Raw genomic sequence first — 72,089 nt, forward strand, 5'->3', positions numbered from 1 at the left:
GAAGACTCAGCTGCCTTAGGCAAAAACTGTATAATAGCACTACAAAAACAGCCACCTGTAGAGTTCACAAGTGTACTACATGAATCACTATCGATCTGTCATGCAGGAAGACATAGGTAGTGAAAATGAAGGTGAAAACTCCCACTAATAAAATAAGTGAGAGTCTCAAAGAGGGGAAATAAAGGAGGAGACCACCCCTCATATTGTCTTATGCCCAATTTCTGCCTCCAAAGAAAGAAGAAGTAAAAACTAAAAGGCAGAAATGAAATCCACAGGCAGACAGCCCAGCGCTGTGCCCTGGGCCTGGTAGTTAAAGATCGATCCCTGACCTAACTGGTTATGTTATCTATAGATTCCAGACATTGTATGGAAAAGCATTGTAAAAATCCCTGTCCTATTCTGTTCTGATCTGATTACTGGTACATGCAGCCCCCAGTCACATACCCCCTGCTTGCTCAATCAATCATGACCCTCTCACGCACACCCCTTTAGAACTGTGAGCCCTTAAAGGGGGCAGGAATTGCTCACTTGGGGAGCTTGGCTCTTGAGACAGGAGTCTTGCTGATGCTCCTGGCCAAATAAACCCCTTCCTTCTTTATCTCGGTGTCTGAGGAGTTTTTTCTGTGGCTCGTCCTGCTACACTGTCTCAAAATGAAACAAAACAAACAAAAAAAACCACAATAGTGCTTTATTTGGTAACTTCATGGCTTCATAAATGTCTTCTAAATACCCCCCCCAAAACACCTGCAAAGAACATAGATGACTTATTTATTTTATTTTATTTTATTAGTTTATTTTTTTTTTGAGACAGAGTCTCACTCTGTAACCTGAGTGCAGTGGTGAGATCTTGGCTCACTGCAACCTCTGCTTCCCTGGCTCAGGTGATCCTCCTGCGTCAGCCTCCCAAATAGCTGGAACTACAGGCATGCACCACCACATCTGGCTAATTTTCAGTAGAGATGGGGTTTCACCACATTGGTCAGGCTGGTCTTGATCTCCTGGCCTCAAGTGATCTGCCCTCCTTGTCCTCCCAAAGTGTTGAAATTACAGGCATGAGCCACCATACCTGGTAGATGGCTCATTTTAAAAGGTTAATTTTTTGTACTGTTTTTGTTGGAGACTGCTTGCTGGTAAGATTTTAAAAACGGAACATGCTAGCCATGTAAGAATGGCCTGATTAAAAAACAAAAAAATGGAACATGCAACTTGATAACTGGCATTCAAATTTGATAGAAATTAAATCTTAAAGTTTCTGAACCATGAGATTGCTGAATCACATCTCTTCTGCTTAGAAAAATGGGAAACGTTGGCAGTGGAATGTAAACTCCTAAACACTATTGATAAAATCTATTACGTCAAAATACATTAAAAACAAAAAATAGTGAGAAAGTTTATATCATCATTTGGACTTAATTGTGTTCCTAGCCAAACAAAACTTTTCTATCTGCGGTTATAAAGCAGATATACCATCAGCAAACAAAAGAAATATTTTGATGCTAGTAGAAATAGACCTAAGTTGCAATCCAGTTTTGAAGGGTAATTTTGTAAAAATTAAACATCTTCCTTTGGAACAGAGGTCCCCATTCCCCAGACCACGGACCAGTACCGTCCGTGGCCTGTTAGGAACAAGGCCATACAGCACGAGGTGCGCAGTGGGCAAGCCAGTGAAGTTTCATCTGTATTTACAGCCACTCCCATTACTCGCTTTACCACCTGAGCTCCGCCTCCTGTCAGATCACTGGCGGCATTAGATTCTTACAGGAGCACGAACCCTATCGTAAACTGCACATGCAAGGGATCTAGGTTTCCTACTCCTCATGAGAATCTAATGCCTGACCATCTGTCACTGTCTCCCAGCACCCCGACATGGGACCGTCTAGTTGCAGGAAAACAAGCTCAGGGATCCCACTTATTCTACATTACGGTGAGTTGTATAATTATTTCGTTATATATTACAATATAATACTAACAGAAATAAAAATGCACGATAAATGTAATGAGCTTGAATCATCCTGAAACCATCCCCACCACCTACCCCCATTCATGGAAAAATTGTCTTCCACAAAACCAGTCCCTGATGTCAAAAAGGTTGGTGACTGCTGCTTCAGAAGATGGTTTTATTCAGTATGTATTTCCAAACAAATTTAGAATTCATTCATTCATTTTTTGGGAAATTGCATTAAAATAGTGGTAAATGTTTAAAAAAAAGCAAAATCATAGTCTTTTTTGTGGAACTCCTAATATTGCATATAGTTATTAAATATTTGAAGTGACCAAATGTGTTCATATTAAAGATGACCAAATTAAAATAATCATTTTTGGGCCTCTTCCTATTTTTTTTTTTTTTTTTAGACCAAGTCCCACTCTGTCACCCAGGCTGGAGTGCAGTGGTGTGATCTCGGTTCACTGCAACCTCTGCCTCTCAGCTTCAAGCAATTCTCCTGCCTCAGCCTCCTGAGTAGCTGGGATTATAGGCATGCACCACCACGCCCAGCTAATTTTTGTATTTTTAGTAGAGACAGGGTTTCACCATGTTGACCAGGCTGGTCTTGAACTCCTGACTTCAGGTAATCCACTTGCCTCAGCCTCGCAAAGTGCTGGGATTACAGGCCTGACCCCAGGCTGACATCTTCCCTATTTCTGAGAAGATCGGTGCTGAATGCGTCAAACATTTATTGGAACAACTGGATGTGGATGGACCAAATATAAACCTCTGCTGTGGTCAAGGAAATGACAGCACTACTACTATGCCTGGCGTTCATGGTAGTGTTTACCAAAGATCAAAGGAACTGATCAAAGTCCTTTCTTGTGCTTTCTGCAAGTTATTCTCAGAAACTTTGCAGAGTTTACTGTTTTTTGTTTTGTTTGTTTGTTTTTTGTTTGTTTTGTTTTGTTTTTTGAGACAGAGTCTCACTGTGTCGCCAGGCTGGAGTGCAGGCCAAATTGCACCATTGCGCTCCAGCCTGGGTGACAAAGCAAGACCCTGTCTGAAAAACAAATAAATGATAAAACCCCAAACAAACAAATAAACAAAAAATAAAATGTGAGAAAAGAAAAGAAAATAAATTTTGAAGAAAAATAATATAGAGAAATGACAATAGATGTGGGCTTACCTTGCCAGAAGAAACTCAAAGGGTATTGTTTGAATGCCCTATTTTTTTTTTCCCAGGAGCTGGACACTTGTCCTAAAGGAATCGATCAAATAATAACAACGTTTACTCTCATTCTCTCTCTCTCTTTTTTTTTTAGATGGAGTTTTACTCTTGTTACCCAGGCTGGAGTGCAGTGGCTCAATCTCACTGCAGCCTCCACCTCCCAGGTTCAAGCAATTCTCCTGCCTCAGCCTACTGAGTCACTGGAGGTACCAAGTAGGTGCTTGCCAGCATGCCTGGCTAATTTTTTGTAGTTTTGGTAGAGGCAGGGTTTCACCATGTTGGCCAGGGTCATCTCAATCTTCTGACCTCAAGTGATCCCCCTGCCTCAGCCTCCTAAAGTGCTGGGATTACAAACGTGAGCCACCGTGCCCAGTCCTGCCTTTGTTTTACTTGATTTTTGTAGAATAATTTTGGAATTTTTTTTTTTAAACATGGAAGATATCCATGATGAGCTTTCTGGCAAAGATATTTGGAAAATAATGGAAGATTTTTAATGTGAATGCTTTTGAAAAATACTGGGATTGGAATCAGTTTCAAAGAAATAAAAATATAAACAGTATTACAATTCTGGAATTTTTTGTAAAATGGGACTTAATGTGAATCTCCGCTAAACTATGCCCCTTTCTTAGCTATTTGTATATCTGTCATCTCATATGAAAAACCCTTTTAAAATTAAAATTAATAAGAACTGTTGCAATGATCAATTATGAGTGAGGAAAGATGGGCAAATCTGAGTGTAGTAGCTGATGGACATGAATATGCAAAGACCAATTTTTACTAAGTCATTGACAGTTTTGCAGGAGTTACAACTGGAAAAGAGAAACTAATGTATTATTCTTTACTATAGCTGATAAATACATATAGATAGTTTTTTCTCTTTAAAAATACATTCAGGTAACTAAAAACATTAATCATTTCTTTAAATTTAAAAAAAATTTTAGAGACAGGATCTCCTTATGTTGCCTAGGCTGGTCTCAAACTCCTGGGCTCAGACAATCCTCTCACCTTGGCCTCCCAGAGGAGCTGGGATTATGGACATGAGCCACTGAGCCCAGCCCCAGAAACTAATTTACTACCTTTTACTACAACATATATATACACACACACACACACACACACACACACATATATATTTTTTACTACACACATATATGTGTGTGTGCGTGTGTGTATACATATATATGTGTGTATATATATACACACACATACCTTCATGTAGTTTTTCTTCTTTTAAAAATACATTAATGGGCCTGGCACGGTGGCTCATGTCTGTAATCCTAGCACTTTGGGAGACTGAGTGGGGCGGATCACCTGAGGTCAGGAGTTTAAGACCAGCCTGGCCAATATGGTGAAACCCTGTCTCTACCAAGAATACAAAAATTAGCCAGGTATGGTGGTGCATGCCTGTAGTCCCAGCTACTCAGGAGGCTGAGGCAGGAGAATCACTTGAACCCAGGAGGCTGAGGTTGCAGCGAGCTGAAATTGCACCACTGCACTCCAGCCTGGGCGACAGAGCAAGATGCCATCTCAAAAAAAAAAAAAAAAAAAAAAACAACCCATTAATGTAGTTTAAAATATTAATCATTTACCATTTTCTTGTTTATACTATGATATTTATTTTGATTTTGGTTTTTTCTAATGGCATGCTTATATATTTGAAGTTCAATAAAAGAAAAATTTCAAAGTCTTTGCTTTTTCCTGGCCATAACTATTATTTATTTTGCTTCATGACTATGACTAAAAATAATTTTGTCATGTAGAGGAAGGGGGTATTAAAGAAGGGGTCACGTTAGATATGAATCTTCTTTGTAAGTTGTGCAAAGAGGGCTTTTTTTTGTTAAAGTATTCAGAAAATTGAATAACTTCTTACTTCTTGATCAAGATTTGAGTTTAGGGCTTGGACTTTGCTCCTATTTCAGTTTATCCAGATCTTGATAGATTAGGGAGTCTATCACAAAACTCACACATAGTGGGTGCTTTAATACATATTTCTTTATGTTATTTTTTGAGATGGAGTTTCGCTCTTGTTGCCCAGGTTGGAGTACAATGGTGTGATCTTGGCTCCCTGCAACCTCCGCCTCCTGGGTTCAAGTGATTCTCCTGCCTCAGCCTCCCAAGTAGCTGGGATTACAGGAATGCGCCACCGCACCTGGATAATTTTTGCATTTTTAGTAGAGATCTGGTTTCTCCATGTTGGTCAGACTGGTCCTAAACTCCTGACCTCAGGTAATTCACCCGCCTTGGCCTCCCAAAGTGCTGGGATTACAGGCATGAGCCACCGCACCTGGCCTATTTCTTTATTTTTTATTTTATTTTATTTTTTGAGATGTATTCTCATACTATCACCCAGGCTGGAGAGCAGTGGCATATTCTCGGCTCACTGCAGCCTTGGCCTCCCAGGTCCAAGCCATTCTCCTGCCTCAGCCTCCCGAGTAGCTGGGATTACAGGTGCGTGCCATCACACCTGGCTAATTTTTGTATTTTTAGTAGAGATGAGGTTTCACCACTTTGACCAGGTTGGTCTTAAAGTCCTGACCTCAAGTGATCCGCCTGCCTCAGCCTTTCAAAGTGCTGGGATTACAGGCATGAGCCACTGTGCCAGGCCTCTTTCTTTTTTTAAATATGGAAACTGGGTCTTACTATGTGGTCCAGGCTGGTCTGGAACTCCTGAGTGCAAATGATCTTCCCACCTTAGCTTTCCAAAGTGATTGCAGGTGTGAGCCACTGCGCCTGACCTGATAAATATTTCCTGAACAAATGAGTGAATGAATGAGTGAATGGAGGACTCTGTTACCTGGCAGTGCACCCCTTCTGCATAACGGAATGTGTGAATTATTAATAGGACTTCAAGAGAATGTAAAAACATACCAAGAAGGCACCAAGGATGAGACAGGTCATTACTGTAAGATTTCTGGAAGATTTATAAACTTTGCATGGGTTTTAATACCTTGGTTGTACACAGCTTAGTTAGTGAGAAATTAAGAACCATGAAAACAAGGTGTTTCCTTAATGAATAAAATTTAATTTCAGAGGAAGCTAAGTGGTCAGGAAAAATGACAAAATAACAAGAGGGGTTGCAATAAGTAGAAAACAACACACAGAAAGGAGGGACACCACCCTAGCTAAGAAGTTATAGAGCATCCAGCACACGTTTTTGGCTCCTTGACAACCAAACTGGAGAAATGCAATTTGTGATTTATGGCATCGGTGTGAGGGTGAATTGAACGTTTAATACAAATTTCTAATTGAGAGTCCATCACGTCTGCCCTAAAATAGCTCAGCTGCTTAAGAAGGGCGGTATTTGCATCCTTCCTCTTCTACACTCACTGATGGTAATTAACAGCTGAGCTGGGATAACTAAAAAAAGGGCTGAGAAAAAGAGGAAGGATTTGAAAATGCTTGGTGTGAGTTCTCAGTACGTTTTCAGTAAGTGTGTGCACTCTCCGTTTCTCACCATCGTGTCTCCCACCAAGGCTCCCGACTCCTTGCAGAAACACATGCCATCCAGTCCCCAGAGCTTCTCTTCTTGCTGTGAAATGCACTGTCTAGGTGTTTCTCACGCCATTCCCTGTGCTCCAGTGGAAGTTTGGTGGTGGATGTGGGCAGGTAAATGTCAGTCATCATGTCCAGCTGGGGCCTGGTATTTTCATGCAATTCCTAAGAAGCCCAGTGAAATAGATCAGTTTGGGACTTAGATTGGAGGCAAGAAACAGGAACTAGAATTGGAGCAAAGACAAGATATGGTTCATTACATAGAAGAGGCACTCAGGCTGGACACAGTGGCTCATGCCTATAATCCCAGTATTTCAGGAGGCCAAGCTGGGAGGACTGCTTGAACCGAGGGGTTTAATATCAGCCTGGGCAGCATAGTGGGACCCTGTCTCTACAAAAAAAAAAAAAAAAAAAAATTAGCTAGCTGTGGTAGCACATGCTTGCAGTCCCAGCTACTTGGGAGGCTGAGCAGGAGGATTGCTTGAGCCCAGGAGGTTGAGGCTGCAATGAACCATGATCATGCCATTGCACTTCAGCCTGGGCAACAGGTTGAGATCATGCCTCCAGAAAACAAACAAAAATATGCTACTCGATTAGCATCCCAAAATGGTTTTAGTTTATATAGAGGAGAGCCACAGAAAACTATGATTAGCATATTATTTGCAGCTGTGAAATATTAGCAATATCAGGGAAATGATTAAGTAAATTCTGGGTATACCAACTTAAGGATTTTAGGTGACCAAAAAAAAAAAAAGTTGATTCATGCTCCATTACTGTAGCTAGAGTTGTTGCCTGATTGTCAAATCACAATGCCTCAAAAGAAGTTTCCCTTGCTCTTATGATACGTACAAACTCAACAAACTGGCTTACATCGCCTCTTTAGATTCAACCTTCAAAGTTTCCCTTGCCCTTCTCCCATCTACAATGCATGTGTGCTGTTGCCTCTGCCTAGAGCTGTCCCTCCTTGTTGCCCAGGAAACTCCTGCTAATTCTTCCGATCTTAGCTCAGACCTCGCTTGGCGAGGGGAACCTGACCACCTCCCCCAACCCCGAGACTAGATCTGGGGCTATAGCACTTTGTAATTTCCATATACTATCATAACTATCCAATTACTTCTGACACTAGACCATCAGCTCAATGAAGGCAGTGAACATTGTATCCCCAGGACCTCATTCCATCCTTCCCTTATGCATGAGTCTTTATACTGAGTGTAAATGGAAGAACTGGCAGGGCACAGTGCTCCATGCTTGTAATTCCAGATCTATGGGCAGCTAAAGTGGGAGGATCACTTGAGCGAGCCCAAGAGCTGAGACCAGCCTGGGCAACACAGGGAGATTCCATCTCTATAAAAAATAATAGTTTAAAAAAAATGAAAGAATCGACAACTGTGTATGAGATATGATTACAATTGTTAAAAATCATACCTTTTGAACAATATAAAAGAAACATTATACAACAAAGTGTTAGTATTTTAGTCACCAAATTTCTATTATAACCATATATTATTTTTATAATTACAATAAATCATTTTGTCTTTTTTTTTCTTCCCTTTTTTAGAGACAGGCTCTCACCCTGTCTCCCAGGAGCCATCACAACCCACTACAACTTAGAACCGTCTCAAGCAATCCTCCTGCCTGCATCCCCTCAACCCAAGCCCCCAGTAGCTGGGACTACAGGCACATGCCACCTTGCCTGGCTCATTTTTGTTACATTTGAAACTAATGCACCCCAAAAAGGGAAACTATCAGAATTCAGCACTGTGGCTGAGAATGATATTTCAAGCATAGTGCCGATAACAGTGCTTTCAGTAGAAAAATAAAAATAGAAGGCTGGGGTAACCTTTGGGTGGAGGAAAGCGACATTTCTATAAACAACCCATACGTGGGCTACAGCAGAAGAGGCAGGCTCAGAGTGACAGGGGAAATATCACGGGGCTGGATACACCTGCCCAGGGGACAGGCAGTGACCAACCTGTGAAAAAGGCAAAGACCACAAGAGAGGAAGAAGGGTGGAGAGAGCAAAGATGAACCAGTGGATGCTGAAGGAGGAGAAGGAATGAAGAGGGAGTAGGTGAGGAGAACCCCGAGGGCAGCAAGGGACAGCCAGGAGCAGACAGCTCCCACCCGGACGAGGAAGGCAGGGCTTGGTTTAGATGCATCAAGTGAAAAAGGGGTAGAAGGCTCACACCTGTCATCCGAGCACTTTGGGAGGCCAATGTGGGAGGATCACCTGAGGTCAGGAGTTCCAGACCAGCCTGACCAACATGGTGAAACCCATCTCTACTAAAAATACAAAAATGAACTGGATTTGGTAGCACGGGCCTGTAATCCTAGCTACTCTGGAGGCTGAGACTGGAGAATCGCTTGAACCCGGGAGGCGGAGGTTGCAGTGAGCCGAGATCAAGCCACTGTACTCCAGCCTGGGTGACAGAGAGATACTCCGTCTCGAAAAATAAAATTAAAAAGAATGAGAGAGGAGTAAAAAGGGGGTTCCAAGGAAACTGAGTGGAGATGGCCGGGGGTGTGTGTGGAAGATGGGTTGTGTGGAGCAAAGGGCACATGAGCAACAAGGCTCCAGAAAAAGACCCCACGAGAAACTTAAAGAAGGATGCTTGCAGCTTGGTAGAAGGGAGAATCAGAATTTGTCTGAAAAAAACGTTGGAGGTGTCAGAAAGAATGGTGTCAAAGGTGAAGGAAACTTGGGAGTTCAATGGAGATGAAGAAATCTCCTCATGTGGCGAAACTAAACTGAAAGTTGACACGCATGTGACTAACCCAGAAAGCAAGGGACACAGCCCAGCCCAGGGAAGAGCTGGAGAAATGGGCGAGGGGGTGGAAATGAGTTGTTTGCTGTGCAAGAAGAAACTGGGTGGAGATCAATGTCAGGGGCAATTTCTGGCTTGTTTGATGCTAGGCTGGGACACTTATGTAATGACAGCTTGTAAGGACTGTCTTAAAATAACAGCAATAATAACAACAGCAAAAAGGGAGCTGGAGTGTTTACTGACAGCTGCCGCAAGCCAGGCAGGAGAATGAGGGTGGCTAGGGGATGGAAGGTGAGGGTCCTTAGGTAGGTGGTTCAGGGGACCCAGGAGAATCAGTGTTAAAGGATTTGAGGAACTCGATCCAGCAACTCCAGTCTTCTGGAAAATTCCCCTGCACTTCTAATTCAGGGTCTGACTGATGAGCTTTGGTCTGTATGCGGAGTCAGATCCCAGCTGGAGACCCAATACCATGAAGTCAGTTATCTCTGTCCCAAATGCACAAAGTTGCACCATTCACCAAGCACATTAATAAAGCAAAATAAGAAGTTATTCCTTTCCCAGGCATCACCAGTAACTGACAGAAGAATCTGAGCTAAAAAAGCAATAGCACCACCACTGTACATATGACACCCACAGACCTGCTTCTTGCAGAGAGCGTCCTAACCGGACAGTTTAGAGGCCTCTCTCCTATATCCAAACACTGCATCTCATCCATGATCCCGACAGAATATATGCCAGGAGCTGCTGTATCCTTCTAGCCAAGTGTGACCTAAACACTCCTGGTTGTCATGCCCCGAATTCACACCTAGGAAATGATGGAAATATACCCTAGGCTGCAGTCATGTGCGCGCATGCAGAGACACACACACACACACAAACACACAGGACACTAGTGTGCAAAACTTCAGAGCTCAAGAACCACATTTCCTGCCATGCTGATCATTCAGGAGTGAGGCTCAGGCTGATGACCAGAAACAGGGCAAAAGATGCAGATGGAGTCTGGATGGCCCTCAGATCTCTGATTCTGGCCTTTTCTCAGGGTCAGCAGCATCCTTGTCTCTCTCATCATCAACAATTTTCTTGCTCAATAGAAAAAGCCTGGGCAACATAGTGAGACCCCATCTCTATGAATAATAAAAAAAAATTAGCTGGGCATGGAGTCACACATCCCTGTGGTCCCAGCTACTCAGGTGACTGAAATGGGAGGATCTCTTGAACCCAGGAGGTTGAGGCTGCAATGAGCCATGGTCATGCCAATGCACTCCAGCCTGGGAGATGAGTCAAGACTCTGTCTCAAAACAAACAAACAAATTACAACAACAACAAAAACTCAGGCTGGGCACAGTGGCTCATGCTTGTAATCCTAGCACTTTGGGAAGCCGAGGCAGGAGGATCATGAGGTCAGGAGATCGAGACCAGCCTGGACAGCATGGTGAAATCCTGTCTCTACTGAAAATACAAAAAATAAGCCAGGCATGGTGGTGCACACCTGTAGTCCCAGCTACTTGGGAGGCTGAGGCAGGAGAATCGCTTGAATCTGGGAGGTGGAGGTTACAGTGAGCAGAGATCATGCCACTGCATTCCAGCCTGGGCGACAGAGCAAGACTCTGTCTCAAAAAAAAACCCCCAAAAAACCCAAAACAATTTTCTTGGACCCACAAGTCAATGAATTCCCTTTCTGGGCTAATTTCACTTGCGTTGGGGCTCTGTCTCTTATCAAATCAATATACCCAGGCTGGTGAAATCAGTGTGAGCCTTTGCCCAAAATAATCTAGCTGGCAGAAGAAGAGAAGCAGGCTCCCCACAGCAGAAGGGGGCTAGTGAGAATCTGGGTATTTATGGCCCATGAGTGCTTACTCTTGGCTTTGGAAGTATCCTGGTGAGTATTGCCATAGGTCACAGCAGGAGTCCTAAAAGGAAGACACTCAGATTAAGCTGGAAAATTAGGGCTTTGATCAGTTCCTCTGATCAGTTCCTTTGATCTTTGGTAAACACTACCATGAACGCCAGGCATAATAGTGGTGCTGCCATTTCCTTGACCACAGCAGAGGTTTATATTTGGGTAACGGACGCATTGGAGACAGCTGGGCAGGGGGCTGGGGGGATAGGTAGCTGCTATCTAAACTGCAACCTCAGTAACTATGACCATGAATATGATTGCAGGTTTGACTGCTCATTTAGAGGGCTTGTCATTTGGAGGAGAGCTTTAGCTGATCTGGGGGACAGTCAGAGACATGCAATACATATGACTCAAGAGGCTGTCTAGTGTGACACGCAATCAGGAATAGCCCTGCAATTCTGCTGGATTAGGTCATAAAGGCATCTCCCAAAAGAAAAGTGTATGAGATGTCAGCAGTCTAATAGGTCATACGTCTGCAAACAGTGGGGTGGCCATCAGATCCCATCTGGGACAGTCGTGGTTTACACCTACTATGTTGGCATAATTATTAATAGCACCCTCTTTCACGCTCAGAAGTATCTGGTTTGAATGGTAAATTCTGTGGTCCCCTAGTGGACAGCAAACTTGATGTGTCACGGTTGAAGGGAGAGTTGGGTCTTGAGGTTCCTATGGGAAAGAGGAATGGTGACCTCTGCTCCAGTGAGTGCAGGAAGCCCCAGGGAACAGGGAGCGGAGGGGAGGAGGGAAGGGACATCTCTAGGAAGAAAGAGAAAAAGATGAAACTGCTGTCCATTGTTGATGGCAAAAAAGAGGAAGTTATCAGGGACACACAAATGGTATGGAAAAAAATCAGTAGCCACAAGAAAACTGCTGAGGACAGAATGGGTGGACCCACTGGTGAGCTCAGAACCACCAGGACATGTGTTCCTCAGCACAGCAAGGATGACCTTGGAGGAGGCTAGTGTCACAGAGGGCAACACAGAGTGGGTCATGGAGACAGAACCAGACAGGACAGAATCCAGGGCCTGAGTCACTCGCTGCAGGCAGTCAGGTCAGGGTGTGTCACTGCCAGGGACCAGAGCTCTGCAGAGAAGATGACAAATGCATTCAGGCCAGCAAGGTCTGGGTCAAGGGAGCAAGACAGTTTCCTCTTCTGTCACCCACAACTATGAGTCCCTTAAGGAAAGACTGTGCCATCCATTTCTGGCTCCCCTGCACTTATTACCGTGCCAAGCACATGATATATAGTAGACGAATTGGTGTATCAATGAATATCTCAGAAAATAAAGGGAGAAAAGCAAGAGTAAAATGTGGAAATACAGGAAGTGGCACTGAAGCAGAAACATGTAGAAAGGACAGAAAAAGTGAAGGCAAGAATTGAAAAAACAGAGACCCCAGGAAGTGGTGAGAGAAAGGAACTGAAAATGGGACGGTGTATGTACCATGAAAGCTAAAGGCCCAGGCTACAGGGCTGGAAAACTTAAGAAACAATATGGGAAAAGAATGAAAATTATAGTTTCTTGTATCATGGGAATTTGAACGAAATCACTTGGTGAGAACTTCTTTATTTGATGGGATTAGTGAGGACAGCACGTTCACTCAACTTGTATCAAAGTAATTGAAAGCCAAAAATGGGCCAGACACAGTGGCTCACACCTGTAGTCTTAGCTACTTGGGAAGCTGGGGTGGAGGATTGCTTGAGCCCAAGAGGTTGAGGCTGCAGTGAGCTATGATTGTACCACTGCACTCCAGCCTGGGTGACAGAATGAGCCCATCTCAAATAAATAAACAAATAAACACATAAATAAATAAATAGGCCTGGCACGGTGGCTCACGCCTGTAATCCCAGCACTTTGGGAGGCCGAGGCAGTCAAATCACAAGGTCAGGAGTTCGAGACCAGCCTAACCAATATGGTGAAACCCCGTCTCTACTAAAAATGCAAAAATTAGCTGGGCATGGTGGTGTGCACCTGTAGTCCCAGCTACTTGGGAGACTGAGGCAGGAGAATTGCTTGAACCCAGGTGGTGGAGGTTGCAGTGAGCCAAGTTCATGCCACTGCACTCCAGCCTGGGTGACAGAGCGAGACTCCGTCTCAATAAATAAATAAATAAAAGCCAAAAAGGAAACAAGAAAAGTCTCTCTCTCTCTCTCTCTTTTGAAACAGAGTCTTGCTCTGTTGCCCAGGCTGGAGTGCAGTGGCGTGATCTCTGCTCACTGCAACCTCCGCCTCCTGCGCTCAAGCATTTCTCCTGCCTCAACCTCCCAAGTAGCTGGGATTACAGGCATGTACCACCACACCCAGCTAATTGTTTTTGTATTTTTAGTAGAGATGGGGTTTCACCATGTTGGCCAGGCTGGTTTCGAACTCCTGACCTCAAGTGATCTGCCCGCCTCGTCCTCCCAAAGTGCTAGGATTACAGGCGTGAGCCACTGTGCCTGGCCAGAAAGATCTATTTCTTTTGAAAGTACCAACCACTATGTAAAAGTAAGGGGCTATTATCATATTGTATTATATAAGTTAGAGTACTTATTTATGGCTTGGAAATAATAGCAATAGTAAATAACATATAGGAAAGCGAGCTCTATGCTAATGCCTTCACTATAATGTCAGTGTTTTTTCGTTTTGTTTTGTTTTTCCAAGAGAGTCTTGCTCTGTTGCCCAGGCTGATGTGCAGTGGTGCAATCTCAGTTCACTGCAACCTTTGCCTCCAGGGTTCAAGTGATTCTCCTGCCTCAGCCTCCACACCTGGCTAATTTTTGTATTTTTAGTAGAGACGAGGTTTTACCATGTCGGCCAGGCTGGTCTCCAACTCCTGACCTCAAGAAATCTGCCTGCCTCAGCCTCCTAAAGTGCTGGGATCACAGGCGTGAGTCACTGCGCCCAGCCAATGTGAGTGTTTATTTGACCTCACCATTTTGCCGACTATCTTGATCTTCTGCCTGCCATAAAACTCTAAGCTGGGACCAGCCAAGGCTACGTTGAACAGGTACAGGAACCTGCTAATATTAATGACAAAAGTCCCTTCTTGAAGATGGATTTCTAATGACGTCTGGGAATTTCTGGTCATTTCAGGCATGAAATCTACACTTTCAGAGAATGGAATTAAGTGAGGAGGAATTAATACAGTAGAGACACAGAAGCACTAGAAAAGAAAGTAAGGGAATGTTTATTTATCAAATACCTGCGAAGTGACAGGCAAGGCGCTATATATTGTTTTTCTCATTTGCTCTCTTTCCTTTGACATAGCTTTCTTTCACCCCCAAATCCAGGCCCTCTTGGGAAGATACATTAATGACTCAAGAAAACAAACCCATGATCTCAGATTTTCCCTTTTGGAGGGAGTAGTGTGTGTCGTAGGGATGGGGCTCGGCCCCGGGCTAATTTGTGATAGAGAACAAGGTTTCTCCCCGGTTGAGACACCACCTCTGCCAACCCCCATCTGATCTCCAGTCTCACTTTTTTTTTTTTTTTTTTTTAATAGGGAGTCTCGCCCTGTCGCCCAGGCTGGAGTGCAATGGCCCGATCTTGACTCACTGCAAGCTCCGCCTCCTGGGTTCAAGCGATTCTCCTGTCCCAGCCTCCGAAGTAGCTGGGATTACAGGCACCTGCAACCATACCCAGCTAATTTTTTGTATCTTTAGTAGAGACGGGATTTCACCATGTTGGCCAGGCTGGTCTCGAACGCCTGACCTTGCGATCTGCCTGCTTCAGTCTCCCAAAGTGCTGGGATTACAGGCGTGAGCCACCGCTCCTGGCCTCCATTCTCACTTTCTTGTCCTGCTTCTTGGTACAACTTAGTTGACTTATAATGAAGTAGCCAGGTGGTGGGGAGTGTCATCTATTTCTCAAGAATATGTATAATTTGAATGAAAACTGGAGTGAAGGCAATGCCTGACTAAGGAGAATGAATGGTGGATGCCAAAATTTCAGGCATTGTAGGGAACAGCATTCTCTAGGAAGAATGCAAGACTCCCAAGCCCCTCAAAGCACATTGTGTAGGTGACTGTATGCTCCACCCGTCTGTAAGGTTGGTCCAAGGCAAAGGGGATGTTGCTGTCAGCTTTTTGCATCTCAGACTTCTGCCAGCCTTCACATAGACCAGTATGGATAAGCAGCTTCCAGATGCCTAGAGGATGACTGGCTCCCACAGTGATCTGGGACTTGGCTGGCTCTGTGCTCTGCAAACAGAACTGCACTCTGTGCTATCCAGAGTTCTGTGGATTCCCCTTTTCTCCATTGTCCTCACTGGTCTACATTCTCAATTCTCCCAAAGTATAAAATATTGAACGTGGGTTGCTAAAGACGGAATGTTTATGCCCCCTTACCCATCCAATGAGCGGTTCACATGTTGAAACTGAATCCCCAATGTAGTGGTATTTGAAGATGGGGCCTTTGGGAGGTGATTAAGTTGTGAGTGTGGAACGCTAAGGGAGAAGACTGGGTATCTATACTCAAGGAAATGGGCCCTCACCAGACACTGAATCTACTGGGACCTTGATCTTGGACCTCCCAGCCTCCAAAACTGTGAGAAATAAATGCTTGTTGTTTATAAGCTGCCAGATCTATAGTATCTTGTTATTGCAACCCAAACAGACTAAGACGTTGGCAAACCTTGGGAAGAGTTTTGCTCGATTAGCTAAAGTATATAAAAAGGTCCCTGAAATAGTGAAGCCCTGGACTCTGTGTAGAGGAAGATGCTCAAGCTCTGCTATACTAAGAATGCAAGCACATGACACTCTTGCTTGGAGAGACTGATTTGTTTGCATAGTTGAAAGTTGTAAGTTTATAAGATGGGCTTCTGGATTTTGTTCCACAGTTTGTTCAAAGTTTTACTGCTTGAAAAGCTAAGATTCCATTTCAAATAGAAAAAAGGGGGTGTGGCCAGGCACAGTGGCTCACACCTGTAATCCCAGCACTTTGGGAGGCTGAGGCTGTCGGATCATTTGAGATCAGGAGTTTGAGACCAGCTTGACCTACATAGTGAAACCCCATCTCTACTAAAATACAAAAATTAACCGGGCATGGTGGCAGGTGCCTGTAATCCCAGCTACTCAGGAGGTTGAGGCAGGAGAATGGCTTGAACCCAGGAGGCGGAGGTTGCAGTGAGCTGAGATTGCACCACTGCACTCCAGCCTGGGCGACGGAGCAAGACTTCCTCTCAAAAAAGAAAAAAGAAAAAAGAGAGCGTGAGACCTCAGCTCTCTGGCCACCTGATATAAATCGTTTGGTCAATCCAAGACCAAAACTGGGTTCTAGCAAGTGGGCACTTTGTAGTGAGTGTGCAGGGGAATCACTCTAGCATGCAGTTCTGTTTGCAGGGCCAGAGAGAGAAATTTCCCCAACCTGCACTGGCCACTGTCGAGCTGTTTGAACGTACTCCAAGCACCTTACCCTAACCACTTCCTTCCCCGCCTTCCCTTGCTTTCCCTGCCAATCTCAAAACACGACCGTATTAACACCTAAGGCTTTGGAGAAATGAGAGATCTTAATCTGAAAAAACAGTGCTAATTCTAAACTGCTGCACTTTTAATGAGCTTTTTAGAACTCATAGCAATTTAGAACTAACTAGAATAGTTTAGCACCTTTTATCGAGTCTTATGGCTATAAAACCCTGAGCACTGAACTGAGAATATGCTATGAGGTAAAAGAGTCACTGAATTTCAAAGCAGAGAGAGACTTCTGAGAGGATTTAGTAGAAGGCTGTTAACTCACAACTGTAGAGACAGCCTTACTCAAGAAGTTAAGCTGATGGCCTAAAAGATCCAGGACCCTAAGAGTCAAAAACAGAGCAAGAGCACGGGTGGTTCTGACAGCTGGCTCAGCCCTATTACTTTCTTTTCTTTCTTTTTGTAGAGATGGGGTCTCACTAAGTTGCCCAGGCTGGTCTCGAACTCTGGGCTCAAGCAATTCACATGCCTTGGCCTCCCCAAGTATTGAGATGACAGGTGTGAGCCACTGTGCCTGGCCCCAGCCCTATTTCTACTACAACATGGCTCAAAAGAAACTGAAGAAAAGCTTATTACATTATAGTACAGAATGGGAGGATGAGGATGGATGAATTCAAGTTACAGGTATTTTTGAAAGTGAGATATAAGAAGTTTAAGATAGATTGATAAGTAATAGGGACACCATAAAACTTTCAGCCTAGTGGATTTGTCCTAAAAATTTAACAAAATGCTTCCACGGAGGCCCATTTGGCCAGAGAATGTGAGACAAACACCATCATCCAGGCAACTTTGGTGCAATGCCTGTCATTGCATGCCCAGAGAGCAGCAGGCCAAGCTACCTCCTTGTCTAGGACACTCTGATGCACAAGTACAGAATTCTTGAAAAACAGAACTCTGGATGGATTTGAAGGAAATGAGGCAATTGGAAGTCAGTTTGATACAGAACAGAGTCACAAACTTTCGAATTGGACAAATTCAGATCCAGGACCTACTACAGTGTGATTTTAACCCCTTGAATCTCAGATTCCTCACCTGTAAAATGGAATTAAGAGTATTCAGCCATGAAAATGTAAATTAGTACAACCACTATGGAAAACAGTATGGAGATTCCTCAAAGAACTCAGAGTAGAACCACTATTCGATCCAGCAATACCATTACTGGGTATCTACCCAAAGGAAAAGAAGGCATTATATGAAAAAGACGCACACACATGCATGTTTTGAACAGCACAGTTCACAATTTCGAAGATGTGGAACCAACCTAAGTGCCCATTAACCAACGAGTGGATAAAGAAAATGTGGTATATGTACACCACGGAATACTACTTAGCCACAAAAAGGAACAAAGTAATGTCTTTTGCAGCAACTTGGATGGAGCTGAGGGTCATTCTTTTTTCTTTTTTTTTTTTTTGAGATGGAGTCTCACTCTGTCACCCAGGCTTTGTATAGGGCCTAATGTATGTGGTTCAGATAGGTTAAGACCAAGGTTGGCTTAAAAAAAAAAAAACAAAAAACTGGGCCTTTTTATTTCCTTATTTATGAAAGCTGTCTTTTTGCTCCTCCTCATAAAAGAATAAGAATATGCACTTGCAATGCATTTTAAGTTAATAAAAATACTTTCAACAGATATTGTTGCTTGAGAAAGCTTCATGATATTAAAGACTCAATTCATTTATTAAATAAAGTAAACAAGAAAGGAAGAGAGAACAAAAGAAGGAAGGAAGGAAGCGGGGGGAGAGAGGGAGGAAAGAGAAGAAGGAGGGAGGGAAGGAAGGAAAAGAAAGAAAGGAGGATGGAAGGAAGGGAGGGAGAGAGGGAAGAGAGGGAGGAGGTAGGGAAAGAAGGGAGGGAGGGAAGGAGGGAAAGAAGGAAGGTAGGCACAGAGGGAGGCAAGGAATGAAAGTAAAGAAAGAAGGAGGGAAGAAAGGGAGGGAGGGAGGGACTGAAAGACAGAAAATAAAGAAGGAGGGAAGGGAGGAAGGGAGGAAGCAAGGGAAAGAGGGAAGGAAGGCAAGGAGAGAGAGAAGAGAGGGAGGAGGTAGGGAAAGAATGGAGTGAGGGAAGGAGGGAAAGGAGGGTGGGAAGGAAGGGAGGGAGAGAGAGGGAAGGAAGGAAAGGAAAGAAAGAAGGAGGGAAGGGAGAGAGAGAGGGAAGGAAGGAAAGGAAAGAAAGAAGGAGGGAAGAAAGGGAAGGAGGAAGACAGAGAGGGAAGGAAGGAAAGGAAAGGAAGGAGGGAAGGGAGGGAGGGAGGAAGCAAGGAAAGGAGGGAAGGAAGGAAGGAAGTAAGCATGCCCTGATTATCTTCCCCACGTAGAGTTAATTACGTGGCCAAATGGGAAGCAAATGCATTACAAAAGCCCCAGATGAGAAATGGGAGGCCCCTGTGAGAGGTGAAAGTTCAGAATAGGCTTTCTTCTGGATCAACTGCAGCCTGGAATTGTCAGAGAACCTCTTAGACTAGAAATGGACTTCTAAAGGGGTTCAGTTACTTCTAACCCATTACCTTGAGCATAGTGTAATGCAGTATCTTTCAAATTGAGGTTGAGATCTATTGGGGGTTACAAAGTCAAGTTAGTGGTTTGTAATGAGCATTTGCAAAAAATTTAGAAGAAAATAGAATTAAGTGCACGGCACACAGGGCTGCTAGGTATGGTTGCGCAGGTTGTACACACTGAACACTCTGGGGATGTTATTGGCATTGCAGTCTATGTGTCAAGCACCCCCAGTGTTTTTCATCCACCACCCACAGGACAGGAGGTGGTGGGTCTGACTAGTCATGGTAAGTATCATCATGTGACACTTATTTGTATGAGCGTGTGTGTGTGTTGGTGTTTGCTGTAAAATGTATTTCTTACTCGGATTTACAGTCAAAAAGTTTGAAAAACACTGCTATGGTGATCTTATGTCTTTTTTTTTTTTTTTTTTTTTTGTCTGGCTAGCATTGGAACTCCCTTTCTGGTGTTGAGGAATGCCCAATTCTGTGAGTCTTTATGGCAACAGGGTCCTGTCTTCCTCTACAGATCCCAAAGAGGCAAGAGTATTTTGTTTTCTCTCTCTCTGGAGTCCATAGTATGAGCTATTGACCAAGGCTGGGCCGATTCGATGTTCTCACCAAGAACTTTAAATCTTGAGGGCAGAGATTCAGGGTGGTTAGAGATGACTCATGGTGTCAGGATGGGGTTAAGAGGCAAAGACCACCAGTTAAAGGTGGAAAGCATTCAGGACCTGCAGCTAAGGCCCATGGCCACATTCTCACCAGCCGGCCCCTGTAGTGCGCTCAGCTGCCCGGCCTCGTTTGCTTGCTACCTGTTTTCTGATGCCCTGAGTCATTCCATATGTTTCCAATAAATTGCTTATTTGCATAAGTTTGCTGGAGTCAGTTTTTATTGTTTGCAACCAAGACTGTAACCAAAATCTATGTATTTTCTTGGGGAGCTGAACTTTAGATATGATTGACTCAGGCTCTTATCCTAAATTCTCAAGCAATCAAAATACAGTGATACAAATGAAGAAGTAAATAAATAGATGAAAAGAAAAAAATAAATTCCTATCAATTATTTTTTTCTAAAGCATTGTTTCACAAGTATTGTTTGGGGACAGGAAAAGTAAAAGAAGTCACTATTTCCCTTTTTTTGGCAGCAGGTAACCGTATAAACCATAGCCTATGTAGTGAAACCCTCTTCTGTGATTTTCATTTTTAATTTTTTTGAGACAGGGTCTCTCTCCTGTCACCCAGCAAGAGTGCAGTGGCATGATCAGGGTTCATTGCAACTTCAGCCTCCTGGACTCAAGCGATCCTCCAGCCTCAGTTTTTGATTTTTTGTAGAGTCAGGGGCTCACTATGTTGCCCAGGATGGTCTCAAACTCCTGAGCTCACATGATCCTTCCACTCAGCTTCTCACATTGCTGCGATTATAGGCTTGAACCATTGTGCCCAGCCTCTTCTGTGATTTTTCTAATACTCTATTGTGACTCCTAGGAGGTGGCATTCATTGGCATTAAGTGTTTTTTTGAGGCTTTTCACATTTATTTAGCATCAGTAGAAATAAAGCAACATGCAGAATATATGCAGAATATACCCAGATGCTTCTTCCAAAGACAGAAAATTTGTCCACACTTAAGTTCATTGACTTTTTTTCCCCTAAAGTAAAAAGTTTACTACCTTCTCATCATGTTTCTTAATGTTTTACTAAGACACTCTGTAGAGAAAAATAGCAATTGATAAGACTCTTTTAACAAAGATGTTATTATTTTTAGACTTTTAAAGTAGGCATTCCAATTTGGCATAACTTTACCCAGCTACCCTTTCAAGAGGGCTTGTGTTTATAATTTCGCATTTTGCCTAAGTAGAAAAACATCTCATTTCTTGTACTTAGGAAGTGGTTTCAGCAGCTGGAAAGACCTCAGGCTCAGAGTGTGATAAGCAGTCGTGGCGGAACCGGGCTTCTGACCACACAGCCTGAGACCACCACGGATAGGACGCACCACCCAGAAACGTCACGTCTCAGTGGCTAAGGCTAAGCCATTTGAGAATTTGCATCAATTCGCTCAAATGAATGATAAAAAGTGAAAGAAATCACACTCCCTCATCTTTATGCATCAAACAATTTCTTATAAAGCCATTAGTTCTAACAGTTTTTCTGGCAGGGAAGGTAGGTCTCAAAACTCCCAGAAATTTAGTGAATTTCTTGTTTGTTGCAATAGGTTCGTTTTTCTCAGTTTCTCTTTTATCTTCTGATTCTGTGAACACTTGCTTTGCACCCCTTTGCTTCATCAGCCTTTGTGACGAGCATCACACTCTGGTGGCACACCCTGGGGACACTGTCTTCTCCATTAGTAGTCCCTACTGCTGCAGCTCTATGCAGCCAAACTCCTTCCAGAGCCATTTCCATCTGAATATCTGAATTAAGGTGAAGGTACAGCCACGTGGCTCTTCACCCAGCTGCCTCACACACTCCACTGGTTCTCTCCTACCTTGCTCGAGCTTCTTTCTTTTCTTTGCAGAGTTTTCACAAGACTCAGTCCAATGTATTTTCACTCTTGGTTCTCTTCCTAAGCCATCTCACCTATTCTGGGGCTTTCCATCTACATGCTAATCATGCCTATCAATTTACATGTTACATGCTACATGTGACAATCATGGCTAACAGTCTACATAGTTATGACTCTTTTACATGTCTTGGCCAGTTCTTCCTGCTAAGCCCATGTCCTGTAATTCTTTTTTTTTTTTTCTTTTTTAGATTCAGAGGACACACATACATGTTGTTGCAAGGGTATATCATGTGAATAACAGTGAAGATTGGGCTTCCAGGGTACTGATCACCCCAATTTTTTTTTTTGAGACGGAGTCTTGTTCTGTTGTCCAGGCTGGAGTGCAGTGGTGTGATCTCAGCTCACTGTAACCTCCGCCTCCTGGGTTCAAGAGATTCTCCTGCCTCAGCCTCCCAAGTAGCTGGGATTGCAGGCACATGCCACCGTTCATGGCTAAGTTTTGTGTTTTTGGTAGAGACAGAGTTTCACCATGTTAACCATGTTAACCAGGCTGGTCTCAAACTCCTGACCTTGTGATCCACCCATGTCAGCCTTCCAAAGTGCTGGGATTACAGGCGTGAGCCACCGCACCCGGCCCCCTATCACCCAAATATTGAACTTTGTACCCAATAGGAAAGTTTTCAACTCTCAGCCCCCTCCTACCCACTCCTATTTTGGAGTCCCAGTGTCTATTATTTTTATCTTTATGTTCGTGTTTCCACAAGCTGCCCACCTGACATCTTCACCTAAATGACTTTCAGACAACTCAAATTCCTTGCTGCAAAAACCGAACAGCTTCATGCCTTTTGTTCTCAGATCTGTGCTTCTCGTTGTAGGTTTCATAAACCTCGTCAGTAACTCGTAATCATCCCCCAGGGCTGTAAGGAAGACAATCGACCACCATCCCGGACAACTGCTTCTTCTTCATCCTGTCCTCTTGTCTCGCTCAACACATGTTCTCAGCACCCTAGACAGTGTTCTTCTTAAACGTTAATCTGAGACATTCTCCCACAAAAAAGGTTTTGGAGGCTTCCCAGGGCTCCTAAGATAAGGTCCCAGGATGATGTAACTGACAAGGCCCTCCAAGTCCCTGCCTGTCTGTCCAGGCTCACGCTTTGGACTTTCCCTCATTGCTCACCCGCTCCAGCCACAGTGACCTTGCATCAGTTGCTCACATATTCCATAGTTAAAGACTTCAATCTCCTAGCCCCACTGGAAGCAAGAAAAAAAAAATGAAATCATTCTTTATGGGTTCTAACAAAAAACAACAGTTCCCTAGACCACCCCCTTTGTCATTTTCTGCACACGAGGGGAAACTACTTTCAACAATTTTAACTGATTCTTTGGGTAACATTTGCCTTATCACTAAATAACATGGTTATATTTCCATCTCTTTATTTTTCTGTTTAGGCTTTATCTATGAATTTCTGTATATGAAAGATGAAAGTTTAGTTCTCTTTTACAATATCAGCCCCCACCACATGTGTAGACACTTCTCATCTCCTTCCAACATAAATTACGTAGACACTTCTCATCTCCTTCCAACATAAACTTCAGGCCAGGTACAGTGGCTCATGCTGTAAATCCCAGCATTTCTGGGAGGCCGAAGCAGGAGGATCACTTGAGGCCAGGAGTTTGAGACCAGCCTGGGCAACATAGCAAGACCCCAACTCTACAGCAAATACAAAAACAAATTAGCCAGGCATGGTGGTATGTGCCTGCAGTCCCAGCTACTTGGGAGACTGAGACTGGAGGATTGTTTGAGCCCAGGAGTTCAAGGCTGCAGTAAGCTGTGATCACACCACTGCGCTCCAGCCTGGGCAACAGAGTGAGATCCCCGTCTCAGAAAAACAAAACAAAACAAAAAGAAAAAGAATGAAAAAGTAATCAAAATATAACTTCAGTTAGATTAATGTTCAGTGTTTACATGATTGTTATGCTATTTAGAGCTAGGTCATGTAGTACACTAGGCTTTTTCCCCCTCCTAGAGTTAACCATTATGTCATTACCAGGTACTTGGGAGGTTGAAGTGAGAGGATTGCTTGAGCCCAGGAGTTCCAGACTAGCCTGGGCAACATAGCAAAACCCTGTCTCTAAAAACAAAACAGGCCGGGTGCGGTGGCTCATGCCTGTAATCCCAGCACTTTGGGAGACTGAGGCAGGCAGATCACTTGAGGTCAGGAGTTTAAGATCAGCCTGGCCAACATGGTGAAAGCCTGTCTCTACTAAAAGTACAAAAATTAGCCAGGTGTGGTGGTGGGCACCTGTAATCCCAGCTACTCAGGAGGCTGAGGCAGGAGAATCACTTGAACTCGGGAGGCAGAGGTTGCAGTGAGCCAAGATCACGACATTGCACTCCAGCCTGGGTGACAGAGTGAGACTCCATCTCAAAAAAAAAAAATTGATATGTGTTTAAATTTTATTTTCTATCAGTTTCATTTCAGGATAGTCAGGGAAGCATCTGGTATAAGGCTGAGAACCACTGCACTATGCTATGTAGAATATGCTGTTTATCTACACTTTACCAGTAAATGATTACTCCTTATGCTAAGCTGTGCTGAACACACACTTGATTCAGCAAATAATTAATCCTAATAATTTAATCTGTAGCCCAGAATCCTTGTTAATAGCTATGAAAAAGTAAGAGTTTCATATTCCTATAGTTCCTCATGTACTTTCTGTTCTTGTTCTTGTTTTTAAGCACAGACTGGAAAATATGTCAATTGTCATCTCTGCATATGGTGTTGGGCTGCCTGAATCCGAGAAGTACACAAAGGCCAGTGTGTATTGTTTGTACTTTGGTTAACAGCTGGGTTTTGAGTGGGATAAACATGGTTTCAAAGGTTGATTCAGCTGATTAAACAAATGTAGTTCATCAAAATCTCACAGGTAAAATGGGGACGATGGTGCCAATTCATAGGACGGCTGAGGGAATTCCATGAGATAATGCATTTTACATGCTCAGCAGGGAACTGTGCGGAGAAAGTACTCAATTGGACTGGGTGTTGCAGAAAAGCATTTCACAGCACAGACTCTGAAATGGACAGCCTGGGTTTGAATCCCCACTGCAGCACTCATGGCTCTGTGGCTTGGGGAGTCTCTCTGTGCTTTGATTTTACGCATCTGTAAGATGAAGATGATAATACAGCTGCCTCAAGGACTTGTCATGAGGATTAAATGAGGTGATACGTGTGAAACACTTAGAATATGCCTGACCTTACTAAAAAGTAGTTATTGCTGGGCGTGGTGGCTCACACCTGTAATCCTAGAACTTTGAGAGGCCAAGGCAGGAGGATTACTTGAGCCTAGGCATTCAAGACAAGCCTGGGAAAAATAGTGAAACCTTGACTCTACAAAAAATGCAAAAATTAGCCAGGAATGGTGGTGGGCGCCTGTAGTCCCAGCTATTCTGGAGGCTGAAGTCAGAGAATCGCTTTAGCCTGGGAGGTTGAGGCTGCACTGAGTCGCTCCAGCCTGGGTGAAGCCAGACCCTGTCTTAAAAAAAAAAAAAAAAAAAGAATAAAAAACAAAAATTAGTTATCAATGCTATAGAGGGTGCACTCTCTCCAGATCATGCATTCATTTCCTTGTTTGGGGGTTTAGGAAATGTGGTTGGAAATTATATTCTGGTTCCTTGGAAGCAGAAATGTTTCTAGTATACATGTTTTTGTTTAGTCATTACAGCTTGCTCTTCAAAACAAATAAGAATTAGACCATCACTTAAGAGTGTACTTTTAAAATAAATTCGTGGTCAGCATCATCTAAACTTTAGGGTAGAATCTAAGCTCTAAATTCTCATTAAATACTCATTGGCCCTTAAGATCCACCAGACATGAGGTCTGTCCTTGGCTGATTCTATAGCTCAGGTGAACCAGAGTCTTGCAGCAAACAATTGTTTACTAAGCTCAGGTGAGAAAAAAAGTCTGGTTAGATTTTTTTTTTTTAGAACAACAACAAAAAAAAAAAAAAAAAAGAAAGAAAGGAAAAGAAAAAAAACTGACTTTAGGCTGTTAGTTTTCTGGGAGGAGGATTGCTTTCACATTCTGTTTTAAGGACACAGCAGAGTGACCCTCTAAGGGTTGGAAGTAAGAATCAATGACGGGAACAGGTCATGCCATGCATAAACAAAGTTCATTACCCTTTGTAGACTTTCCCATGATGCCTCGCTGCTTTAATTTTTCTCAACCTACCCCTACAGTGTTCCTAGGCCTCTAGAATAAAAGACAAACATCTTAACTTCATTGGTTCCTTCCAGAAGGAAAAATGCATCGCATCTGCCTTTCTGAATTGATAATTTTATTGTAGTTTAAAAAGTATTTATGAGTAAGTGGATTTTTCTGGCTTGTCTGTAAGAAAAAGCTAAAACTATTAAAAATTACAATTTGGCAAAGATCCGTGATTTGGAAAGCTGACTGGGTATTTAGCATTTATTAAAAAATAATTATGACTTTTTATACGTATTTATTTATTTTTGAGACAGAGTCTCGCTCTGTTGCCCAAGCTGGAATGCAGTGGCATGATCTTGACTCACTGCAACCTCCGCCTCCCAGGTTCAAGCAATTCTCCTGCCTCAGCCTCCCAAGTCGCTGGGACTACAGCCATGCACCACCACGTCTGGCTAATTTTTGTATTTTTAGTAGAGACAGGGTTTCACCATGTTGGCCAGGCTGGTCTCAAACTCCTGACCTCAGGTGATGCACCTGAGGTCTGCCAAAGTGCTGGGATTACAGGTGTGAGCCACCGCACCCAGCCTTATTTATTGGCCTTATTTATTTATTTATTTTATATTTTGAGACAGGGTCTGGCTCTGTCACCCAGGTTGGAGTGCAGTGGCACAGTCATGGCTCACTGCAGCCTTGACCTCTGTGGTCAAGCAATACTCCTGCTTCAGCCTCCCAAGTAGCTGGGATTACAGGTGTCAGCCACCACGCCTGGCTAAATTGTTTTACTTTTTGTGGAAATGGAGTCTTGTTATGTTGCCCAGGCTGGTCTTTGAACTCCTGGGCTGAAGCAATCCCCTTGCCTTGGCCTCGCAACATGTTGGGATTATAGACATGAGCCACTGTGCTGGCCTAATTATGACTTTTTAAATAACTCACTTAGGTTAAATCTACAATATAGGAAGTCATTCATTAGAATATCCTAAACCATAAATTACTTTAAAATGTGTTTGCAATAGATATTTAATTGTTTAGAAATGTATTTGAAGAGCCGGGCGCGGTGGCTCAAGCCTGTAATCCCAGCACTTTGGGAGGCCGAGACGGGCGGATCACAAGGTCAGGAGATCGAGACCATCCTGGCTAACACGGTGAAACCCCGTCTCTACTAAAAAATACAAAAAACTAGCCGGGCGAGGTGGCGGGCACCTGTGGTCCCAGCTACTCCGGAGGCTGAGACAGGAGAATGGCGTAAACCCGGGAGGCGGAGCTTGCAGTGAGCTGAGATCCGGCCACTGCACTCCAGCCTGGGCGACAGAGCCAGACTGAGTCTCAAAAAAAAAAAAAAAAAAAAAAAAAGAAATGTATTTGAAGAACATGCAAAAGAATGCTGGGCATGGTGGTGGGTGCCTATAATCCCAGGGGCTACTCAGGAGACTGGGGAAGGAGAATCGCTTGAATCCAGGAGGCGGAGGTTGTAGGGAGCCAAGATCGTGCCCCTGCACTCCAGCCTGGGTGACAGAGTAAGTGAGACTCCATCTCAAAAAACAAAAAAAGAACATGCAGAAGGAATTCAAGGAAACACCTTTTCATTAGCATAAATAAACACCTTTTTTCCATTGATAAAAAAAAATTAACACACACATTGTTTTTCAGCGTGCAGAAAGAGTGTTTAATTTATAGGCTGACTTCAATATTTTGATTAAGAGGCCTCAAAACATAAGATTCAAGTAATACGATGGGTGACTTTTCAGAGTTTGCAGGAGTGAAGATGCCAGGAACGGACAGCACATTCCCCTCTCATTTTCCTGGCACCAGTGGATTTGTGGAAGACAGAGTGAGGAAACAAGCTCCGGAGAATGCTTTCCTTAAAACTGTAGGAAATGTAATTTCATGGCTTGTATGTTTCTGTAAGGCTACTCCTCAGACAGACTTTTTCTATCTGACTTTGTATCAGATTTCAAATATCCAAACAGACCCTTTCCTCTTGCATGGGGTGGACAGGGTCAGTCTAAGATAAGTGGCTTTAGTAATTCAGAGTTTCCTGTGGGATGTCTTATTTTCTCTCTCTCTCTTTTTTTTTTTTTTTTGAGACAAAGTCTCACTCTGTTGCCCAGGCTAGAGTGCAGTGGCTCGATCTCGGCTCACTGCAACCTCTGCCTCCCAGTTTCCAGCAATTCTCCTGCCTCAGTCTCCCAAGCAGCTGGGATTAGAGGCCCATGCCACCATGCCGGGCTAATATTTGTATTTTTAGTAGAGATGGGGTTTCACCATATTGGTCAAGCTGGTCTCGAACTCCTGAACCCAACTAATCCACCCGCCTTGACCTCCCAAAGTGCTGGAATTACAGACGTGAGCCACTGCGCCCAGCTGAATCTCTCATTTTCTCTAGAGCACAGCTCACCTTCTCAGACCTTAAGTTTATTACCAAAGTATGAAATGCTGCTACAGTCATCCATACAAGAGCCCTTTAGATACCCACAGTCATTTGCAGGGAGTTCAGTAGATACACTATTTACTCTTCTTAATGAAAAACTGCTCACTTTTTTTGATAGAGAGACACACAATAACTTACACTTACATGGTACTTTTTACTTTACCTTCTTTGTGTATTGCAATTTCTATAGCCTATATTAAAAGGAACATTGATCTTAAAGTAAGAGTTTGAAACTTTCCCCTTATTGGCAAATGTCTGAGAAATGTAGTCGGCTGTTCATAACTTTAGTTTCTTTCTTTATAAAGTATGCACAATAATAACTCTTAGAGGGCTATTAGGAAGTTTAAAGGGGTTTTGTACATTGCAAAACACCATTTATGTGTAAGTGGTTATTGTGAACATGGCTAGTGCTTGATAAAATATTTGTTGAGCCTATTATGCAAGTTACCAGTAACCTCCTACATTCAGTATTTCATATTGCAATTTGACAAGGGTATCATGTGTAGACACTTTATCTGCTGGTGTGAGCTACACCGCCTAGGCTTAGGTCCTGGCTCTGTCACTACTTGGGTGAGCCAGGACAAGTTAAGTTCTGTAAAAGTGGAATAATAGCAGATGGGTTATTAATGTTTGCAAAGCCAACTTGCTTGGCCTTCGCTTGTTTAACTTGTGAAACATGAATTTAAAAATTGAAGCCAGGCACAGTGGCTCACACCTATATTCCCAGCACTTTGGGAGACCAAGGCAGGCAGATCACCTGAGCTCAGGAGTTCCAGACCAGCCTGGGCAACCAACACAGTGAATCCTCATCTCTACCAAAAATACAAAAATTAGCTGGGCATGGTGGCATGCACCTATAATCCCAGCTATTCGGGAGGGTGAGGCAGGAGAATTGCTTGAACCTGGGAGGCAGAGGTTGCGGTGAGCTGATAGCTGAGGTTGTGCCACTGCACTACAGCCTGGGCGACAAAGCAAGACTCCTCAAAAGAAAAAAACAAACAAAAAAACCATTGAATTTACTGATGAAGTGATATGATGTGTGGGATTTACATCAAAATCACCCAGGAGATGTAGTGCAGGAAGTAGAGGGGTATAGGTAAAATGAGACCGTCCGTGAATTCACAATGGCTGAAGCCGAGCGATCAGCACCTGTCAGTGCATTCCATTCTCTCTGCTTCTGTGTATTTCTGAAATCCCCATGATAAAAAGCTAAAACAGATGAACAACTAAGAGATGCCTTCAAAAGAATTCGAGATGTAACAATCTGAAAATTAGCTTCCGAAATCCCATTTGGTGTATTGGTGGATTCTTTTTTAATTGTTTTTATTTTTTGTTTGTTTGTTTTTTTAAAAAACGAAGGAAAAAGCCCCTGGGTTACTTGAGACAGCAGGGGAAATATCACCTCAAAGATTCTCGAGCGCAGCTGTTATCTGATTCACCCCTCCTCCCTCAGCAAGATTGGCCGCCTCTAGTGGACAGGGTATTCCCCAGTCCCGTCCTGGGCTCCAGTGACTCATACACTAAATCAGAGTTTCACATCTAACTATTATGGGCATTGGTTACTAAGACTGGAAGCCAAAAGCCTGCTTGAAATGAAGATCCCATTCTAAAGGTCAAAACTTTCCTCCAGAAAATGTTCCTCTCCATCAGGAGGCCTTGGCATGATGTCACCTTAGATATGAACTTACAAGGGGACGTTTCCTAAAAGTACACGTATCTCTTTTGTGATATTCATGTTAGGGATAAAATCAGCCTATTTCATACAGTGACTTGTTCACTTAAAGAAAATGCCAGATGAGCAGCGAATTCATCACAGCCTTGATCATTTAGACTGTCTGGATGGCCGACCAGCTGTTTCACTTTGCCTCTGCTTCACAGGAATTTGGAATAAGGCTAAGGCTGCAGCCCTTGCTCTCAACACACTGACCAGACGCTAACTGGTCAGGACCTTTTCACCCACAGACGCTAAAAGCAGATTCAGAAATCTTCCATGCTCAGGGTGCCAGGCAAGCATTGCCAATCAATAGAAGCTGGCAAGTGAAATGAAACCTATTCACTTGCCCCCGATGCAGTCTCGCTCTCAAAGTTAAGAAAACTGAGGCTCAGAGAGGTTAAACGACTTTTCTCTGAAGTCACACCTGTCATGCCTGGGTTGAGCTTGAGGCCACTTTCTCTCTGAGCTCAAGGAAGCTAGAAATTCTATGTCCCAAAGATGAAAATCAAGACTTTGACAGAAATGCGATAAGGATAAGGTATATTTGCCCACATTTTTCATATCTTGAAATAACTCTGTGGGATAACTGTGGCATCTCTGACACAGGAGGAAAATGAGGTACAGTCCAAGAGCATAGAATTGGTGAATGGTAGAGTTGCAAACCAAAGCCATCTTTCTTTTCTTTTTTTAACTTAAAAAGATTTTAAATTATTTTTAATAGAGATGAATTCTTACTATGTTGCCCAGGCTGGTCTGGAGTTCCTGGGCTCAAGCAATCTCCCTGCCTTGGCCTCCCAAAGTGCTGAGATTACCAGTATAAACCACTGCACCCAGCCAAAGCCATCTTTCTCTATGCTCCAAAGCTATCTCTTTTCTTTTCTTTTCTTTTCTTTCTTTTTCTTACCTTTTTGTTAGACAGAGTCTTGCTCTATTGCCCAGGCTGGAGTGCAGTGGCACAATCTCGGCTCACCATAACCTCCACCTCCTGGGTTCAAGCTATTCTCCTGACTTAGCCTCCTGAGTAGCTGGGATTACAGGTGTGCAACACCATGCTCGGCTAATTTCTTGTATTTTTAGTAGAGGTGAAGTTTTGCTATGTTGGCCAGGCTGGTCTTGAACTCCTGACCTCAAGTGATCCACCTGCCTCAGCATCCCAAAGTGCTGGGATTACAGGCGTGAGCCACCGTGCCCGGCCAAGCTACGTTCTTTCTATTTCACTGGAGAAAATGAGTAGACCCTTGATCCAGCAGAGATCGTTCTCTTCGTGTGTGTGTGTGAATCATGGCCCTGCACGGTGGCTCATACCTGTAATCCCAGCACTTTGGGATTCTGAGGCGGGCAGATCACTTGAGCTCAGGAGTTCAAGACCAGCCATGGTGAAACCCCATCTCTATAAAAAATACAAAAATTAGCCAAGTGTGGTGGTGCATGTCTGTAATCCCAGCTACTTGGGAGGCTGAGGCAGGAGGATGGTTTGAGCCTCAGACGCAGAGGTTGCAGTGAGCTGAGATTGTGCCACTGCATTCCAGCCTCAGTGACAGAGACACTGTCTCCAAAAACAAAAAACAAAACAAAACAAAAAAACAACAACAAAAAAAAACCCAACCAACCAAACAAACAAAAAACCCCACAAAACTGTGAATCATTGTTTGCTCAAGGCAGAGACTGTTCTACGGGAGTGGGAGGTAAGGTAGACGCAGGAGGTGGAATCTCATATCCTCTCTCTCATTTTCCCAGCATCCTCTGTAGATCCTCCCTTCTCTCCTCTCTGCTTTTGATCCTGGTTCCCTCCTCCTGGACAGTAACGCTCTTCCCTTCCTTCTCAACACCTTAAAAGTCTCCTCAGGGCTCTTCTCAGACGCCACAGGCCTTCCCTGATCTTCTCAGTTATAATTAGTCCCTTTTTCCCTGGCATAATTTGCTTATACATTTTGTATTATAGGTTATGTTTTATATGTTTGACTTCCCTCACTAAATTGTGAGCAGTTTCAGTCAGGTGTGGTGGCTTACACCTGTAATCCCAGCACTTTGGGGGGCTGAGGAAGTTGGATCACCTGAGGTCAGGAGTTTGAGACTAGTCTGGCCAACATGGTGAAACCCCGTTTCTACCAAAAATACAAAAATGAGCCGGGTGTGGTGGTGGGCACCTGTAATCCCAGCTACTCAGGAGGCTGAGGCAAGAGAATCACTTGAAACTAGGAGGCAATGAGCCGAGATCACGCCACTGCACTCCAGCCTGGATGACAGAGTGAGACTCTGTCTCAAAAAAGAAAAAAAAAACTGTGAGCAGCTTGAGGCAAAGGACTATATTTAATAATGTATGTATTTCTTATTTATTTACATATATTTTTAGAGAAAGGGTCTCATTCTTTCATCCAGGCTGAGGTGTTATCGTAGCTCACTGCTGCTTCAAACTCTTGGGCTCAAGCGATCCCCCGACTTCAACCTCCTGAGTAGCTGAGACTATAGGCATGCACCACTATGCCCAGTTCTTTGGTTCAAGTGATGCTTGATCCCCCAACCTTGGCCTCCCAAAGTGCTGGGATTACAGGTGTGAGCCACAATGCCTGGCCAAACCCTTTAAAACATTTTTGTAAAGGCGGGGGTCTTGCTGTATTACCCAGGCTGGTCTCGAACTCCTGGGTTCAAACGATCCTCTAGCCTCAGCCTCTCAAAGTGTTAGGATTACAGGTGTGAGCCACTGCTCCCAGCTTTCAATTGTCTTTTGATATCAAGTATCCTGATGATGTCAATAAGTTTTATGACTTTATGCACAAAGGGTTTGTAAGTATTTTTTTAAATTTGTTCTTGTTACTCTACAGTCCTTTTATAAAAGTTGTCTCTGAAAATACATTTTCTAATCCTTTGTTGTTGGTGTAGAGGCATGGACTTGATGTTTGAATGTTCATCTTACATAAAAAAAATCTAGCTGGGCTAGGTGCAGTGGCTCACACCTATGATCCCAACACTTTGGGAGGCAGGAGGATCACTTGGGCCCAGGAGTTTGAGACCAGCCTGGGCAATGTGGCGAAACCCCATCTCTACAACAGATAAAAAAAGTTAGCTGGGCATGGTAGTGCATCCCTGTAATCTCAGCTACTTAGGAGGCTGAAGCAGGAGAATCACTTGAACCTGGGAGGCAGAGGTTGTAGTGAGCGAAGATTGTGCCATTGCACTCCAGCCTGGGTGACAGAGCGAAACCCTGTCTCAGGGAACAAAAAAAAAAAAATATCTGGCTGGTTTATATCATAATTCTGTTACTTTTTTTATTGTCTTGGATTTTCTGCATATGGAAAATCATATTATCTGTGAGAAATGACAATTTTGTTTCTCATATTCTAATTCTTTTAATTTTTAAATTTAAAATATTAAATAATTTACATTTTAAAAAATTAGTTATTCACCCAGGCTGGAGCGCAGTGACATGATCATGACTCACTGCAGCCTCTATTTCCCTGGGCTCAGATGATCCTCCTACGTCAGCCTCCCCAGTAGCTGGGATACAGGCACACACCACCACTTCCGGCTAATTTTCTGTAGGTTTTGTAGAGATGGTGTTTTACCATGTTGCCCAGGGTTGTTTCAAACTCCTAGGCTCAAGGGATCTGCCCACCTTGGCCTCTCAAAGTGCTGGTATTGCAGTTGTGAGCCACTACACCCAGCCCTATTCTATTTCTTATTCCTTTCATTTTACCTACTTGTCTTACTGCTCAGGATAGTACACCTGTTATACAATGGACAGGAGTGATGATAACGGACATCATCTTGTTTTCGGTTTTAAAGAGATGCTTCAAATACTTCACCACCGAGTACCTTAAATGAGCCAGATATCCTTGTAAGATAACATTTGTCTTCCTAAGTCTCTGCCTTCATTTTCCCTCCTGGCCTCCAGACCAAACACCAGGGTGAAATCCCAGTGTGACCTAACTGAGAGCGTCCTACCCTTGCTAAGGGAGGAGAAGGATTATACTTGCAAATAGCTGCAAGACCAGCTTACTAAGTACTGGCAGGAACAAGAGTCATGTATCTGGGAGAGGACCTGGAGGGTGCAGGATCAGGGTGGGTCCATGCAAAGCCGAATGAGGGGAGTGTTTGTCAATATGGAGAGATTCTCCCATTACAATCGCATTGGCCCAAGGGACCAAGTCTTGGTGGGATGGGTTTGCAGGCTTGGAATAAGTGACCGGCCTCAACCAGCTGAAGCAGAGATGCTAAAACTGCCATACCTCACTGTGGAGGAGGGAATCTGAAGACTCAGAGAGGGGGGCCTGTTGCAATGGACTTGCTATATAAGACTAGGAAGACCAACAGCTGACATTGGGAGGCCCTGGAGGACACCCTGCTTACAAGGGGATAAGGAATGTGGGTTAGGGGAGCACCAGTGCTGCTGGACTCCACAGGCCAGGGCAGGTGGTAAGACTTAGTGCTCCAGAACCAGGATTCCCAGTAGCAAAGGCGATGCCGTATAGAAGCATTAAGCAACAAAAACGAGGTGGGCATCAAGGCCATAGCAGGAAGCAGAGCCGGAAAAGCAGCTGGAGGGTCCTCATTCCCAGTGGCCTGTAAAGATGGTCAATAGAACATGCTGGTCCAAGGGCAAGAGAGATGGAAGCTTTCTTTTTTTTTTTTTTTTTGAGACGGAGTCTCGCTCTGTCGCCCAGGCTGGAGTGCAGTGGCTCGATCTCCACTCACTGCAAGCTCCGCCTCCCGGGTTCACGCCATTCTCCTGCCTCAGCCTCCTGAGTAGCTGGGACTACAGGCGCCCGCCACCGCGCCTGGCTAATTTTTGTATTTTTAGTAGAGATGGCGTTTCACCGTGTTAGTCAGGATGGTCTCGATCTCCTGACCTCGTGATCCGCCCGTCTCGGCCCCCCAAAGTGCTGGGATTACAGGCGTGAGCCACCGCGCCCAGACTGAGATGGAAACTTTCAAAGGTATTACCCAATACATACAAAAGAGATATAAAAACATGTCAGCAGAAGGTTGAGATTAGACACCACAGTGGAAAGCCCCTTGCTATTTCCAGATTTGAAATGGCTCTTATTTATTTATTTTTATAAATGAGACTGGATCTTACTATGTTGCCCAGGCTGGATTTGAACTCCTGAGCTCATGCGTTCCTCCTGCCTCAGCCTCCCAAGTAGGTAGGATAACAGGCACATGTCCCTTGCCCAGCTGAAGTAACTCTTAAACTGAAAACTCACTGGCTGAAGGAAGGTCTGGGTCACCATAAAGAAGGGCTCTGCAGCACCACGACAATTTCTTTGGGTAGCCATTTCCCTAATCTTCCCCCAAAGGATTTACCTGGGTAACGATAACTAAGGAAAGTGGTGTGCCCATGTTTTCAAGGACTGTTGGATACAGGGCAGAGTCGGGCTGAGACTTGCTGTCCTAGACATATGTCAGAGTAGGGCACATGGAGATAGTGAAGTCCTGGCTGTTGGAAATATTGGAAATAAGAGGTCTGGAGAGGAGAGATATGGCTGGATGTATGGGAAGAAGCAAAAAGTGTGGGAATCTTTGGTTTGTTTGTTTGTTTTTTGAGACAGAGTCTCGCTCTATCGCCCAGGCCTGAGAGCAGTGGTGCGATCTCAGCTCACTGCAACCTCTGCTTCCCGGGTTCAAGCAATTTTCCTGCCTCATCCTCCGGAGTAGTTGGGATTACAGGTGAGAACCACCATATCCAGCTAATTTTTTGTATTTTTAGTAGAGATGGGGTTTCACCATGTTAGCCAGGCTGGTCTCAAACTCCTGATCTCAGGTGATCCACCCGCCTCGGTCTCCCAAAGTGCTAGGATTACAGGCGTGAGCCACTGCGTTCAGCTGAGAACCTTTGTATCACTCGTTAATACCCACCAAACAGCACACACCATAGAAGAGAACAACCAAGTGGAGAGGATGACTGGGCCAGTAGATGCCAGCTATTTCTGTCCTTATCCCCCTAATGCTTGCACTGTTGGATCATAGAGATGGCAGAGAGTTGCTGGCTACAAGTTAGGTTCCCTCTTGCTAAGGCTGGTCCATCTCACAATGGGTGCACTGAGCGCCTGGGCTCACCCAGTGGATATTTCCTGGATTCCCAAATGTGTGATAGAAATGAACATACCTACCACATAGAAACCCCACACTTGTTTCTTGATTTTTACAGTAAGGGCAATTATAGTAGGAAAAGCCAAATAGAAGCCCTTGAAATGGGCCGGGCGCGGTGGCTCAAGCCTGTAATCCCAGCACTTTGGGAGGCCGAGACGGGTGGATCACGAGGTCAGGAGATTGAGACCAGCCTGGCTAACACGGTGAAACCCCATCTCTACTAAAAATACAAAAAACTAGCCGGGCGAGGTGGCGGGCGCCTGTAGTGCCAGCTACTTGGGAGGCTGAGGCAGGAGAATGGCATAGACCCAGGAGGCGGAGCTTGCAGTGAGCTGAGATCCGGCCACTGCACTCCAGCCTGGGCGACAGAGCGAGACTCCGTCTCAAAAAAATGAATAAATAAATAAATAAAAAATAAAAAAAAGAAGCCGTTGAAATCATGAGATGAATGGCTACCCATGCCACCCTCAAAGACTTAGAGAATGTCAGAATAGGGGTCCTCATCATAGTTATTCACGTTACCTGTCTAGCTTCTATATAACATAAATGGATTATGACAGATGACAGTGACCTACTGCAAACACACCCAAGTATAAACCCAAACTGCAGTTGCTAGGCCAGGGATAGTATCTTCATTAGAGTAAATTAACACAGATGCTGGTCTGTAGGATGCAGCTATTGATCTGGCAAATGCTTCAGCCTTGGTAGGAGGGAGCCCGTTCTTTTTTTTTTTTTTCTTTTCTTTTAAGACACATTTATTCAGGGTCATGATCAGACTATTAAATTTAGCAATCAACAGCATGGATGCAAAAACCAAAATCTACATTAAAACCATTTGTTGGAATGCTTTACACTTTCCACCAAACAGAAACTGAAAATAACCTGTTATGCAATTAGTCATCAATACAGTCTTGGAGTTTTTGGCCCATACATATATTTGTCAAAACCATGTCTTCTTTGTAACAGCTGGACCCAGCCACCATGGTGCTTGGCTGAGTTCACAATCTGTTGTAACCTGTAGCTTCCCTGTCCCTTCTCTGGCTCTCCTCTACTGCTAGGCTTTCTTTCCTGGCAATAATTAAAATCTTCTGCCACTGCCATAGGCACTGCTGTTACTGGAACTGCCACAGCTAACTTGGTTTCATGGTTTGGCAAAGTATTGGCCTCCAACACCACAGGGGCCAGAGCTTCTGCCTCCAAAGTTTCCTCCCTTCATGGGTCCAAAATTTGAAGACTGATTCTTGTAACTGCCAAAATCAATGAAGCTTCCACCACCTCCAAAATTGCTTCCCTCATTACCAAATCCATTATAGCCATCCCCACTGCCACCATATTCACCATCACCATGGCTGCCACCAAAGCCACCATGACCACTGAAGTTTCCTCCACAACCCACTAAAACTGCCGCCCCCCACCACCACCGAAGTTTCCAGAACCACTCTGACTTCTTTGGCTGGGTGAAGCACTAGCCATCTCTTGCTTTGACAGGGCTTCCCTACCTAACTTCAAAGTCGTGGCCATTCATAGGGTGGTATTTCTTTTTTTTTTTCTTGAGACAGAGTCTCACTCTGTTGCCCCAGTAAGAGTGCAGTGACGCGATCTCGGCCCACTACAACCTCCACTTCCCAGGTTCAAGCAATTCTTGTGCCTCAGTGTCCTGTGTAGCTGGGATTACAAGTGTGTGCCACAATGCCCAGCTAATTTTTTGTATTTTTAGTAGAGATGGAGTTTTGCCATATTGGCCAGGCTGGTCTTGAACTCCTGGGCTCAAGTGATCCACCTGCCTCGGCCTCCCAACATGCTGGGATTTTAGGCGTGAGCCACTGCACCCAGCCAGGATGGCGTTTCTGGATGACAATCTTATCCACAGTCATGGTTGTCAAAGGTTACAAAGACAAAGCCACTTTTCTTGCTGCTGCCTCATTTCAGTCATGATTTCAATCACTTCAATTTTTCCATACTGTTCAAAATAATCTCTTAGGTGATATTCTTCAGTGTCTTCTTTAATGCCACCAACAAGTATCTTTTTCACAGCTAAGTAGGCACCTGGTCTTTGAGAATCTTCTCTTGAGACAGTTCTCTTTGACTCTACAACTTTCCATCCACCTTGTGTGGCCTTACATTCATGGCGGCATCCACCTCTTCCACAGTGGCATATGCGATAAACCCAAAGCCCCTGGAATGCTTGGTGTTTGAATCTTTCATGACCACACAGTTCATTGAGCTATGTGGATGCTCAATGAACACTGAGCATCCCCATTGCTTAAAATGGCTCTTCAGGCTTTCATCAGTTGTTTCAAAGCCCAACCCTCCAATGAAGAGCTTCTGCAGCTGTCTGGTCTCTTTAGGAGACTCTGACTTAGACATGATGGCAGTGGGAGAGAGACTTTACCAATGCTTTTTCAGTGGAATTTATAAGCAGAAAGGCAAGGGAGCCTATTCTGTGGAACCAATATGTTGCCTGCAACTCTCTACCATCTCTAAAGTTGGTTTAGCAAGCAGTATGGGGTTAGAGACTAACCCTGCCAGTAGCTGGCATCTACTGGACAAAGTTGGAGATCTCACACTTCTTGACTTCAAACTTACTACAAAGCTATCATAATCAAAACAGTGTGGTGTTGACATAAAGACCGATGTATAGATCAATGGGACAAAATAGAAAATTCAGAAATAAACTCTTGCATATATGGTCAAATAAATTTAGACAAAGATGGCAACATCAGTCAAGGAGGGAAAGAATTTTTTCTTTTTTTCAACAAATGGTGTTGGGACAACTGAATATCCACATGCAAAAGAATGAAGTTGGACCCTTCAGTTTTGGGAAAAACTCTCAAATCCATATTTTTCCTCTGCTCTCACATCACAGCAATCAACATGGAACACTTCTGTGACCAAATATGTGGGTTTTTTCTCCCCCATCAACAATCAGTGGATGCCAGCAGCTGGTGTCCTCCAATTCAATTCCACCACTATCTACCTGGAGATTGCATCAGATCCCACAAGTTGAGGGCTCAGTCCCACAAGACTGCCCCTCCTTTTCCTCAGTTACAAGTCTGGGCCTCAGAAACTTTTGACCAAACTGGCTTCAAGTTGGGGTTCCTACAACCCCTTCTCTGGGTTCAATTAACATGTTAGAGTAGCTCACAGCACTCAGGGAAACACTTACTTATGTTTACCAGTTTATTATGAACCTCCATGTGTTCAGCTATCTGGAAGCTCCCTGAACCCAGTTCTCTTGGATTTTTATGGAAGCTTCATGACATCAGCATTCCTTTCCGCAGGGTATAGGGTAGGACTCTCTCTAGGGAGGGCCTTAAGACCCACAATCAGAAAGGCGGGGGAAAATTAGAGTCCTGCATTGGTGCAGATGAAAGGAAGGCAAGAGATTCTGTTTCCTGAGGCCTGCCCCAGGGGCTTAACACACCTGACATAAAAATTAAAGACTCTAACAAGGGTTATGGGGGTTCTGAGCCAGGAACCATGGATAGAAAACATATGCATGTGTATATAACACTGTACTTTCCCTCGTACCATATATAAATAATAACTAAAAATGGATCAAAAACTGGGAGCCGTGGCTCACGCCTGTAATCCCAGCACTTTGGGAGGCCGAGGCGGGTGGATCACCTGAGGTCAGGAGTTCAAGATCAGCCTGACCAACATGGTGAGACCCTGTCTCTACTAAAAATACAAAAATTAGCCAGGTGTGGTGGTGTGCACCTGTAATCCCAGCTACTTGGGAGGCTGAAACAGGAGACACGCTCGAACCCGGGAGGCGAAGGTTTGCACTGACCCGAGATCATGCCACTGCACTGCAGCCTAGGCAACAGGAAGGAAACTCCATCTCAAAAACAAAACAAAACAAAAAAAGATCAAAGACCTAAATGTGGAGCTAAAACTATAAAACTCTCAGAAAACAGGTGAGAAGCTTCCCGATTAAGATAGGGGAAAACAACTGGGTTAAAAAGTGGGCAAAGGACATAAACGTTTTTCCAAAGAAGATATACAAATGGCCACTAAGCACATGAAAAGATGCTCAAAGATGCCCAACATCACTAATCCTTAGGGAAATGCAAATTAAAATGACAATGAAGTACCATGTCCCACCCATTAGGATGGCTATTATCAAAAAAAACAACAAAAAAGCAATAAGCCTGGGTGAAGGTGGGGAGAAACTGGAACCTTCTGCCCTGTGGGTGGGAATGTAAAGTGGTGCAGCTGCTGTGGAGAACATTATGGCAGTTTCTCCAAAAATTAAAAGGAGTTACTGTATAAACCAGCCATTTCATTTTGGGGTGTATACCCCTAAAGAATTGAAAGCAGGGACTTGAACGGGTAGACATACACTCATGTTCATAGCAGCATTATTTACAATAGCTGAAAGATGTAAGCAACCCAAGTGTCCATCTACAGATGATTTTTTTGTTTGGTTGGTTGGTTTTTTGGAGACAGTCTTGCTTGCTCTGTCGCACAGGCTGGAGTTCAGTGGTGTAATCTCGGCTCACTGCGGCCTCCGCCTCCCAGGTTCAAGAGACTCTCCTGCCTCGGCCTCCCGAATAGCTGAGATTACAGGTATGTGCCACCACATCCGGCTAATTTTTTTGTATTTTTTTTAGTAGAGACAGGGTTTCACCATGTTAGCCAGGACGGTCTCAATCTCCTGACCTCGTGATCTACCGGCGTCGGCCTCCCAAAGTGCTGGGATTACGGGCTTGAGCCACCGTGCCCAGCCATTTTTTGTATTTTTAGTAGAGACAGGGGATTTCATCATGTTGGCCACGCTGGTCTTGAACTCCTGACCTAACGATCCACCCACCTTGGCCTCCCAAAGTGCTGGGATTACAGGCGTGAGGCACCATGCCTGGCCTGCAGATGAATTGCTAAACAAAATGTGGTATATACATAAATGGAACATTATTCAGCTTTAAAAAAGAAGGAAATCTTGACATATGCTACAACATGGATAAACCTTGACATGCTAGGTGAAATAAGCTACTCACAAAAAGATAAATGCCATATAATTCGATTTATGTAAGGCACTACAGGTGTCAGATTAATAGAGGCAGAAAGGACAACAGTGGTCACCAAGGGCTGGGGAGGAGGGGACGTGTGTTGGGGAGCTTACTGTTTAATGGGTACAGAGTTACTGTTCTGCAAGATGCAAAGAGTTCTGGAGATGGATGGAGGTGATGGTTGAACAACATGAATGTTCTTAATAGCATTGAGCTGTACATTTAACAACGGTTAAGAAAGGGACTTGCTCTGTTACCCAGGCTGGAGTGCCGTAGCACTATCATATCTCACTACAGCCTCAAACTCCTGGGCTCAAGGGATCCTCAGCCTTCCGGTGGCCTTTGTTGTAGACAACCTGATGGATTCTCATGGCACAGAAGATTAATTAAACAACGTCTTTCAATTTTAATACATTTCTGCAATCCCCCAAAAAAAAAAAAATGGTTAACATGGCAAGTTTGATGTTACGTGTATTTTACTACAGTATAAAGGGAAATAAATCTGTTGTGTTAAGGAGCCGTGATGGGGGCATTATTGACCCTGATTCTGGATTTCTCTCTGCTCTTACATTTGCCATGTGACTTTTTTTTTTTTTTTTTTAGACAGAGTCTTGCTCTGTCACCCAGGCTGGAGTGCAATGGCATGATCTCAGCTCACTGCAACCTCTGCTTCCCAGGTTCAAGCTATTCTCCTGCCTCAGCCTCCTGAGTAGCTGGGATTACAAGGGTGCAACACCACACCCAGCTAATTTTTGTATTTTTAGTAGAGACAGGGTTTCACTATGTTGGTCAGGCTGGTCTCGAACTCCTGATCTCAGGTGATACACCCACCTCAGCCTCCCAAAGTGGTGGGATTACAGGCGTGATCCACTGCACCCAGCCACATGTGACTTTATAGTTCCTCCCAAGCAGCAGTGTATCTTTCTCTGCTCCTAGTCCAACCCAGCCTAGATTAGTAGAGCCCCAAACCATCTGCATAAATATGAGTGATTGTAAAATAATTCTTGTCTATAATCTCTGAGTTTTGGTGGCTGTAGTGTATTTCTCAGCAATAGCAAACAAATTTTTCTTTTTTTTTGTTTGAGACAGAGTCTTGCTCTGTCACCCAGGCTGGAGTACAGTTGTGCAATCTCAGCTCACTGTTGACCTCTCCCTCTCAGGTTCAAGAGATCCTCCCGCCTCAGCCTCCCTAGTAGCTGGGACTACAGGCAAGTGACACCACACCTGGCTAATTTTTGAATTTTTAGTGGAGACTGGGTTTCACCATGTTGGCCATGTTGGTCTCAAACTCCTGACCTCAGGTGATCCACCCGCCTTGGCCTTCCAAAATGCTGGGACTACAGGCGTGGGCCACTGTGCATAGCCTGCAATAGCAAAGAAATGTAAGTACAAACATACTTCAAATTTTAAAAGAGTTTCTAAGCTGGGCACTGTGGCTCACACCTGTAATCCCAGAACTTTGGGAGGCCGAGGTGGGTAGATCATGAGGTCAAGAGATCGAGGTCATCCTGGCCAATATGGTGAAACCCTATCTGTAATAAAAATACAAAAATTAGCTGGGCATGGTGGCACATGCCCATAGTCCCAGCTACTCAGGAGGCTGAGGCAGGAGAATTGCTTGAACCCGGAAGGCGGAGGTTGCAGTGAGCCAAGATGGCGCCACTGCCCTCCAGCCTGCTGGCAGGGTGAGACTCTGTCTTAAAAACAAACAAACAAGCAAACAAAACCCAAAAACAAATAAAAACCCCACAAAGAAACAGTTTCTAGAAAGCCTATGTATATTTTTAATAATACTAACACTAATATTAATACAAATGCTAATAAAAGAATATAAATATATTAACTCAACTTAAATAATAAACATTACCAAATACCTTTTCCCATTCTTTTCCCAGAGCATCTTGATTTTGTTAATTACCTCTCTGCCTTTCATTAATTACTTCTTTGCTTTTCTTTATAATTTTGCCAATATTTCCTTATCTCTAAATAATAAATACATTACTGAATATTGCTTATTTTTAAGCTTTATTGTACTACGTAAACTTGGTTTGCCACAAAATTATGTTTTGAGATTTAACCACATTAATTGAGGTATTCACCTCCCCGCACCATTTTTTTCCCTGCAGTGGTTAATTGTCCCCTTCTGTTACCTTATTGGTTGCAATTGATTATTAATATTTCACATGAATAATTTACCTAATCCAAAGTTAACTAATAAACTTTATTCTGCTCCCAAATCAAAGAACCTTAGAATGCTTTAACATCAATCTCTCCGTTCACAGTTCACATGCCATTGTTGTCCAGTAATGTTTAACTTCACACATCAGCCATTATATTGGTTCACATAATCAGTGAGTTTAGATTTTCCCACATTTAAGCCAGGCACAGTGGCTCACACCAGTAATCCCAGCACTTTGGGAGGCCGAGGTGGGTGGATCACCTGAGGTCAGGAGTTCGAGACCAGCCTGGCCAACATGGCGAAACCCCATCTTTACTAAAAATGCAAAAATTAGCCGGGCATGGTGGAGGGCACCTGTAATAGCAGCTACTTGGGAAGCGGAGACAGGAGAATCACTTGAACCTTGGAGGTGGAGGTTGCAGTGAGCCGAGATCACATCACTGCACTCCAGCCTGGGCAACAGAGTAAGACTCAGTTTCCAAAAAAAAAAAAAAAAAAAAAGGCAGGGCATGGTGGCTCACACCTGTAATCCCAGCACTTTGGGAGGCTGAGGCGGGCGAATCACCCAAGGTCAGGAGTTCGAGACCAGCTTGTCCAACATGGTAAAACCCCATCTCTACTAAAAAACAAATACAAAAAAATTAGCCGGGCGTGGTGGCAGGCGCCTGTAATCCCAGCTACTCAGGAGACTGAGGCAGGAGAATTGCTTGTACCCTGGAGGCGGAGGTTGCAGTGAGCTGAGATAGTGCCATTGCACTCCAGCCTGGGCAAGAAGAGCAAAACTCAAAAAAAAAAAAAAGTTCCCACATTTTATTTATTCACCAATCTTTCTTGTATCTCAGACTTCTCTATGATCATTTCCTTTTATTGGGAATTGTATATTTTAGAGTTTTTGAGAGTCTGTTAATGGTAATTATTCTCAGTATTGCTTTTTCAAAAACAATCTTTCAAAAACATCTTCAAGATGTCACAATTTTACTCTTTTTTCTTTTAAGAATTGCCTTCTTTGGGCAAGCAATTTCCTGTCAATACTCACTTTCTGACACCATTAATATTGAAGATAATAATCTACAGTTTCCTGACTTTCACTTTTGCTGCTGAGGAATTAGCTATTTATTTTTACTCTTTTTAGGTCATCTGTGTTTTGCCTCTGGCTGTTTCTTTCTAGATGCCTTTTTTTTTTTTTTTTTTTTTTTGAGACAGAGTTTCACTCTTGTCGCCCAGGCTGGAGTGCAGTGCTGCAATCTCAGCTCATGGCAACCTCCGCCTCACAGGTTAAAGAGATTCTCCTGCCTCAGCCTCCTGAGTAGCTGGGATTACAGGCGCCCGCCACCATGCCTGGCTAATTTTTGTATTTTTAGTAGAGACAGGGTTTCACATGTTGGCCAGGCTGGTCTCAAACTCCTGACCTCAGATGATTCGTCACCCTCAGCCTCCCAAAGTGCTGGGCTTACAGGCATGAGCCACAGTGCCCGGCCCCCGCATATATTTAACAATTATTCTACTTGGGATTTGTGGGACTTGCTGAATGTATTACATCAATGATCTCTGTCCACCTCCCTGGTTCAAGGTATTCTCCCGCCTCAGCCTCCCAAGTAGCTGGGATTACAGGTGCACCCCATCTGGCTAATTTTTATATTTTTAGTAGAGACGGGGTTTCACCATGTTGGCCAGACTGGTCTCAAATGCCTGACCTTAAGTGATCCACCCACCTCAGCCTCCCAAAGTGTTGGGATTACAGGCGTGGGCCACCACGCCCTGCTTGTTCTTTGTTTTTATACGAGGTCTTGCTGTCACTCAGGCTGGAGGGCAGTGGCACAATCTCAGCTTCCTGCAGCCTCAACCTCCCGGCTCAAGCGATTCTCCCATCTCAGCCTCCTGAGTAGCTGGGACCACAGGCATGCGCCACCACACCTGGCTCGTTTTTATATTGAATGAAGGTTTCACTGTGTTGCCCAGGCTAGACTCGAACTCCGACTCAGGCAATCCTCCTGCCTCCCAATGTGCTGGGATTACAGGCGTGAGCCACCACACCTGGCCATATCAATTCTCAAAATTCCGAGTCCTACCCTTGCTAATATTGCCTGTCACACACATTGTCTGTTACTGCTTTCCTAATTCAGTGCATGCTGGGCCTTCTCTGCTATGTGTCTTAGCCTCTTTATTACTTTCGTTTTTTATTTTTATTTTTGGCATCTAGGGTACATTTTGAGTAATGTATTCAAAAGTTTCTTCCATCCCACTAATTTGCTCTTTCATTGTATCTAATCTGGTGTTTGCGTTTCAATTTTTAATTGTAGTCATTATCTTTTTATGTGATAGTTGTGATAGTTTGGATTTGGTTCTATTGTTTTTTCTTTCTGTGCATTCTTCCTCATGGAATTTTTTTTTTTTTTTTTTTTTTTTTTGAGACAAAGTCTCGCTCTGTCGCCAGGCTAGAGTGCTGTGGTGTGATCTTGGCTCACTGCAACCTCTGCCTCCCAGGTTCAAGCGATTCTCCTGCCTCAGCCTCCTGAGTAGCTGGAACGACAGGCACGTGCCACCAGGCCCAGCTAATTTTTGTATTTTTAGTAGAGATGGGGTGGGCCAGGATTGTCTCGATCTCTTGACCTCGTGATCTACCCGCCTCCATCTCCCAAGTGCTGAGATTACCGGCGTGAGCCCCCGCCCTCAGCCGAGCTCATGGTATTTCAAACTCTACTCTGGGGATTATTTGATATTTAAGGCCTAGTTGGTTTGAGTGTACATTTTTCCAGAGAAGCATTTGTGTTTGCGTCTGCTTGGCACTTCAGACATTCACAACCGGATCCATGTTGTCTCCTCTTGTGGCTTTCCAAGCTGTGCAGACCCCATCAACATGAAGATTGGCCATGAATGTTCAGGGAGAACTGAAAGACATGACCCAGAGCCAAAGCAGAAATAGAACCTGTCTCTTTGCCCTCTGCTTCAGTTAGGTCAATTTTTTTTTTTTTTTTTTTTTTTTAATTGAGACAAAGTTTTACTCTGTTGCCTAGGCTGGAGTGCGGTGGGGCGATCTCAGCTCACTGCAACCTCCGCCTCCTGGGTTCAAACAATTCTCCTGCCTCAGCCTCCCCAGTAGCTGGGAATAGAGGCGCCTACCACCACTTCTGGCTAATTTTTACATTTTTAGCAGAGACAGGGTTTCACCATGTTGACCAGACTGGACTCGAACTCCTGACCTCAGGAGATCCGCTCCCCCTTGGTCTCCCAAAGTGCTGGGATTACAAGCGTGAGCCACTGCAACCAGCCAGTGAGGTAGACTTTTTTCTCACTTCACCATTTCCTGGGTCTGGGCTGTGTGTGTGGGTGTGTGTGTGCGCTTGTGTGTGTGTGTGATGGGGGGTGTTCATTGATTTGACTTCTGTTCAAATGGTGCTCAAGGCTTATCTCCTGTGTCCATAAACAAGGCTGTTCAAACAGGTTAGGCCACCTGGGGTTGGAAGATATTTTAAAGTATTTTAGGCATGTTCAAGACATTATGCGGGGCCCTTGACAGCCATCAGATGTGCAGAAACTTATGTAAAAATACATCAAGTGAGACTTCACTGGATACAAAGATTTCTGAAACCACCTGGGGTTGGAAGGCATTTTAGGGTCAACCCCAGCGTCATTGCAGGCTGGCCCCCTGAGCTGGTATTTCTGCTTCGTTGCATGTGGGCTTCCTACAAGCTTATCCATTCATTTCAAAATATTGAACTTTTTATTTTTTTCTAAAATTTTAAAGCTTTATAACAGAGTTTCAGGATTTCTAGTCTGCCATTTTCCTAGAAGCAGAACTCTCACTTGATTTTATAATATACTCTGGAGTCTTGCATCGTGCCTTTTGCAATGGGGGCCCTCACAGTGTGCTGGATGAATGTGTGATGGCTGCTTTCACATGTGAATTCCATCTCTCTGATTAAACACTCTCTTGCATTTCTTTTATGTCTGCCCTAGCGTTTAGCTTGGTGCTATGCCCTTGTTAGGGGTTCATTACAGCACTTGTTGAATGAATATACAGGTCCTTGTCTTGTCTCTCTAGGGAGGGAAGTTTTATAATTGTTCTTGGAAGCCTGTTTTATATATTAGTCATCCTTACATTTAAAAGTGCCTGTGTGGTGGCTCACACCTGTAATCTCAGCCCTTTGGGGGGCTGAGGTGAGAAGGTCACTTGAGTCCAGTAGTTTGAGACGAGCCTGGATAACAAAGCAAAACCAAATTAAATAATAATAATAATTAACTATCATTATTTTACAATATTTCTTATTATTAGCCAGGCTTGGTGGTGCACACCTGTAGTCCCAGCTACTCAGGAGGCTGAGGCAGGAGGAACACTTGAGCCCAGGAAATCAAGGCTAATCATGCCACTGCACTTCAGCCTGGGCAATAGAGTGAGACACTGTCTTTAAAAAAAAAATAAAATTTTAGGCTGGGCGCGGTGGCTCACAACTGTAATCCCAGCACTTTGGGAGGCCAAGGTGGATGGATCACGAAGTCGGGAGATCAAGGCCATCCTGGCTAACACGGTGAAACCCCGTCTCTACTAAAAATACAAAAAATTAGCTGAGTGTGGTGGCAGGTGCCTGTAGTCCCAGCTACTCGGGAAGCTGAGGCAGGAGAATTGCTTGAACCCGGGAGGCGGAGCTTGCAGTGAGCCGAGATAGCGCCACTGCACTCCAGCCTGGGCAACAGAGCGAGACTCCATCTCAAATAAATAAATAAATAAATAAATAAATAAATAAATAAATAGTTTTAAAACATTAAAAAATAGTAATAAATAAAAAACACCCATGCAGTCTAATCAATGCCTCTTCTCCAAATGTTAACCTATTTCTCTCCCTTTTGCCCTTTGTGAATATGGAGAACAGTTGGTTGACAATTTTCTCATTTAACAACAATTATGTTTTTAGATACTTAAATGATGTTAAGGCAGCTCTTTAAAACATCACTTTACCGAAGCAACCTCATTCTTCCAGTGGTGGAGAATATACTTCTGTATATTTCTGGGTGAAGTTGGGTGTGGAATAACCAAAGCTTTATTTCGGAAGTTCTCTGTCACTGAACGTGTCCTGATAGAAATAAAGCACTTAATGAGGTCTTGGACAGGTGCTGCCCGCCCAGCATTATTGCTGAAATTCTCCCTGTGCGTCACTGGCTCCTGGGCGTGAAGTTTCAGGTAACTCGGGCAAAGCACACATGCTGCTGTGGCTCTGTGGTCAGCCCATGACGAGAGCCTCGTCCATGTTCCGTGAAATCTGTGAGTGCTGCCCGAGTCGAGCTACCGTTGCTCACCACTGCCACTTCCTGCCGTCCTACCCAGGGCCGCCGCTCTCCAAGGCTGCCAGTGACTGGGTGCACCCAGTCTGAGTCCTCCACCCAAAGAAAATAAGGAACCTGGCCAGACAGAGGCCAAAGGAAGAGTCTGCTCCTCATGTTCCTTCTTGCTGTGGTTTTGCCCTTGCCACTTATTTCGTAGTCATTCATTGGTGAGTATTTGAGCAACGTTCAGACCATGACTGGGGGCCCTTCACGGTGATCGGATGTGCAGAAACTTAGGTAAAAGCTCACTCAACAGCGAGCGGAACTTCACTGGATTAAAAAAAAAAAATTGTCCATTTCCTTTTTTTTTTAACTTTTATTTTCAGTTCAGGGGTACATGTGCAGGTTTGTTATACAGGTAAACTTGTGTCATGGGGTTGCTGTACAGATGATTTCATCACCCAGGTATTAAGCCTAGTACCCATTAGCTATGTCTCCTGATCCTCTCCCTCCTCCCACATTCCACCCTCTGATAGGCCCCAGTGTGTGTTGTTCCCCTCTATGTGCCCACATGTTTTCATCATTTAGCTCCCACTTATAAGTGAGAACATGCGGTATTTAGTTTTCTTGTCCTGTGTTAGTTTGCTAAGGATAATGGCCTCCAGCTCCATCCATGTCCCTGCAAAGGACATGAGCTCATTCTTTTTTATGGCTGCATAGTAGTCCGTGGTATGCATGTACCACATTTTCTTTATCCAGTCTACCATTGATAGGCATTTAGTAGATTCCATGTCTTTGATATTGTGAATAGTGCTGCAATCATATGAAAAAAGCTTCATATCACTGATCATTAGAGAAATGCAAATCAAAACCACAATGAGATACCATCTCACACCAGAGTGGCTATTATTAAAAAGTCAAAAAATAACAGATGCTGGTGAGGTTGCAGAGAAAAAGGAACGTTTTTACACTGCTGGCGAGAGTGCAAATTAATTCAGTCATTGTGGAAGACAGTGTGGCAATTCCTCAAGGACCTAAAAACAGAAGTATCATTTGACTCAGCAATCCCATTACTGGATATATACCCAAAGGAATGTAAATTGTTCTATTATAAAGACACATGCACACATATTGGCTGGGCGTGATGGCTCACACCTGTAATCCCACACTTTGGGAGGCTGAGGCAGGTAAATCACTTGAGGTCAGGAATTCGAGACCAGACTGACCAACATGGCTAAACCCCATTTCTACTAAAAATACAAAAATTAGCCAGGCATGGTGGCGCATGCCTGTAATCTCAGCTACTCAGGAGGCTGAGGTGGGAGGATTGCTTAAACCCAGGAATCAGAGGCTGCAGTGAGCCGAGATCATGCCACTGCACTCCAGCCTGGGCCACAGAGTAAGACTCTGTCTCAAGAAAAAAAAAAGACACAGCATACCTATGGTCCAATTACTTTTGCCTGTTCCATGAGATAACCAATTGGTCCACTAGCAAGAATGAAACTAGTTCTTCTCAAGTGCTCAGCTTTGTGCTTGGAAAATGAGAAGAGACACAGATCCTGCCTCCCTGAGAACACCTCTTGACAAACAGATTTCTGAAAAGGAATTCACTCACTTATTCAACAGAGATGTTTACATGCCAGACGCTATTGTAGGCATTTGAGATATAGCAGTGATCAAAACAGACATCGATCCCTGCCCTGGTGAACATTCGTCCCAGTTGTGCACAAATACATTTTTATTAGTGGAAGGATGTTTTTCAACTCCCCGGGGGTGACTGTTACTTAAGGAAACCTGACTGTGGAGTCTTCTCTTCTTCTTTCTTTGAGACAGAGTCTCGCTCTTTTGCCCAGGCTGGAGTGCAGTGGTGCAATCACGGCTCACTGTAGCCTCCGCCTCCTGGGTTCAAGTGATTCTCCTGCTTCAGCCTTCCAAGTAGCTTGGATTACAGGCATGTGCCACCACACCTGGCTAATTTTTGTATTTTTAGTAGAAACAGGGTTTCACCATGTTGGCCAGCCTGGTCTTGAACTCCTGGCCTCAAGTGATCCACCTGCCTCGGCCTCCCAAAGTGCTGGGATTACAGGCTGAGCCCCCGCGCCCGGCCAGATTCTTGTCTTCTTTTAAGAAAAGACCCTCTCAGGGCCGGGCGCGGTGGCTCAAGCCTGTAATCCCAGCACTTTGGGAGGCCGAGACGGGCGGATCACGAGGTCAGGAGATCGAGACCATCCTGGCTAACACAGTGAAACCCCGTCTCTACTAAAAAATACAAAAAACTAGCCGGGCGAGGTGGCGGGCGCCTGTAGTCCCAGCTACTCGGGAGGCTGAGGCAGGAGAATGGCCTAGACCCGGGAGGCGGAGCTTGCAGTGAGCTGAGATCCGGCCACTGCACTCCAGCCTGGGCGACAGAGCGAGACTCCGTCTCCAAAAAAAAAAAAGAAGAAAGAAAAGACCCTCTCTGTGCCCATGCCAGAGGTCCCCTGGTGGTGGGAGGCAGTAAGTGTTGCTGGGCAGTGGCTGTGGAAGACCAGGTGACCAACAGCTAGGAGGCAAGGAGGCAGCAGGGTGCAGCACTGAGGCTCCAATCCCGGTGTATGTTCCATTATCTCGCTGGACTTCGCTTACAAAACACAAATTCAAGGTCGGGCCTGGTGGCTTGCGCCTGTAGTCCCATCCACTTAGGAGGCTGAGGCTGAAGGATCACTTGTGCCCAGGAGGTGCAGGATGCAGTGAGCCATGATTGCAGCACTGTTCTCCAGCCTGAGTGACAGACCATGACCTTGGCTTCAAAACAAACCAACAAACAAAACATAAAGTCAAAGATCAAATTAGTAAGATTTTAAATGAATAATTAATTAAACCCCAAGTGCTAGGGGAATGTGAAAACTTCCAAATGCTGGGACTTTCTGAACATGTGGGGCCCTGAGTGACTATCCTGGTCACATACCCTTGAAGTCGGCGCTGCCCAGAGCTGTTAACTGGTATGTTCTATAGGGATGGTATCTCTCTTCCCACCTAGAAGCTATGCTGGGAAGAGTGAGAGGAAGTATTCTGAAAAGTGCAAGGTCTTCTATTGAGGTAAGACACTTTATTGCTTTGTTTTGTGTTGTTTTGTTTGAGGCAGAGTCTCGCTCTATCACCCAGGCTGTTGTGCAGTGGCTTGATCTTGGCTCACTGCAACCTCTGCCTCCCGGGTTCTAGCGATTCTCCTGCCTCAGCCTCCTGAGTAGCTGAGACTATAGGCGTGTGCCACCACACTCAACTAATTTTTGTATTTTTAGTAGAGATGGGGTTTCACCATGTCAGCCAGGCTGGTCTTGAACTCCTGACTTCAGGTAATCTGCCTGCCTCGGCCTCCCAAAGTACTGGGATTATAGGCGTGAGTCACTGTGCCTGGCCCACTCTATTGTGTAAGTCTGAGTTTTTTTACATCTGGTATCAAGTTGGTTTACCAGAAATCACATGCATGTGTTTAGTGTTCTGTACCCCACAGTGTAGAGTCAATTTCCCAATTCTATGGGAACAGATGATCTTAGAGGCCATAACACGTTGTTTTATAAATGAGCCACATAGCGGACTGCAGAAGAGCTCCAGGATCACCTTGGCCCACTAGTCTCTGTGATTCTCTTAGTATTACAGGGAAACTCCCTGAAGAGTTTTAGAACATTTTCTTGGAAGTTTGTTGGTCTTGGTGGGTAGGGGCGAGGTGGCAGTGGTTTAATGTAGTGTTACTTAAATCTGGATTGAATCCAGAGCTACTGCTTCCTAGCTGGGTGGCCTTTTGCAAGTTGCATGAATAAGCCTCTCTTCATTTACAATAAAACGAGTGTGATGTTAATGGTACCTTCTTTAAAGTTTTCTTGTACAAAGCAACAGAGGATTCTTCACATTGTCAGCTATGCAGTAGGTGCTCAGTAAGCATTAGCTGTTACTATTTTTAGCTTGCAGAGGTGCACGCAAAAGACTTTCAGAGTAAAAGATAGTTTTGTGCTGGTCGCTTATTTGATGAGTATTATTCCCACCGCCCAAAGTCAACAAGAGGCCAAGTCTAGTTGGCTGCTAGAGACTCAAGTCTTTGGATTTATCCCATGCACTTGAAATTGTCCATTCCAAGGTGTATGTGGAGGGACAGGAGAAAAAAACCAAACAAACCAGAAACAATAACCCAAGCATCATAACTCAATTGAAATCTTCACTTTTTCTGTTGTCACAGAAAAGCACGGAAGCGACATTGCATATGTTACAGATCTCCAGCACCGTATGCTGTTACTCTGAGCTGGATTTTTTACTCTTTTGTTTGCATAGATTATTCTGCTCTTAATCTTCAAAATCTGCACACGAAAGTGGACTGCATATACTTTTTTTTTTTTTTTAGATGGAGTCTCATTCTGTCACCCAGGTTGGTGTGTGCAGTGGCAAGATAACGGCTCGTGGCAACTTCGGTTCCAGCGATTCTCCTGCCTCAGCCTCCTAAGTAGCTGAGATTACAGGCATGGGTCACCACGAATGGCTAATTTTTGTATTTATAGTAGAGGCAGGATTACACCATGTTGGCTAGGCTGATCTCAAATGCCTGACCTCAGTGATCCACCTGCCTCGGGCTCCCAAATTGCTGGGATTACAGGTATGAGCCACCTCACCTGACCTGCATAAAAATTTGATAATCGTGGTTTAGGGGGAGCTGCTTCTTGGATAGATCATAGGCCAAGATCATATTTTTGCTTGCTGGACTCTTACAGAATTCTCCTATACCTGCTTCGGGATTAAATGTTGCTGACTCTAGAAACACTTTTGAGAAAATAGTCACAAGAGTTTACCAACCACCAAAGAAAATGCTGCACCGAGTGGCCAGGCACGGTGGCTGACGCCTGTAATCCCAGCACTTTGGGAGGCTGAGGCGGGTGGATCACCTGAGATCAGGAGTTTCAGACCAGCCTGGCCAACATGGTGAAACCCTGTCTCCAGTAAAAATACAAAAATTAGCCAGGTGCGCACCTGTAATCTCAGCTACTCAGGAGGCTGAGGCAGGAGAATTGCTTGAATCCAGGAGGCGGAGGTTGCAATGAACCGAGATCGTGCCACTGCACATTCCAGCCTGGGTGACAGGGCGAGACTCCACCTCAAAGAAGAAAAAAAAGAAAAAAAATCCAATGGTGTTTCATTAATTAGAGATGAGTGACAGAAACTGAAGAGCCAAGTCTCCGTCTTGACAAATGTGTGCTGCCATCTAGTGACAAACTGTCAAAGTGCAAGCACGCTGTTGCACCATCCAGGTCTCCATGGCCAGCGCAACCCTGGGAAGGAAAAAGTCTAAGGCGCCCCCTCAGCCACAGCCACCCAGAAACTGTGCGGAAGTTCATAGAACGGGAAGCCTCTGGAAAAGTCGTGTGGAACGCTCCTCTGTATCATGGGCCTGACCACATGTTAGCCCACCCCGGCAGATGAGCATCAGTGACAGCATTACTTGGACATGTGCATTTGTTCTGTGTTCATACCGCACCCCTAAAAGGTGGACTCTTGACTGACCGGCTTCTGTTCTGAGTTGGGTTAAAGATGTGATTATTAACCTTGAATATCCCAATTCTCCACCAAAACCTGGTTTTGAGAAGAGAGAGTACATTATGGGAAGAAATCAGAGTGGGAAACCAAAATCAACTTTTATCCACCCAGTCCTTTTTTTTTTTTTTTTTTTTTTTTTGAGACAGGGTCTCACTCTATCTCCCAGGCTGGAGTGCAGTGGCACCGTCAAGGCTGACTGCAACTTTGACCTTCTGGTCTCAAGCAATACTCCTGCCTTGGCTTCCCAAAGTGCTGGCATTACAGGCGTGAGCCAGTGTTCCCAGCCTATTTCCTTATTTTTAATGCGAGAGATAAAGCAAATGAATTAACCCCCAAAGCCCAACTCTGCTCCACATGGTGGGAAAATTTTCCTACTCCTTGGATTTTGAGTTTAAGATGTCCTTATGTGGTTTTTACTCATTTCATTTTTCATTAACTTAATCAACAGATGCATACCCCAAACACTGAGTATAGGATGGAGAATGGGATCCACATAGTTCTTGCTCACATGGAGTTTTAAAAATACATCTGTTTTCTGGATGGGTACGGTGGCTCTCACCTGTAATTCCAGCACTTTGGGAGGCCGAGGCAGGTGGATCACCTGAGGTCAGGAGTTCGAGACCAGCCTAACCAACATGGTGAAACCCCGTCTTTACTAAAAATACAAAAATTAGCCAGGCATGGTGGTAGGCTCCTATAATCCCAGCTACTCAGGAGGCTGAGGCAGGAGAATTGCTTGAACCTGGGAGGCAGAGGCTGCAGTAAGCTGAGATGGCACCATTGCACTCCAGTCTGGGTGACAAGAGAGAAACTCTGTCTCTAAATAAATAAATAAATAAATAAATCTGTTTTTCAAAGGGTGAGCTGTGAAATCAAGGCATTAAAAATATGAAATAAAACAGAATACAGAAGCATGGGCTTACACAGGGAGATGGGGAAATAGCAAAAGCACAATGATTAACCCCAGGAAGGTGAAGCCAATTAAAAAGGAACAGTGAAATAGACTTACTTTTGGCAAGAAGAATGGATTTAGGAGAAAACTGCACCATTCGGAGTCACACGCGAAGGCTGGAGCTCAGATGGGTGAGTAGAGGCAAAGCTCATTGGTAGGGGTGATGGGATTGTTTGCAGAGAGACCTAGGGGTTGAAGCAGAGTGAATTCTTTATTCTTGGTCCCACTGGCTAAACCACTGATTTGGGGCAGTTACTGGAAGTTTGGACGATGCAGAGGTGCCCTGAATTTAGTTATCTGTATTATTTAATAAGCTTTTGGAAAGTTAATCCTCCAAAACTTTTGGCTTTCCTATTTTCTCTATGAAATATGCTTATATTTGTTCTGTTTATTTGTAGCTGTTTCTTTTTTCTTTTTTTAGGACCTCGTGGTGCAACGGTATGTAGCAGTTTCTTTAAGCACAGTTTCATGCCTTTTTTCTCTTGCTGCCCTTTGGCGTATTTAATTTTCCTTTTCCCCAATAAAGCCTATTCCTTATCCACAATTGTGTGACACTGTGGAATTCATTCTGGAAGGTGGTGATGTATTTTGCACGACAACAGCTAATGAGGCAAACAATTTTTCGGTATATAAATCAGGAGCATGAGAAACTGTTGCCTGCATCATTGATGACTTGTAAGGAAGAAAAAGTAAATAATGAGCTTGGAGGGCTCATCTCTGCCAAGTCAGGGACAGTATGTGGTGCATCTTTGGGGCATGAATGCCTAACCTGGGGTGAGCCGCAAAGCAGGTGTTCAGATCCAGTTGTTAAGTGAAGGTTATTAAAAGACCACGTGACCTAACAAAAGGATGTGGGGCGTTAGAGTGGAACAACCTGCTGTTTCAGCCGTTCCTGGCTGGGTAACCTTTGGAAAGTAATTAATCTTTCTGAACCTCAATTGTCGTATCTATGGAATGAAGTGAATAATCTTACAGCATTGTTGGAGGGATCAGAAGTAATACTGGAAGCACCTGGAGTATGTTAGATACTCCAACAAATGGTATCTGTTAGTCTGTGACATTTACAGATTTGCAATATCATTTTATTGTTATTGGTTGGGAGTAACTATAAAGATTCATTCATGTGATCAGCTAAGTTTTCACTAAAGCGCAGATTTTATTATTATTATTTTAGACACAGCTCTTGCTCTGTCACTCAGGCTGTGGTGCAGTGATGCCGTCATAGCTCACTGCAGCCTTGAACTCCTGGGCTCAAGTGAGCCTCCTGTCTCAGTCTTCTGAGTAGCTGGGACTAAGGCATAAGCCACCACGCCCAACTAATTTGTTAATATTTTGTTTTTAGAAATGGGGTCTTGCTATGTTGTCCAGGCTGATCTTGAACTGCTGGCCTTGAGCAATCCTCTCACCTCAGCCTCCCAAAGTGCTGGGATCATGGGTGTGAGCCACTGTGCCTGGCCTGCAATTGTTTCTAATGTCATTGGTTTGGCATCTGTGGGTCTCACAATTACATAATTATGTCATTGTCTAGTATGTGATTATTCATGGAAGATTGTATTTGAGTTTAGTGCTGTTTCCCAAGAGACTTCCTCTCATCACTAGGCAAGGGGTGAAGCTCTTCTACCACTGTATTTTGAAAAGCACATGAACAAATTTGATTGATAAGTACCTGCTATACAAATATGAGACTCATGGGCAAGGATATTGAAAGTTTGCTGTAATGACCACCAGTTTGTTTCTCGACAAAATAAGAACACAGGAAACTTCAGAGTTCAGCCCTTCCGTTCTGGCAGCTGCCACTTATCAGAAAGTTCCTCTAAATATTCGTACTGCTGGGAATCCTCTGTGTCTAAAAATGGCGTCTGTATTTCCTGACTAGTTTTATATTTCAGGTTTTGTGGGCAGGGGGCGATTCTGCTTGACTCCCAGACTTGCCTTTCTAATAATACAAATCAGTAATGTTATTTGTATTCTGATTTAGTGTTTTCTAATTGGAAGATAATCTAACATCTTACCGAGCAAGGCAGGCTATCCACCCCATTTTACAGACAAGGAAAACGCATCAGAGAGAAGTTTTGAACTTGCCTAGCATCATCAACCAGAAAACGGTCAGCCTGGGATTCAAACCCAGGCAGTGTGACTCCAGAATCCGTACTCCCAACAGCAAGCTCTGTAACTCATTCTTAGTAGGCATTGGGTTCTGATTTGGGGCACAGGTTACCATCAGTAAACACGAACTGATGGTCCACAGTGTGACTGACATGGTGGAGAACAAGTAAGTCATGATCAACCCATGCCTGTTAACATGATGGCACTTTAATGAACTCCCACTATGTGCCAGACTCTGTATAACAATCAACTGGAGGTAGGTATTCTCATCCTCATTTTTAAGATGAGTCATTGAAACTCAAAGAGTTCAAGTAATTTTCCCAAGGTCACACAACTGGGTAATGGTAACTTTGGTTTGCAAATCCAGCTGTTACTGACTCCCAGCTCTGTCTGCTGTGAGTACCATTGATTTACAGGAGATAATAAAAGTGGATGACTCTAGGCTTTCCTCTCCAACCTCCAAGGACCATCAGCATACCAGTTACTTCCCTCCAAGAGGTACTTTGAAATTCACAGAATTTCTGTCTCAAATACATAGTTGTGTTTAGTATTTACACCTTCCATGCCCTGGTATTGGTGGGGTTCTCTGCTTTTCAAGACTGTTAAAGCAGAGTATCCAGGCCAACCTACTCAGCCTACTTCAGGTAGCAGGCTTGTTCCAATGCATCTATTGTGTTAGGACACTTTGCTTTTGGACATTCTTGGTATCTCCTTGCTGGGCACTGGAGATGGCATGCAGCTGAAGACCCTACTGAGCTTCCAATTGAGCCTCTAGGTCAAGATGGAGAAGAAGGACAGCTTTAGTTTGGCAAATGCTTGACCAGGTAGTTTGCAAAAAGTGGACAATAAAGCAAACACAAAATGAAAATTATCTTAATCACAAAAGTCAAACAGAACAGAGTGCAATAGATCATAGTGTTCTTCCCTCCTTTCCCCCTAGAAAAAACCAAAGTTGTTTTTCCCAGAAGAAATTGCTATTGACAGTCCTTTGGGATACTCCCTGAACTTTTATTTATATATTTACTTTCATTTATTTATTTATTTATTTAGAGACAGAGTCTCACTCTGTTGCCTAGGCTGGAGTGCAGTGGCACGATCTCGGCTCGCTGCAACTTCCGCCTCCTGGGTTCAACTGATTCTCGTGCCTCAGCTTCCCAAATAGCTGGGATTACAGGCATGTACTACCACGCCCAACTTATTTTGTACTTTTAGTGGAGACAGCTTTTCACCATGTTGGCCAGGCTGGTCTCAAACTCCAGACCTCAAGTGATCCTCCCACCTCGACCTCCCAAAGTGCTGGAATTACAGGCGTGAGCCACTGTGCCTGGCCCTGCTTCTGGAAAGTTAAATGGACTTTAAAGGTGAATATTGGGTTAAACATCCTATTTCTTTGGTTTAGGAGAAAGTGTCTGTGCACAATAGCAAGAAAATACCACAATGCCAAGACAGAGAATCATTTATACATATCCTTCCAATGGACTCCGTAGAATGTATCTTTCATTCTAGGGAGGTGTTTGCTTTGTAGTGCCCACCCTTTACCCCCACCTTCAGTTCTTACTTTGACATCTCTGATATTGAAATGTTTTCTGTATTTTTTTGGTGTGGGTACAAGACTGTTCAAATACCTATCTTGGATGACATTTAGGTGGAAGAGAAAAACAGAGAACTCTGCAAAAGGGTAATCATTCATGAATAGATGGAGGAGAAGGAGTTATGTACGGTCTCTATTTGTAAGACTGGAAAATATTGACCAGGAATCAAGATCAAGTATTTCTTAAATGATCAAGTATCAAAGAAATTAGAATGGTACAAATTTGGATCCAAAATCAGGTACTGTGCATAAATGGAAGCAGTAGTTTCTTGTAGAAAGCTCTCCATGGTCTCTTGCATTTCTGCTGTCTGCCCAGGTGCTAACTGCCTTTATTTTGATCTGTGTATTCACGGATGCTTCTACAGCAGACAGCCTTGGAAAACTGAGATAGTGTCCCCTTCCGGAGCAAAGGACAGGCTTGTTTATTGTCCAGTATGATAAGGACAATGTTTTCTTCCGGGGCAAAGGCCAGGCAGGTTTACTGCCCACTATAAGCGATTTGAGTTTCCCAAATTCAATATTCCTCTACTGTAAGGCAACCCTGTATGTGTGCAAGCATCAGTTGGCCCTGTTCACATCACCCTTTGGGAACTGGAGTTCAGGGAAGTGGCTCAAATGTTGACACTGGCTACTGCTACTGCTGTGAGCAATGAAGTCCTTTGTTTCTGACCCAGGAGTCTCATGTCTTCTGTCAGTATCCATGAAATTGGGTTATGCTGAATGGTTAGCTTGCAAATAGGGTGTAGTCTCAGACCTGTCATAGTTCTTGACTATGGTATATGGAATAACAAGAAACATCAGTGACTCAATGATTTCACAATTAAAATGATACATTCTTCAGATGACTAAGAAGACAAGTCACAGAGAGGTACCCATGAGATAGGGGAAATAAATGCTCAAGTAATAGCTTACAACCTTAAACAATTAGTGTCGTCTATAAAACTGAGAAACAAAAGTACAATTTCTAGGCCAGGCTCAGAAGGCCAGGCCTCTGGCTTGCCATTCTCTCGGAATACCTCAGCTGAGCCCAGCGGGATGGGAGGTTTCAGATTTCTGGATGCTATTAGAGGGATGTCTTCAGGGTGGATATAAAGAGTTTGAAATAGAAGGCAGGTAGGCCGGGCGCGGTGGCTCACGCCTGTAATCCCAGCACTTTGGGAGGCCGAGGCGGGCGGATCACAAGGTCAGGAGATCGAGACCACGGTGAAACCCCGTCTCTACTAAAAATACAAAAAATTAGCCGGGTGCGGTTGTGGGCGCCTGTAGTCCCAGCTACTCGGGAGGCTGAGGCAGGAGAATGGCGTGAACCCGAGAGGCGGAGCTTGCAGTGAGCCAAGATCGCACCACTGCACTCCAGCCTGGGCGACAGAGCGAGACTCCGTCTCAAAAAAAAAAAAAAAAAAAAAAAAAAAAAAAAAAGAAGGCAGGTAAACATCTCTAGGGTGCATGAAATTCAAAGCACACTCAGGCTAATTGCTGTGAGTTAAACTGATATTTAACTCATAAACACATGTCACATATACAATTATGCCTTTTGTTTTGTTTTGTTTTGTTTTGTTTTGTTTTGTTTTGAAACAGAGTCTCATTCTGTTGCCCAGGTTGGAGTGCAATGGCGCCATCTCGGTTCACTACAATCTCCGCCTCCCATATTCAAGCGATTCTGCTGTCTCAGCCCTCCGAGTAGCTGGGACTACAGGTGCACGCCATCGTGCCTGGCTAATTTTTGTATTTTTATTAGAGATGGGATTTCACCATGCTGGCCGGGCATGATCCGTCCGCCTCGGCCTCCCAAAGTGCTGGGATTACAGGCGTAAGTCACCATGCCCAGCCCATAAATAATTTTAAAATGAGTACATTCTTTGCCTTGTTCACTCACATTCTCATCTCTTTGTGGTAGCTTTTTGCAGAGGTTCCATGACTTATGATTCCACAAGAGATTGAATGAAAAAGCAGATATAAGAATTCAGCTGTCTGAATTGATTTTATGGTATGAATGCCGCAAGTTTAATTTCTGAGATTCCTAGCAGAAGTTTCAGAAAGAGAGCCTTAATGCTATTTCCTTTTATTAATTAGGAAATCGTGGAATTTCTAGCGAAGAGGCCCATTGGCATGCCTGCAGATGCTTAGGGAATAATTAGGTTTCATATTGGGGAGAATTTTATTTAAGGCTCTAGGAATGTGGGATTTTGATAACATTCCAAAATAATACGTTTTATTAATTAGGGCTCAAGGATTAAGGACTTATTTAGCAAGATGGAGGGTATACGACATAAGCAAAAAAGCATTGGCTTTGGAGCCAAATCCAACAGGGTTTGAATACTTGTTAGGAAACTTTAGGTGGATTATTTAGCCTCTGTGAGCCTCAGTTTCTTCATCTGCAACATGGGAGTGATGACAAATCCCAGGCTTGTTGGAAGGGTTCTACTCCTACATCCAAAGGCTGGCATCACCCAATGCCTGATACCCGGGAAGGCACAGGCTGAATTCCTATTGGTGTCTTCGGTGGGATTGAATGGAGCCTCAGCAGTCACCACGACATGCAATAGCCTCTGTGAAAACTCCCAGCAACAGAAATGCTCTGCTTCCCCAGGCAGCTCCTTCCATTTCAGGAAAGGTCTTAGAAAATATGGAGTGCTAAAATCTCATTTTGTCATTTCACACTGGCCCTTGCTCCCTCCTCGGAGTGCAGTCTAATTCCCGTTCACATGACAGCTCTTCCATCATTTGATCTTCAGTCCTATCAAACTCTTCTTTTTTCCAGACTAAACACTGTCACAGCCTTCAACCATCACATACATGACATTTTGAGCCCTGTTTTCCTTTGGACACAAAGAGGATAGATCAGGTTTTGGATGTCAGAGAACCAGGTCAGGCCCAAATCACAAAACATAATACTTTTCCTTTCCACTGCCACCTTTTGGTGTGTTTGTGGGATTTGTTTACCATGCCTAACTGGACACATCATTCTTGTATTGTACCGGGGCCATTTGAATGCTCTTGTTTGCTTGTTGCTTAACCTACTCATGATTTCAATCATTGCATAGATCAATTGCCAGTTGGGCAAACAGCTACATGGCTCTGTCAATTCTTGGCAGGTCTACATTTCACCATTTCTTCAACATCACATGGGTTACCATGACATTGACTTCCAGATCTAGCTTGATGAGTGAAATAGAATGTTGTTGGCTTAAGAAGAGATGGAGCTCATCTGAAAACCTGATGAGTCACTGTCCTCTCTCTGGCAACCTAACACGAATGTTCACTGAGTGTGGATTTTGGGGAGCCTTGGCCTTTGCCCTAGATTGCAGTAAAAATGCTAACATTTTCCCAATTGCTATCTTTACACAACTGTTAGAGTTTTTAATGTCTCAGAGGTCAGAGCACGGAGAGTTATTAGTCAGCCCTAGCAAATTTCCATTTCTGACCCCAAGAGTTACAAGAACTTCCCCTTTGAAAGTTCTCCCCTTTCGTATTTTGAAATCACAAAATAGAGAAAACACATAGTTTCAGGTGTAACATCTTTTTTCTCCAACTCCCAGAAAAAAATCCCAGGAGTTTTACCAGTGATTCTGCTGCCTTTTCACTCTTCCAACTGGAAGTCAGAATGAAACTCTCTGTAGCTCCTGCTGGGGATTGCATTTCCTGTCTACCTACGTGAATCCTTCATGGTGGGCTTGGGAAAATACATTCCGTAACTGAGGTCCTGTTTGAAGGTTTTGAAGAAGGTCACCCGGCTTCTTACAAAGCTCCACAAGCCTGTGTTCTTTTCTGAGATCATGGCCTGCTCTGCATGGGCAGGAAGTAGTATGCTATGTCTCCTAGAATGAGCTGCAGAATTGAATGACCTCAGCAGAACAAGCCCACTGTGGCCAGCCTGGGTGTTTAGAAACTCATGGTTCTCTTTTCTTTTTTTTTTTTTTTTTTGGAGACGGAGTCTCGCTCTGTCGCCCAGGCTGGAGTGCAGTGGCCGGATCTCAGCTCACTGCAAGCTCCGCCTCCCGGGTCTACGCCATTCTCCTGCCTCAGCCTCCTGAGTAGCTGGGACTACAGGCGCCCGCCACCTCGCCCGGCTAGTTTTTTGTATTTTTTAGTAGAGACGGGGTTTCACTGTGTTAGCCAGGATGGTCTCGATCTCCTGACCTCGTGATCCACCCGTCTCGGCCTCCCAAAGTGCTGGGATTACAGGCTTGAGCCACCGCGCCCGGCCGGTTCTCTTTTCTATTCCTTCTATGTGAAGGAATCCTAACTGCCTCTTTCTTTTCTTTCTTTCTTTCTTTTTTTTTTTTTTTTGAGAGAGAGTCTCACTCTGTCACCCAGGCTGGAGTGTAGTGGTGCTATCTTGGCTCACTGCAACCTTCGCCTCCCGGATTCAAGTGATTCTTGTGCCTTAGCCTCCCCAGCAGCTGGGATTGCAGATGCACGCCACCATGCCCGGCTAATTTTTGTATTTTTAGTAGAGATGGGGTTTCGCCATGTGGGCCACGCTTGTCTGGAACTCCTGACCTCAGGCGATCTGTTCGCCTCGGCCTCCAAAGTGCTGGGATTACAGGCATGAGCCACCGTGCCTGCCCCTAACTGCCTCTTTCTGATTGTGGCAGTGAGGCCACTTTCCTGGAGTTTTCTTGCTCTATCCAGAGCTATCCTGGGAGAAGCACTAAGCCTTGGGGTCACCAGACTTCTGGGACAGGCAGAAGCACTTGTTCCTCCTACAGAGACCACGGACCCACTCAAGAGCTTCAAGACGCTTAAGGGTTGAGAACTAGGGAGGAACCACTAGAGGGTCACCAGCAGGGTGTCATGGCTTAAGCATCCCTGCTTAGATGGCCCTGGACCCAGGAGGGGACCAAGATCCACTGTGAGCAAGGAGGCACCTTGTTGTGTGTGTCAGTCTGGGGACCCAACCCAGTGATGCATGGGAGTTTCTGCCACACTGAGCATCCAGGTTGAAGGCTGGAATCCCCAGTCTGGAGCCAGAAACTAACTCTCCAAAAGTATCAAAGCATTTCTAGAGCTTTCATGGTTTAGAAATATATGCACTTGTTTCTCTCTCTCTTTTTTATTTTATTTTATTTTATTTTTGAGACGGAGTCTTGCTTTGTCGCCAGGCTGGAGTGCGGTGGCATGATCTTGGCTCACTGCAACCTCCACCCTCCCAGGTTCAAGCAATTCTCCTGCCTTAGTCTCCCCAGTAGCTGGGACTACAGGCACGCACCACCACGCCTGACTAATTTTTGTATTTTTAGTAGAGACAGGGTTTCACCATGTTGGCCAGGCTGGTCTCAAACTCCTGACCTCAAGTGAGGAGGCCTCCCAAACTGCTGGGATTACAGGCATGAGCCACCAAGCCTGGCCTCACTTGTTTCTCTTACAACAAAAATAATGCCCATTTATACTCAACATTTTGGAAAAGCGCTGTAAATGAAAAGAAGACATATGACACCCCAGTTCAGATATAACCACCACTGCTAATTTAATAGCTCTTTCTAGTAATTTACATATACATGTAAAAATATATATTTACGAATAATATAAAACATGCTTATATTTTAATGTTATATATTTATTATATATATTTTGACAAGTGGAACACTATTTCATTTATCAAAAAATACTTGCTAGGTAGATAATGGCAAGGAAAGCATAGCCCTTGCCTCAAGAAGCTAATAGATTAAGCCGGGTGTGGTGGTGCATGCCTATAGACCTAAGCTACTCAAGAGGCTGAGGCAGGAGGCTCTCTTGAGTCCAGAAGCTTGAAACTGCAATGAGCTATGTTTGTAATACTGCACTCCAGCCTCAGAGACAGAGTGAAACCATGACTCTAAAAAAATAAATACATAAATAAAATTAAATAAAAGGTCGGGCACAGTGGCTCACACCTGTAATCCCAGCACTTTGGGAGGCTGAGGCGGGCAGATCACGAGGTCAGGAGATCGAGACCATCCTGGCTAACACGGTGAAACCCTGTCTGTACTAAAAATGCAAAAAACTTAGCCAGGCGTGGTGGCGGGAGCCAGTAGTCCCAGCTACTCGCGAGGCTGAGACAGCAGAAGGGCGTGAACCCAGGAGGCAGAGCTTGCAGTGAGTTGAGATCTCACCACTGCACTCCAGCATGGGTGACAAAGTGAGACTCCGTCTCAAAAAAAAAAAAAAAAAAAAAGAAGAAAAGAAAGAAAGAAAGAAAATCCAAAAGAAAATAAAAAGAAGCTATTGGACTGATGGGGGAATCAATCAGGTAGCAAATAAGTAGACAAATAGGATGGGCAAGGTGGCTCATGCCTGTAATCCCAGCACTTTGGGAGGCAGAGGAGGGAGGACCACTTGAGGCCAGGAGTTCAAGACCAAGACCAGCCTGGTCAACATGGTGAAACCCCGTTTCTACTAAAAATACAAAAAAAAAAAAAAAAAAAAAAAAGCTAGTGTGGTGGCTCACACCTGTAATCCCAGCTACTCAGGAGGCTGAGTCAGGAGAATCGCTTGAACCTGGGAGGCAGAAGCTACAGTGAGCCAAGATTAAACCACTGCACTCCAGCCTGGGCAACAGAATGAGACTGTCTCAAAAAAATAATAATAATAGTAAGTAGACAAATACGTAATTACAAGACGCTGAGCTCTATGAAGTGATCCCGTGCTATCCTAGAAAATAACGGAGGGGGAACTGCCTATGTGGCTGATGAGGAATGACGGCTCCTTGGAGAAATGATCAAATCTGGCTCTAGGAAAGGAAATGAACAAGATGAGTCTGGATGTCTTGTCCTAAATGAAGGAAGGAAACTGTCAAGACCACTCACGTCAATTCAAAAGACTCAGGAGCCAACAGGAATAGGTTCCCTCTGGCCACATGGGGGAAAATTGGAGCATCCTTAAGAATGATGATGGTGGCTGGGCATTGTGGCTCACGCCTGTAATCCCAGCACTTTGGGAGGCCGAGGCGGGCAGATCACCTGAGGTGGGGAGATTGAGACCATCCTGGCTAACACGGTGAAACCCTGTCTCTACTAAAAATACAAAAAAATTTAGCCAGGCATGGTGGTGCATGCCTATAATCCCAGCTACTCAGGAGGCTGAGGCAGGAGAATCTCTTCAATCCTGGAGGCAGCGGTTGCAGTGAAATGAGATCGTGCCACTGCACTCCAGCCTGGGTGACAGAGCGAGACTCCATCTCAAAAAAAAAAAAAGATCATGGTAATGGATGCAATAAACAAAGTCCAGACTGACGGATAAAATGAGACTTTCCTTAGGATTGCTGGGAGGATTAAATGAGTTAATATATGCAAAGCACTTAAAATAGTGCCTGACGCTCAGTGAATGTGAGCTATTATAATTACCATTATTATCAGTATTATTGGAACCAAGCACAACATTGTGAGGAGAGTCCTCTTCCCCCTGACCTATGATGTGGGCAATGGGAGAAGCCCAGGAATCAGCAGTATTCAAGGACCTTAGGGCTGCTAGAGGTGGTGCCTGGGACCATTACTTCTGCCAATGGTCAAGAGTGATGCTGGGCTATGGGGTCAACCACTGCCAGCAATGCTACCACATGGTTGCAAGAGAATCACACAGCCAAACGGTGCTGTGTGAGGTGGTCAGATTTCCCCAGGTTTCGTTTCTAAGGAAGAGAAAATGAGGAAGGAAAAGATAATTTCATGATTACCCCTGGACACTGGTGGCCACTAAATTTGAATACTAAAAAAGATGCGGCCTTGAGGCCAGGCGCGGTGGCTCACACCTGTAATCCCAGCACTTTGGGAGGCCAAGGCAGGCGGATCACCTGAAGTCAGGAGTTCAAGACCAGCCTGGCCAACATGGTGACACCCCCATCTCTACTAAAAATATAAAAATTAGCTGAATCTCAGCTACTCAGAGGCTGAGGCAGGAGGATCGCTTGAACTTGGGAGGCAGAGGTTGCAGTAAGCCAAGATCGTGCCACTGCACTCCAGCCTGGGCAACAGGAGTGAAACTCCTTTTCAAAAAAAAAAAAAAAAATGGCCTTAATTTGTAATCCGCATATTAGACTACATATTAATTCTATTCCATTCTGTATATTTTTATACATTTTTAGACATAGATTTTATTTTTGAGAACAGTCTTAAATTTATAGAAAAATCAAAATATGTCCTGCACCTATTTCCCTTGTTATAAATATCATTTATAAATATCGTTTACATAACATATCGTTGATACTTACTATCAACTAAAGTCCATACTTTATTCAGACTTCCTTAGTTTTTACCTGATACCCTTTTTCGGTTCTGGGATCCCATTTGGGACACACATTACATTTACCTGTTATGTCTCCTTTTTGAGACAGTGTCTCACTGTCACCCAGACTGGAGTCCAGTGGCACAATTATGGCTCACTGCAGCCTTGAACTCGCGGGTTCAAGTGATCCTCCCACCTCTGCCTTCCAAGGAGTTGGGACTACAGGCATGTACCACCATGCCCGGCTAATTTCTTTATTTTTATTTTTATTTTTTTCATAGAGATGGGGATCTCACAATGTTGCCCAGGTTGGTCTTGAATTCCTGGCCTCAATCAATTCTCCTACCTTGGCCCCTGCAAAGGGCTGGGATTACAGGCATGAGCCACCGCACCTGGCCTCTTATGTCTCATTAGGCTTTACTTGGCTGTGACAGTCTCAGACTCTGCTGGTTTTTGATGGCCTTGACAATTGTGAGGAGTACTAGTCACATATTTTAAAGAATGCTTCTCTGTTGGGGTGTGTCTGATGTTTTTCTCTCATGGTTAGACTGGAGTTAAGGATTTTGAGGAGGCAGACCACATAAGTAAAGTACCATTTTCCTCACATCATATTAAGGGCACACATTATCAATGTAATTCATCACTGTTGAGGCTGACCTGGACGACCTGGCTGAAGCAGTACTTGTCGTTTTCTCTGCTATAAATTTAGACTCTGCCTCCTTCCCCTTCCCATCTTCTACATAGTGACTTATTTACTTAACAGCAACCTCTCATGCAACAGACATTCTTTCCACTTTGAAAGGAAGCCGCTATGTGCAGCCCACGCTCTTTTTTTTTTTTTTTTTTTGACAGAGTCTCTCTCTGTCACCCAGGCTGGAGTGCAGCGGTGCAATCTCGGCTCACTGTAACCTCTGCCTCCCAGGTTCAAGTGATTCTCCCGCCTCAGCCTCCTGAGTAGCTGGGACTACAGGTACACACCACAATGCCTGGCTAATATTTATTTATTTATTGAGACAGTTTCGCTGTTGCTGCCCAGGTTGGAGTGTAAAGGCACAATCTCAGCTCAGTGCAACCTCTGCCTCCTATGTTCAAGTGATTCTCTTGCCTCAGCCTCCCAAGTAGCTGGGATTACAGGCAGGCACCACCACGCCTGGCTAATTTTTGTATTTTTGGTAGAGACAAGGTTTCACCACGCTGGTCAGTCTGGTCTCAGACTCCTGACCTCAGGTGATCTGACCACCTCGGCCTCCCAAAGTGCTGGAATTACAGGCATGAGCCAACTGTTCCCAGCAAACATTTTTTTTTCTTTTTGTAGAGAAGAGGTCTCACTATAGTTTTCATGCTGGTCTTGAACTCCTGCACTTGAGCCCATTTTGGACCAATCATCCCAGGCAATCTATCAGATGACAGTGACCTCATGAATGACCCCAGATGAGACCAGCAAAAACCCTGCTTAGCTGAGCCCCGCCCAAGTTGTCTGCCCACAGTATCACGAAGAGTACCCTACTAAGTTCTGAGGTACTTTTTACATAGCCACAGATAACCAGTATAACTAAAGGAACCGCTTACTGTTGAGAAGAACATACATTATGCCAATGCAGAATAAAATCAGCAAGAGAATCAGACCAGAGCATCCATCCGCTCAGAGTTCCTAAAGACTCAACAGAGCAGTGCTGGTGCTCTGTTCTAACACATCACCATGTTATTTTTCCCGAAAACTGAATGAAAAGGATTTCCTCAGTCATTCCAATTTTGTCTCTGATCTAACTTGTCCTTCTATTTTGTCTCTTCTCTTTTTAGTTTCTCTTACAGCAACTTCTATTTTTTAGATGTGTTAACGCTTCACAAATCCTTTCTACTTGGGGTAATACCAGAATGTTGAAATTTCCTATGCTCTATAGATGCTCTTGTAGTTCTTCCATATGTAGACCTATTATTTCCTCTTTTTTATTTTATTATTTATTTATTTTTTTATTTTTTGAGACAGAGTCTCACTCTGTTGCCCAGGCTGGAGTGCGATGGCGTGATCTTGGCTCACTGCAACCTCTGCGTCCTGGGTTCACGCGATTCTCCTGCTTCAGCCTCCCGAGTAGCTAGGATTACAGGCATGCACCACTGTCATGTGCGTCCATGTGAAGAGACCAGCAAACAGGCTTTGTGTGAGCAGTAAAGCTTTTTAATCACCTGGGTGCAGGCAGGCTGAGTCCGAAAAGAGTCAGCGAAGGGAGATAAGGGTGAGGCCGTTTTATAGGATTTGGGTAGGTAAAGGAAAATTACAGTCAAAGGGGGGTTATTCTCTGGCGGCCAGGAGTGGGAGTCACAAGGTGCTCAGTGGGGGAGATTTTTGAGCCAGGATGAGCCAGGAAAAGGAATTTCACAAGGTAATGTCATCACTTAAGGCAAGGACCGGCCATTTTCACTTCTTTTGTGGTGGAACATCATCAGTTAAGGCGGGGCAAGGCCTTTTCACTTCTTTTGTGGTTCTTCAGTTACTTCAGGCCATCTGGGCCTATACATGCAAGTCACAGGGGATGCGATGGCTTGGCTTGGGCTCGGAGGCCTGACAACCATCATGCCCAGATAGTTTTGTATTTTTAGAAGAGACGGGGTTTTATTGTGTTGGTCAGGCTGGTCTCGAACTCCTGACCTCAGGTGATCCACCCACCTTGGCCATCCAAAGTGCTTACAGGAGTAAGCCACCTAGACCGCCCGTCTTCTTGATTTCTTGAAGATATCCCTTAATCAGGAAAGGAAAATCTTTAGATTTCTTAATATTTTCTTTAATTTTCTCCCAAGAGTTAAATATACGATTTTTATATTAAAATAATTGTCTGAAATTATAGATATCATTTACACAAATCTCTGTATCAAACTCTGTCTTCAGTATTACAGGGGTGGCAATGTGATAAAAAAATCAGAATTGCATAGGAAAAGTTAACTATAGACTACTTGCATATTAGTTATCCTGGAAAGTTCATTACCAAAACGCATCCTTCATTTAAGACTCATTTTTTTTGTTTGTTTGTTTTTTCAGCTGGGCGTGGTGGCTCACGTCTGTAATCCCAGCACTTTGTTAGGCAGAGGCGGGTGGATCACCTGAGGTCAGAGTTTGAGACCAACCTGGCCAACTTGGTGAAACCCCATCTCTACTAAAAACAACAACAACAAACAAACAAACAAAAAACATTAGCGAGGAACTGTGGTGTGTACCTACAGTCCTGCTTACTCAGGAGCCTGAGGCAGGAGAATCGCTTGAACCTGGGAAGCAGAGGTTGCAGTGAGCTGAGATCACACCACTGCACTCTAGCCTGGGCGACAGAGTGAAACTTCGTCTCGGAAAAAAAAAAAAAAAGAAAGAAAGAAAGGAAAAAAGACTCATTTTTTTTCTATCTAAAAAATCTTGTCTCATTTAAACAAACTCTAGGCCGGGCGCGGTGGCTCAACCCTGTAATCCCAGCACTTTGGGAGGCCGAGGCGGGTGGATCACGAGGTCAGGAGATCGAGACCATCCTGGCTAACATGGTGAAACCCCATCTCTACTAAAAATACAAAAAACTAGCCGGGCGAGGTGGCGGGCGCCTGTAGTCCCAGCTACTCGGAGGCTGAGGCAGGAGAATGGCGTAAACCCGGGAGGCGGAGCTTGCAGTGAGCCGAGATCGCGCCACTGCACTCCAGCCTGGGTGACACAGCGAGACTCCGTCTCAAAAAAAAAAAAAAACAAAACAAACAAAAAAAAAACAACAAACTCTAATATCATGTGGCCTCTTTTACATTCATGTATTCAGTTACTAAATATTCATTGAGAATTTTCTATATATTTGGCTCTATGCTAGGCCATGAGAATCCAAGTAGATTCTGCCGTCAAGAAAGAAACATGATGATAGCAAAATGATATTAATTCAGGCCAGGCGTTGTGGTTCACGCCTGTAATCCCAGCACTTTGGGAGGCAGAGGCGGGTGGATCACTTGAGGTCAGGAGTTCGAGACCAGCCTGGCCAACATGGTGAAACCCTGTCTCTATTGAAAATACAAAAATTAGCTTGGTGTGGTGGTAAGCACTTGTAAACCCAGTTACTTGGGAGGCTGAGTCATGAGAATCGCTTGAGCCTTGGAGGTGGAGGTTGCAGTGAGCTGAGATTGTGCCACTGTACTCCAGTCTGGGTGACAGAGTGAGACTCCATTTCAAAATAATAATAATAATGTTAATTCAATATGCTAAGTATAATAATAGGCATGTGTGCCTGACCTTATGGGAGTCAGAGGCCTGTGAGTGTGTTTGGGGTGTTTGAAAATAAGGAAGGGCTTCTTGGAGGAGGAGAGGTTTGCATTAAGTGGTAAATTACAAGTAGGAGTTAGTTGTGAACAGCATGTGGGATGTACATGGGGATCAGGGGCACATGAGCCAAAACACAGTGCCCAGAAGCGGGTGTGTGCAGGAAGTGTGCAGTGTGGGGCGGGATGTGGTGGGAAGAGCATGGACAGGGTGCACCTGACTGTCTTAATTTAATTTAGGAGAGCTGAATAATTAAACATGAGGCCAAAGTACATAAGAAAGTGGCAGCCTTTTATTGCAAATATGCACACGCTCTCAGGCGAGGTTCTCCAGTCCTCAGGTATGGGGGCCAGGGAAGTCCCGCCGGCCCTCTCGAGCGAGGTTCTCCGGCCCACGAAAACAGGGGTCGAAGAGGTCACCCCGGCTCCTGCCGCAGCAGACTTTTATGCATTGGTACTGGAACGGGGAGGGCAGTGGGTGGGATAAGGGCATGATACGGGCGTCTCCATAGGCGTGGCCGGGTAAGTTTCGATCTCTTCGGATTGACGTCACCTGGCGCCTGCTCGGTTGATCTGCATCTTCCCGGGCACGGGCTGCATTTTCCCCGCGCAGGAAAGTTGGTGAGGAAGAACCCGGAAACAACATGGATTATGCCTTCTTGTTCACCTTCCTCCATCTTGTCCCTTCTCCCTCACCCAAACACTGACCAGTGGCTGGAAGCCCCAGAGAATCATGTGGAGTGAGATTTTGTTTGTTTGTTTGAGACAGT

The 72,089-nt window shown here is 44.3% G+C and overlaps 1 pseudogene; it reads right to left on the bottom strand.

The window, feature by feature from the left end:
• Window positions 1-11,777: 11,777 nt before the first annotated feature.
• On the bottom strand, window positions 11,778-38,557 carry LOC102132983 (heterogeneous nuclear ribonucleoprotein A1-like; annotated as a pseudogene).
• Between the last annotated feature and the right edge of the window lie 33,532 nt (window positions 38,558-72,089).

This window comes from Macaca fascicularis, chromosome 9 (assembly GCF_037993035.2).
Source record: "Macaca fascicularis isolate 582-1 chromosome 9, T2T-MFA8v1.1".
Taxonomy (NCBI): Eukaryota; Metazoa; Chordata; class Mammalia; order Primates; family Cercopithecidae; genus Macaca; species Macaca fascicularis.